The following is a 72,089-nucleotide window of genomic DNA, read 5'->3' as shown; positions in this document are numbered from 1 at the left end:
TAAACTCTCCACTTAAAATCTCTCAGTGAAGAGTCTAATGTTGCTCTAAGTCTGTGGTGACGTGTGTCCCTTAGCAATTCTCCTCTGCGGCTGTATCCTAACACACGACCTAGAGTTTCGTTTTCACCGCATTCTGGATGACAGCAGCGGATTTTGCCAGGACATCTACCAGGAACTGCTTGAACCGCCGAGATGTTGCACGAAATATTGAGAGCATTTGCTCTTTCAAAGTTTGACAGTCCTTTCCTGTTTCTTATCCAGAAGTTTGATTGAGGGTGATCGGCATAAACTTCAACACCTTTTGCTCTTAAATAGTGTCGTGTCCAAGTGCGGAAGCTTCGTTCTCGTAGTAGTTTACCAATTCGCCGACCAGTCAATGGATAATTAGTATCATAAATATTTAACTTCTCCAATACTGACCACTTTTCTGCCCTTAAGTCTCTGATATCGTGAAGGTGATCATCTCTAACACGAAGAAGACGGCTGCAGATATTGAAGTTTTGTATAGGAGTTTCCCACTTGGCTCACATAAGACTGCGCCTTTTATCAGCTTATCAACAACATCCAGAATGTTATGTTAGTCCGATGGATGACTACGAGTAATCAAGTTATCGCCAGAATGTAAGTTGTTGTTCCGTATGGCAAAATTATAAAATTAGAAGTCATTACAGGTGTTTCCAGAAATTAGGTAATTTATCTACCTGTTATTATTTTGGTGGCTACTGATTGACTTTCAAGGAGGCAGTTTCCTTCGCGTCTTACTTTCGCAATGACCATTAACAAAATACAGCGTCAAAGTTTTGACAAAAATAGGTATTTTCTTATCTCAGTGCGTTTTTCAGTCATGGTCAGTTACATGTGGCATTTAGTAGAGTTAAAGATTCAAGGGATGTCAAAATTAAAATTGTAACTCCACCAGTTCGCCTTTGTGTTTTAGTGGTTAATGTGATTAGCTGTCACACTCGGTGGACTGAGTCCGATTCCCTGCCCTTTCACCAAATTTGAAAAGTGATACGAGGACTGAAACTGGGTCAACCCAGCTTCGGGAGGCGAATTGCGGAGTTGTTATGATAATGGCAGGATCACTTGCCTACTACCATTCGTAATCGAGTTGGGAAGTTTTCATTATAACGGAAGGCTCCTTTGTCTACTGTGTGGTCACAATCGATTTGGGGAGTCTTTCCTTACAATGGCAGGCCCCATTTCCTACTTCCAGACACAATCGGGTAGGGGACTGCATTCTGCCAGCCAAATAGGGAAGGGAATTATTCATTACAATGTTAGGTCTTCCTTACAATTGCCACTCACACAGGAATTGGAGAAAGTTCCCATTCCTATTGCAAGTCAAAGTCGATGTGGTGAATATTGATTGCAGTAGCTGACGCCCTCCTGCTGACAGTCACAATTGATTTTTTGAATTACTAATCATAATGGCAGACACACCCCTTCTAGGTCGCTACAAATACCTTCATTTACAGATTAACTGCTGCTACACGGTGCGTACATTCAGTGTTCTAAATGGTTGATCTTATGACAATGTCTCGCATCTCCTCTATTTATGGGTTGAATTGAGTTACAAACTTAATTCGGAGAATTTTGGGAAAAATTTTCACATACTGCATTACTTTTTGGATACTTACGTGACAGCTGTGGATAGAATTTGCCATTGTTCGTGCCGAATTTGATAATTCTGTTTTCTTGTAAGTGTGTCAAAATATGAATTATACGTGTAAAAACTGGAAAATTTAAGTACAATCAAAAAACAAAGTCAAATCTAACTCGAAACGGATAGAAATACGACAAAATATCATAGGAACAAAGTTGTAGATCATTCCAAATTGAAATGAGATTGTGTCATCCGTTTTGTGATACGACTTACCGTCCAGCCACGAAATAAATCGATACGAAGGCCTGAACCATCATTAAAATTGTATCCATATTTCGATTATTTTGGGGGATCAATAGTGAAAATTTAAACATCTTGGAATTTTTCCATCAATTACAGTGTAAGATATATAATTTTGACAAATTTCAATTTTCTAGCTCGCCTGCCAGATTGCGCCGCCTATGCAGATGGCCATTATTACACCTGAAAGGGAGAAGTGTACAAACATTTCGCCAAACTAGTCAATGTACAGACACACGGTCGTTACGACTTTATTTATATAGGTATCATAATAAAAATACTTCAACTCCTATTTCACTTCTTTTCAAGCGCCCCTTAAGTGGATTTTCTGAAAATAAAATATACGCGTTTCTTTATTTTTAATGAAAATTACCGAATACCAGAACATAATACAGAATACAGAACACATTCAGTTTTGATATATCTGTATCCAAATAAAAATTATTCAACCCAATTTTTATGTCATTTTTACACCCGCCTTAAGTGTTTTTCGAAAATAAAAAAAATATTTGTTTCTTTATTTTTAAAAGTTATTAATACCAAATTTCACGTCTGTAATATGTTAAGGTTTTGAGATAGACTGTAGATATAATAATTTTAAAATATTACCCTATTTTCACTTCCTTTAACTCGATTTCCGAAAAGGAATTTTGCGTGCTTCTTTACTTTTACAGGATATTCCAAAAAACAATTTTCATGCCTGTAACCACCCAAGTTTCTGAGATACAAGTATTCCCATAAACGTTATTCAACACACTTTTCACACAATTCCACATCCCTTAGTGATAATTTCCGAAAGCAGAAAATACATTTTCGTTTATTTTTAAAGTAGATTCCAAATACCAATTTTTACGTCTTTAACGTGTTACGTATTTTGAGGTATACTGTAGATTTGCTCTTTTAAACAGTTCAACCCCCTTTTCACCCCGATAGAATAACAAAACATCCTGCCTTAGTGAGCACGTACACTGTAATATATCTGAATCCCCAAAATTTCATTCCTTGATGTCGCGTAGTTTTGGCTGGGCGTTGATTTGGTTCAGTCGGAGTTGGTCTTTTATATATAGAGATAACTACAGGATATCAGAGCCAGTTCCCCTAAACCGAGGGGTATTTCACAAAAAACATAGGTTACAATGAAATAATCAATGAATAAGACAATAAAATTCAATGATTTACAGTGAATTTCAGGCTTCTTTATTAAAGTGATCCATGGCTGTTAAAATGGTCTTCCGGTGTTCAGTATACTTTCTGTTACTTTACTCACATTTACTTTACCATCAGTTACATTTTTAATCGTTGTTCGAAGCTATTGCTGGAACAGGCCCCTACAGTATTTCAGTGTGTCTTTAACTTACGAGTCTTTTACAACCAAAGCTTTTCGAAAACAAATAACTTGCAGAATCAGAAAATTATATCCTGAAATGCTTGAAGGTTTGAAAGTTTATGATGATGATGCATGCTGTTTAAAGGGGCCTAAAAGCTAAGGTAATCGACCCAGGTTTGAAAGTTGGTTAGATTAAGATTGAAGATTAAAGTCAAATACAGATGATTCATTAGAACATTTATATGTCGCCTTAGCGCGGCTGTGGCTGTGGGGTTTAAGACACTTCTTGAAATACCGACTGAGTTGGCCGTGCGGTTAGGGTCGTTCAGCTGTGAGCTTGCATTTGGGAGATGGTGGGTTCGAACCACTTTGTCAGCAGCCCTGAACACGGTTTTATGTTTTTGCCATTTTCATACCAGGTAAAGGCTTATCTGTGTCGGTGCGACAAAAGACCAATTGTATAAAAATCTTGAAATTTTGAACTTACTGCAATTGTACCAAAAAAATTGTACAAGGTACCCCTACCTCCACAAGTAGACCAACCATTTCGACGTCTTCGATGTGGTATTTGCATTTCGATGGCTTTCTTTAAAACCCTCGTAAGTCCGAATACTCTTCCTATCCATTATATTCCTTAAGACTGGTCACGCCTCCCAATCTCATATTTATATGCAGTCCAAAAGAATAATTTTTGTTATGGGCATTTTCCTCTGCCTATTTTGTAAAGGAAAATGAACCTTAAATACATTATACTGTAGGAGTGTGTAAATTTGCCATGCAATCAACATCCCTACAATACGGCACGGTAAGGTCCATTTTCCTTTAGACATTAGCAATGGAAAATGAACACAGCGAAAATTATTCCGAATGACCGCATACAAATATATGACCGGGAGGCGTGACCAGTCTTAAGGAATATAATGGGTAGGAAGAACATTTGGACATACGAGGTTTTAAAAGAAAGCCATCGATTTACATAAAAAGAGACTCTAGCCGATCTAGTCTTACTGTTCTGTATAACGCATATGGTAGCGCCCAGTACATTAAATTTGTGTTAATCTCCTTTACAGTGATCAATGATATCGCTGCACTTAGCCCTTCCGTGCTCCGAAATTTCTTCGTGCACACGGAAACCTAAAAATGGACCTCACAATATGCTGCCTCGTATTTTCCATAGCTGCACCATGATTACAGAAACCAAGGACATAGGGGTGAACTTCAATCTCTTTCCCACAATGGGAGCAACGGCTCTCGTCATGTCTCCTATTTGATACAGCCCTGACAGAGTTACATTACATGGCAATTTGAAGTCCATCTACCTATTCCGAGCTTGCTTTCACAAGAAAATATACAACCATGAAAACTTTCTTTTTGTGTTTCAGACAATGGTGTTTTAGCACACAAGTGTAATATCTTATGAATATTATTATGCAGTCTACCAGTACAGTAGATGCATGCCGGCCTTCTTAAAGGTCTAAAAGGAACGTGGATTGGGCTTCTGTCTCCCTTCATCAAACCAACTGTAATTGTTTTCGGGTGGTATTTCTCCTTAGAATATCATATTAATGGCTCGCTTTGGTTCATATTTTTCTTTTCTGCTTCCACTTCTCCATGTTGACTCTCATGAATCTAAAACCTAATTTTATGATATACGTTATACTTTTGAGACGAGTTTGCCTCATCATTGGCGGTGTATCCCTAGCCGTCCAAGCCGTTGGCAATATTGTTGACTTAGTTCTATTAAGATCTGCATAGACGTTCACCGTTGAGAACACGAGTGGGGGAATCTGAAATGAGATCCCATCTCTCATAAGGTGTATGAAGATGGTTTTCCGTGGTTTCCCATTTTCACACCAGGCAAATGCTGGGGCTGTACCTTAATTAAGGCCACGGCCGCTTCCTTCCAACTCCTAGGCCTTTCCTATCCCATCGTCGCCATAAGACCTATCTGTGTCGGTGCGACGTAAAGCCCCTAGCAAAAAAAAAAGAAAAAAAAAGGTGTATGAAGATTATTCTCATCTTATGAAGCATAAGTAATAATCCAGATTTGGGGAGTCGTTTTGGAAAAAATTTATTCTAAATATTCACTTCACACCCATGTTATGAGAAGGCTAATATTGAAGAGATCCCACGGATAATAATAATAATAATAATAATAATAATAATAATAATAATAATAATAATAATAATAATAATAATAATAATAATAATAATAATAATAATAACCGGAGCACTTATGCAACAGACGCTTACAGACACCACCTCCAAGATCAACTTCATGGAAGAAATTTCGGAACCCTGCCCGATACACACAGGTGTCCGACAAGGAGACGGGCTCTCATCAATCTTGTACAACATGGTATTAGAAACAATTATCAAGCAGTGGGAGGAACAAACTAAAGAAATAAAGCTGGGAAGAACAAGTGAAACAAAAACAATCATAAAATGTCTGGCATTTGCAGATGACATAGCCATACTCGGCAATAATACACAGGAAGCACTGGAACGCTTGCATGAAATAGCTGCCAAAACAGGTCTACAGATATCTTACGAGAAGACACGATGCATGGAGCGACAGAACAACAATGCGCACATCATGCATCATACTGTATACGGATCCGTAAATAGAGTTAAGAAATTTAAATATTTAGGTGAATACGTACAAATAAGATGATCAAACAAGGCGTCTAATATAGAACGAACGGAAAACTCCAGAAAGCATACCAAATCACATGACCACATTTAATAAGAAAAGCTTATCAAGACAGGCCAAACTCAAGACATTACAAAACAGTCGTATTACCAGAAGCATTGTATGCGTCAGAAACGACCACAATTGGAGCATCCGGCATCATAGAGACAGAAAAAAATAGAACGTAAAATGCTCAGAAAGATATTTAGACCAATACACAGAGATGGCATATGGATGAAATGACCTACCGAAGAGCTGTACCAGCACACTGACAAACTCACAGACATGATCAGGAAACGCAAACCAACTTTCTATTAGCACATACAGAGAATATACAACAACAGACTTACAAAGAAAATCTTTTGTTTAGTAAACAGTTCAAGCAAGAAAACAAATTGGTATCATGAAATAGAGGAAGAATTAAGGCAGTTGGGGATCAACAGGCAAATGATAGGAGACAGAAAAGAATTCATAAACAAAATTAGGAATACAAAATTTATAGTAAATGAGGAGAAGGATACAGGAACGTTGTGGACGGAACAAAGGAAACAAAAGCACAGCCAAAGGATGAAGAGATTTTGGGAAGAGAAGAGGAAGAAGGGAAAGAAGTGAAAATTGTGTCATCACGAGATATTCGAGATTAAATGCTGTCCGTAAGGGCAAAAATGACATGAATAAAATTAATAACAATAATAATAATAATAATAATAATAATAATAATAATAATAATAATAATAATGTGGTCTCAGCTACCATGTCACGTCACTACCTAGGCTGCCAGTGCGTCAGTTTATATTTATCGTTTTACTCTACCTGGTGGCACAGTAAACTAGGTCTCTCTTGGATGATCTATTGTTGAGATACCAAGCAACTAGCCGAGCGATTTGGGTCACACAGCTGTTAGCTTGCATTCGGGGGGGGGGGCGGGTAATGAACCCCAATGTATGAAGCCCTGAGGATGGTTTTCCGTGGTTTAACATTTTCACACAAGACCAGTGCTGGGGCAGTATGTTAATTAAGGTTACGGTCGCTTCCTTCCCTATTTTAGTCCTTTCCTATGCCACCGTCACCATAAGACATATATGTGCCTGTGCGACGTAAAGCAAATTAAACTATTTGGTTGAGGTTAGAATTAAATTTGTCGGGTAAGCATCAAGAGATTTTGTACAAACCGACATCGCACGATGTTTGAGTATCGAATTGGCTCTTTTCTGCCTTCTGAAATCCAACTACCTCTGTCGGCTTCAACTTGTTCTCGCGGTCGAGAAGGAGCACTCTAGCACTTAAACACAAAGCAAGGTTTTTCAGGCATTCGAACTTGAGAGTGTGGGTTTGTAACCATAATGCCCATAGCTTCCTATAGTCAGTTATACTGGATTTCTTCTCTTCCTTCTGACCAACACACACTCTCTTAAGACAACACGACACAGCACCCTTTCCCTCCTGCAAAGAAAGAACTGTATAAGTTTAGGGAGGTCAAGGTTGCCTTCCACAGATTCGTCGTACCCTTTCCCTTCAATTTTTTTTTCAATCACTGTTCAAGTTGATGCATTTATCGCTCAAGTTCTTAAAATCTATACATTTAATCTGACAACTCCAAATCAAATCACTTCAGCAGCTCTTTACTGTCTCTGTGATGGTACGAACGAAACAGTACGATCTCGGATAAACATGTAATTGTAAGATTAATTTTTAAAAGAACAAATTATAATACTTCTTCGAAACAATTCCCGAAATTCAGTATCCTTCTCCCCTACCATTGTACATTGAAAAGGTCGTTGCGCCTGCAAAAACCGCCTATATGGTAATATAATGGGAGAAACATTGACCCTTGAAATTACTCAGTCAATATTGAATCTTACATGTAAGAACATAACCGAACCATGTTCTAAGCTGAAGTATTTCACATAGTAGTTTCTGTAGGTGCTAGGACGATATATAATATTTCCGGAAACCATCAACGTAAGAAGTGCTCACGCTCGTCTTTCCGTTCCGTGAACACACGACATGTGAGTCGGTGGTTGAGCCAGCGTTCAACCAGCGTGTGCGCTTGAGCGACAGCAACGTTGTAGTTACGTCACAGGACATGACGGTCGATGAACGGTGAACGTTCATAATTATGAGTATTGAGGGAACAGTGTTATTTTTTTCAGTGGACATAAATCCAGCTCAGTTTCAATAGACCTTACGTCGTAAGAAATTAGTTACTTCTGTCCTGTTTCCATGATTATATTGACCGGAGATAATAAAGTATTTACGTGGACGTAAACAAAGTTTTTAGGCTCCAAACAACGAACTCAACTTCAAATCTTCTTTATTAGATTTTAAGAGTGATTTAAATTAGAAAAAATCGTAATATCATAGTGAATAAAGCGAATAAACTCTTACAGTGTTGATGTACTTGGATAATTAGTATCTGCGTCTTCACTAGGGATAATACTCACTCACTATTTAGAGGTTAGCTGTTATCTGATGGTATGTTCTTAATACAATTTTGTGAAACACAACGAATAGAGAAAGACGCATATTCTAAAACACTATGCACCATTGAGCTATAAACTTGCTGTAAGTATGTAAATATATTACGTCTTACTGAATTAATGACATGAATTTAATTTTTTAATTAGGGGAAATTCCTTCAGTCCTATCGAAGAAGTTGTAAATCGTAGCTTGCACGCTTCAATTCCGTACATCTCTACATTGTAACACGAACATTTTAAGGTGTCAGTTTTCATTGAATGTATAAATATATGAACAAAAACCATCTCTATTAATATTGAGTGCAGTATAAATAAAATAGGAGAAATTTTAAAAGATCGGTTTTTGCGACTATAATGTGGTTTTTTGTATTGTAATCCAAAATCTCATACAATGTTGCGAGGAGGGCTTCTTACTCGTGCGAGGGAGCCCGATCGCACTGGGCTAGCATTAAACGGGCCCCCAGCTGAGAAGCTCTCACCTGTGCGATCCGAACTTATTTAAAAGTCAAGAAGCATTTTTATTTTACATGAGAAGTTCATATTAAGCTAGAAACACTAGAGACACAGCAGGGATCTCAGAGCGAGTTGGCTGCACGTTTTGATTCACGAACCTGTGATATTGCATTCAGAATATGATGAGTTCGAATCCCACTATAGGCAGATATGAAGCTAGTTTTTAATGGTTGCCTATCCCGTCGTCACTATGAAACCTGAGTTGGTATGGTGTGGGAACAATAGCGAAAACAGTAATTATAATGTTCCTTCAGCTTTATTAGTGCGTCCAATTCTCTTTAAAAGTTTACCAATTTGTAATGTAGAAAATGATGGGAGAGTGATGATTTATCAAAATGGTCTGCATTTAACACTAGGAGAGAGCAAGGTAGACGAGTGGCATATTCAATGGATACTTACCAAGATGGCAGTCCTGTGAATCCCAGACAATGCATATTATTTTTTTGAAATGAAAAAATCACGCTCTCTCTATTTGCGCTCTGTATAAAAATAGGATCATATTATCCGAGAATATGGGTCATGAAATTAATATTTCGAATTTATTTTCTCCAGGAAGAATACATACATCACAGTGACTGTATCTCCAGTTCATAGTGTCTATTGTCTGTACAATGCTTCTAAAGTCTAAACATTTATTGTGATTTGATTTATTATACAGCCATAAATGTAAAGCGAATAGTAATATACGCTACTGGGGAGTATCTGCTCAGCCCGATATTTTCCTTACAATTACCTTTGGTTTCAGAGACATGTTATACGGATGAACATTAACTGTATCTACTATTATAAGTTAGTTATAGTTCGTACAGACCAGTGAGAATTGCTTTTAAATTGGGTTGTCGGAGATGGAATGAAATGGCGTATGGCGTTCATAGACGGGAGTGTCCGAGGATATGTTCGGTTCGCCAAGTGCAGGTCTTTGGATTTGATGCCCATAGGTGACCTGGGGCGACCTGCGAGTCGTGATAAGAATGAAATGATAACGAAGACAACACATACACCCAACCCCCGTGCCAGCGAAGTTAACCAATGATGGTTAATATTTCCGACATTGCCGGCAATCGAACCCGGGGCCCCTGTGACCAAAGGCCAGCACGTTAAACATTTAGCTACGAAGCCGGACTGTCGGCAGATAAAGGAGGGTGATGTGGTAGAGCCAAGTGAATGTAGGATAAATAAGATGAAAAGTGATTAAAACTTAAATTGGATTGTCGAAGTGTATCTAGATTATCACAGCAAATGCCCTTGCACAATATAATGTATCCAATCCCTTCGCCGTGTGGTGCACACATCTGCTGTTCTGAGTTTTCCAGGACGTACTGTTGCTGACAGCAACATACAAATTTGCTCCACGTTGTACCTGTTAAAAGACCTTTCAAAAGTAACACTTGAGAAATGGGGAGGTCTTGATATATGACCTAGTCATCATTTTTTTCTGCTTCCATTTCTGCCTGGGAGCAACTGTGATCCATGTGTACCCAGTAGTGCTCAAGACGAACAATCAATAACCCGATACTTCATCATTGTTTGTTCAGTCTTCACAAATATAATACATCGGTTCGTCACAAAATTACCTACATTATCTCATGTGATGGGATGAAGTGTTTCTTGGGAAATTCTGTCAGTAGAGCATAGAAAATTACGAGAAATATGTATAATTCCATACTATCTACTCTGATAGGTTAGAAGACATCATTTTCTGTCGACTCATTAGATGCGAGTATTTGAAATGCTTCCAGACGTTCGAACACCCTTTGTGTATCAGTGGTAGATTGTTGGCTTCTGGATCTCTAGATCGAGGATTCGATGCATTTAGGGGTAGCCGGAGTTTAGACAGGCAATACTCCATGCTGCTCGATGTAAGCATACAAAATATATCTGGTGACTTATTTGGCGTTTATCTTACAAAATTTAAACTCAGAAAACATTCGCCAAACAGAGGTCCGGTTTACTTTTCTGTACGGCATAAAAACTGTAGGTAGAAACTGACACGCCGACAGCATAAATGGCGTCAATTCAAAGAGCCTCAGCCCGGCAGTTGACGCAATATATTGATAATGTTGGTATACAAATTGTGCATTACACAAAAAATTAAGATACCGGTACCAATAATAACGAATCTGAAGGGATGATGCGATGTGGTTTTCGAAAAGTCTTTGACAATGACGTCTTGCCCACTGTGTGGCAGCCACTAGGTATGGAGCACACATCACTTTGAAAGTCATCGTGTCCTTGAAATACTGTCTGGTTGTTTGATTCCATCACTACTACAGGCGGATCAATGATGGGCAGCGAAGGAGTTAACCTGCAATTTCTAAACAGCCATACTGTGCAATATGACGTGTTCGGTTATCGCAAAATCGCATCCCATTGGACGTCCCGACACCTACGAAGTTTCAAAAATGGACGCGTACTGTGAGTTATGATGTCAAAGATCACACGTCTCTTAAAATTATCACTGTCGTGAATGAAACTTGTAGCCGATCGTACGAGCCAGAACGGTTGCGTAACGAGTGGTTAACGTACTTATTTCACCTGACTCTGAATACCAAGTAATATTATAGGCTCCAACATTGTAGTTTTTATCCTCTTCTGAATAAAAAAGGAGGTATTGAACACATAATTCTACCATGATAAATATTGCAGCTAAATATTGCAGCTATATTTTCTTTATTGGGAGATCCGAGAGTGGCCAGTCACCAGCAGAACTCACCGTGGGCAGCGAGCCAACTCTTCGGGAATTGTCGGGACACCTCGGCAGACTTAGAGTGTTAAATAAATAATAATATATAATTAACCTTTACAACGAGAGATTTTGGCAATATCATGAATCAAGGAATAAAGAATTAAATTTTGTAAGAAATATTAAGTGAGGGTGGAATCCACAGGGTGGAAATGAATATAATTAGGCCTGTGAAAATCTGGACATCCATTCTAATAAACTGTCCACGCGTGTCAAGGCAGAGCAACCAAATTACCCCGAAAGTCTCTACATGAAATTAATTACGCCCAATACATTCACAGTAAATTTATTAAACAACACCATTGTGACTTGGAAATTAGGTGGAATTTTTTGAGTGGATTTCAGAGAAATTCGTCCAGCGGTTATGAAACGGTAGGATTGCACTACCAGACCTCATGACCAGGGAAGCGTCATCTAAAAACCTATAAATATATCCCCCCCCCCTCTGGACATCACACACACTCTCTTTGAAGACGTTCCAAGAATAGGTTCTTTAATTGTTACCTCAAAATAACTTGTAATAGTCAATTTATTGGTTAGAGTGAAAATATTGAGTGGAATTGATATAGAATTCCTGAAATTCTGCAGACGAGAACTACGAAGGCATAGATATTTTTCATTAAAGTACGCAGCTGGCATTTAGCTAACTATTGTGTGTGATGGAAATCAGTGAAGGGAGTTTGGAGACTAGCCGGAGATAAGCTCGAGTTGAACACCTGGCCTAAGAAAGGGTGAGTAAGGGCTGTTCTCACAAACAGTTTGTGTCTTTCCAGCGGACGGGAAATACGTTCCCGTGGCAGGCAGCCAGAGTAGTACTATATTTGTGTGTCTCTAAAATTTTCAAGTGTAAAAATCTGCCTAGTCATAATAAATATATAAGGAAGATGTTCTCTGCCATGATGAGAAGCTATGATCTTGTACGAGCTGGCCAAAATGCGGTCAGGATCCCTAAGATGACATAAATACCAGGTCTGTCTAAATTTCATGATGTTGTAGATTAGATTGTACATGCATGTCCCACTAAATTACTATGTTGCGTGTGTAAATTTAAGTATTTTATAATGTCCAGGCGAAGTGTCTGTTATTCATGTCAGGGTGCAGAACTCTTAAATGTGTTTGAAATCCCGTTATGAAACTGTAAAAAGCGGGGTTTAAGTATGATACTAAAAATCAATGAAATATTGTTCAGGTTGATAAAAGTTACAAATATGATAACGATAAGTCAGTCGCGGTGAGCGTGATAAAGTCAAATATAATAATAATAATAATAATAATAATAATAATAATAATAATAATTACATCAGGATACATGTTTTTATGTTACAATATGTATTTAACAGTCATGTAGAGTGAGATTTGGGATTTGTACCGAAAATCCATTGAACTCTGATAAGGTTAACATTTATTTTGGGAATTTTAAAATTTGCGATACCGTGTATTTGTGATACAGAAAATCACGGTACGTTATTTTGCTCTTAAGGTCAGAAAAACGTAAAGAAGTAAATCGTGAGATTTTTATAGAGTTGTTTATCAAGGAATTACGTACACTTGAAAAGTTTTAAACAGGAAGGAATGGATTGTGTCCGCCTCTGTGGTGTGCTGGTTAGTGTGATCGGCTGCCACCCCTGGAGGCCCGGGTTCGATTACCGGCTCTGTCACCAAATTTCAAAAGTGGTACGAGGGCTGGAACTGCGTCCACTGAGCCTCGGGAGGTCAGCTGAGTAGAGGTGGGTTCGATTCCCACCTCAACCATCCCCGAAGTGGTTTTCCGTGGTTTCCCACTTCTCCTCCAGGCAAATGCCGGGATGGTACCTAACTTAAGGCCATGGCCGCTTTCTTCCTACTTCCTTGTCTATCCTTTCCAATCTTCCCAGCCCCCCGCAAGGCCCCTGTTCAGCACAACAGGTGAGGCCGCCTGAGCGAGGTACTGCTCATCCTCCCCAGTTGTATCCCCCGACCCAGAGTCTGAAGCTCCAGGACACTGCCCTTGAGGCGGTAGAGGTGTGATCCCTCGCTGAGTCCGAGGGAAGAAACCGAACCTGGAGGGTAACCAGATTAAGAAGAAGAAGGATTGATTGTAATGAAAAATAAAATACTATGAGAATAGTTAGGAAGATGTTAAAGGCAGAGTAAGCCTGTATTTTATGAATGATGTGTAATGGACAAAAGGCCGAGGATGAGAGGCTTTTGTAGACGTAGAGGAATTTTTGTGACAGGCTGTATGTCAAGAGGTAATATTTCTGAGACAGGCTGTATAAGATAACAATGTCCTGTGAGCAATCCTGAACAGATAATTTAATAATGGTTCAAATTCAGGCGAGAGCGTTGTAACGAGTATGTTCAATTCAAGTCGATGATTTTCCATGGTATGATTTTTTATGAGACCGTAGGTTTTGGCAATTAAGTCCAAGTAACGATTCTAAGTAGTGCCATTGAAGTGCATTGGTTTGTGGTAATCGACCTCACGAACAAAATACGTCACGATACACGGTCAAAGCAATACTTCATTATTAAAAACTGAATTATATTCTGTATTTTTATGAGCCTAAATTATTATTCAATTGGAAGCATTGTGGGATAGAGTATTGAATGTTATTAGAATGATAGTCTGGCTTGAGTAGATCGATGGAAAGTTATTTCATTGGACAGTTCATGGCAATGCATGTTTGGAACGTTGAAATGGTAGGCCATTTGGAAAACTCACGCTTAAATTACACTGTGGATTTTGTGATGGTGGTGATTACTGTTTCGGCAATATTTTGTGAAGTTAGACGAGTGTTGAATTTATTTTTATTTAATGAACTTCACTGCGCGTGTTGAGATTGTTTTTGAGTCATGGATTAAAGTAGTAAGACGTCGTTCAAATTCAATTTCACGTTGAAAATGAAATGGCGAATGGCTTTTAGTGCCGGGAGTGTCCGAGGGCAAGTTCGGCTCGCCAGATGCAGGTCCTTTGATTTGACGCCCGTAGGCGATCTGTGTGTCGTGATGAGGATGATATGATGATGAAGACCCAGCCCCCGTGCCAGCGAAATTAACCAATTCAGGTTAAAATTCCCGACCCTGCCGGGAATCGAACCCTGGACCTCTTTGACCACAGGCCAGCACGCTATCCATTTAGCCATGGAGCCGGACAATTTCACGGAATTGTCACAGTTATATTTCCAGGTTCGAGTTCGGCCGTAGCGAGTTTCATTTATTGTGTTAGAGTTTCAACAAGGATTAAATTTAAATATCCGCGTTTGTGTTTGAAGTTTCGATTTCGCCTAACATTGTAGATGACCGGGCGAGTTGGCCGTGCGCGTAGAGGCGCGCGGCTGTGAGCTTGCATCCGGGAGATAGTAGGTTCGAATCCCACTATCGGCAGCAAGAAGATGGTTTTCCGTGGTTTCCCATTTTCACACCAGGCAAATGCTGGGGCTGTACCTTAATTAAGGCCACGGCCGCTTCCTTCCAACTCCTAGGCCTTTCCTATCCCATCGTCGCCATAAGACCTATCTGTGTCGGTGCGACGTAAAGCCCCTAGCAAAAAAAAAAAACATTGTAGATGATGTGTGAATATCCTGGTTTTGGCTCAGCGATAGGTTTAGGATGTTTCGTGTATTACATGAATATATGGATGGGTGGACATCCCGACAACCGCTCAACGATGGAATTAGGATGCTGCGTGTATTATATAAAAATGATGTGTAGACACTGCGTAGGCTCGATGACAGGATTAGGGTGTCATTTGTATGTAGTCAAGTCTTAGGTTAGTTGTTTAGCGAATCGACTTGAACGATGTTAGTGTCTGCAGTAGTGTATGCGAATGCGAAGGGTGTTAGCAGGTATCATGAAGGCCATGTTTTGGCATAATTGTTACTAGACAGAAGGCAGGAATGTGAGGGTTGTCCCACATGGAAACGTAGCTAATGGAGATTTATCATTACCACTTAGCCGTGCATGTTCAAGTTTGATGAAGTCTCGTTTTCTATTTTCTCTTTTTTACTTAAATATTTATTGTTTAAATGTCCGGTATCTTATGATAGTGCCGTGTATTGCCACTTAGCTGATTTATGTAGGATGTACGTTACGAATGCGGTTTCGATTCGTCAGCTGTTAATGCATTTTTTTTTCAATTTTCGTTCTTGTACTATATATTTGGAGACATTGGTCTACCAGTTACTTGTAAATTGGTTTAATGATATTCGTAGTTATTGAAAATGGAAAGATTTCCTTTCAAATGTTTTTGTAGTACGGACTTGTAATTTCTTAAACTTAACATAACTGTTTATAACCTGAAAGTTGTTTTTAAAAGAATATTCTCAAGTGCCTTATCACTTTTCTTTCAGTATTTGGCATTTCTTCTAAATGCATAATGAATAAATGATTCCTTCATTTCGCAGTTTTGTTCCTTCAGAACGGCATAACGTAAGATACTCTCGTATCAAGTTGTTGTTGGTTCCTTCTGAACAGCTGTTTGGGTGATGCATGTTTCAGCATCGGGATTATTCCGCAACTTAAGGGTGTCATGAGTTGACAATACATGGTGGAATTTTATTTTTTAATTGTGACCATTGCTGTTAACTTGTAGTAATATTTCGCAACATATCCAAAGCAACTGACAGTCAATTTGGTTCGATTAAGGGTTCATTCGGCGGGTGTTCCAATATCCGATAGGGTACCAGACTGGTGGATAACCATAATTAAGTGTAAATCTGGAATTCTACTTGTTGAAGGTCAGATTTTCCACGGATCGTGTGGATTAATTCTCAGTTATCGTTTGGATCAATGGTGCCCGATTTTTAGGTTTTATTTTCGTTATTCTAGGTTTTGCTATCCACGAAGTTCATGATATTTTTAAGTTTCTCTGAAACAATCTTAAACTGTAACGAGACAGCAGCTGTGGCAGACGACCAACGATGGAACGGTAAGTTCAGTGGTTCAGTATTTAAATTTTTCCAATCCAGTGTCCTTCATGACAGTGCCCGCATTCACAATGCTACACCTGTGAGATTATTTGGACAATGGAAATGTGATACTCAATCATCCTCAATATTATGCCTATATGCTCTCTCTGACTTCGATCTGTACATAATCTCAAGGAGTCACTGAGGCTGAGAATATCAAGGTATACAGGTTCTGATATAAATGACATTTTTTAATCTTATGAAACAAGAATTCAGTGCCAATGCAGCCGTGACGGGACTTGGGCTACCAAGAGATCGTTGCTCAGCCCGACGGCATGCAGATTACAAGGTGAGGCATAGTCAGTGCGACGAAACCTCTCGGTCGTTATTCTTGCTTCTTTTCTACACACGGGGGCTGCAAAATAGCCTAGTTATCCGAACCCAGTGTATATTGAATTGGGTTTTCCTTTATTTAGTCCGCCTTATTGGATGAATGGTCAGCGTACTGACCTTCATTTCAGGGTGTCCTGGGTTCGATTACTTGCTGGACAAAGAATTTTAACTGCGTGTAGTTAAATCCTTCCGATCGAGGAGTGGGTGTCTGGTTCTTTATAAACGTATCTTCATCTATGACACGTCACATTACCAACCACCACAGAGACAGGCAACTCTGAATGAATTTCTTAAAATAGGTTTGGTGTCAGGAAAGGCACCTGGCCGAAAAACTCGACTGAATCTTCCTCAAATAATGGTCTTAATCATAATTTTTAAAATTTCAGTGAGAAGAATGTCTTATTACGTTATAACGTATGCTTCATTGCAACTGTATCGACTCGTCGTTTCAAAATACATCTTTTCATTCTGTATGCTATGCCGAGTTTTCCGAACGTGGCGATCAGTATGGACAATGACCTTCTATCTTTCGCAACACAGTAGAGGGTTTCCAGGCCTGAATGTTCTTGAGACATAACTTTCATTTTCTGCCTATTCCTCGCAGTTCTTCAATTTAGCCGGTGCAACACTGCGCATTTTTCACCACATAATACATGGCTCAGGTATGCAATTTTTCTTCATTCGACGATGGTCAGCAGATCTCTGTAATATTTGTTCATTAAAGACATGCTCTTTATAGGAGACATTTAACATTCCTATATGGAGGCACATTTCCAGAGCTCCCAGCCTTCTTATGGTTATCGTTTCCAAGGGTCCAATCTTCAACTCCACAAATCAAAATTGACCAAACATAACATTTAAACATGAGATTTCACAATTTTGAATTTAAAAAATAAATAGGCCTATGTAAAATATAATTAAGGCATTAATGCAGTTTCACATATGTTAGTACCTTGTTCGGCCCCGCGGTGTAGGGGGGAACGCGTTCGTCTGTTACCCGGCGGCCCTGGGTTCGATTTCCAGGCGGTTAAGGGGTTTTTAATTTCAATAATTAACATCCCTAGCCTGGGGGCTGGGTGTTTGTGACGTCTTTAATGTTCCTTTCCTCGCACACAACATTCCACACTACCGTCATTCCAATAACATACAGGTTCATACAATATGGTGCCAGTAGGAGCAAAAGATCCACATGGGTCGACGCCCCGAACAAATAACGTTCAAAATATTGTTAGTACCTACCTTTTTACAGTAGAAATAGATGCTAAAAGCAATATTTACTGTATATGTATCTCTCAGTAAATAATAAAATAGGAAAATATAAGTGAATAAATATGTATATAATAAGAATATTTATTGAGACTGAATCATAAAATTTCTTGTAGGAATTACACGAAGAGTCAGGAACAATAAAATCACGTTTATACCTTCTTTCTCCAATTATTGAACAATTATGCAGTGTGCAACATACAATCAAATCAATATCCTTAATAATAATAATAATAATAATAATAATAATAATAATAATAATAATAATAATATATTGTCATTCTGAAAAAATTCTCACACTTTTCGGAAAATGCGATTGAAATTTTATGGACACATTAACAGAATGAACACTAACAGGCTAACTAAGAAAATTCTCAACCTGGCCTTTCATTAAAAACCAAGAACAGCTGGCTTCGTGAAAATGAAACAGATCTCCAGGAAATCAACATCTCAGAAGACATTGTACAGGTCAGATGTAAATTCAGAACCAAAATCGACAATCACCACTTTGAAGACAAACCCAACACCAGAGCTACTATAACTTGGACAGAAGAACGAAGCAAGAAGCTCAGCGAGAGGTTAAAGAGATTTTGGGAGGAAAAGCTAAGCAAGTTCAACCGTGCTCCTGAGTAGGGCATAACGATGTAAAATAATAATAATAATAATAATAATAATAATAATAATAATAATAATAATAATAATAATAATAATAATAATAATAATAATAATAATAATAATAATAATAATAATAATAATAATAATAATCTTTCACTAGGCCTTTTCCCAATTTCTTCATTTCCATACTTTATTCTTTTCCGTCATTGTTCTCTATTCAGGGCTTCCATTATTATCCAGCCTCATTCTCTCAGATCTTCAGCCATTTTATTCTCCCACCTTAGCTTTGATCCGCCAGTCTTTCTTCCGGACACCGCCAGCCTCAGCGATCCTTTTCCCAAAAAATATTCAAGATTTCGTTCCGCATGACGAAAACAATTCAGTCTACTTCCTTTAATTTTTATACAGAACGTCCCTACCTTTTAGGGTTCATTTACTGTGCTCATTACTTATTCTATCCAGTTTTGAAATGCCACTCATTCAGCTTATTATTCACATATCATCCACCTTTTTTAAGACCTGATAATTGCCCATGTCTCAGCACTGATCTGATCTTACCACGACAGCATCACTTTCAATCTGATGCTCACATTGTTGTCAAATAACACATCACTCCCTAACGGGAACTTAATCAAGATTTTATGTACCGGTGCAGTTTGTACGATGCGTATTAAAGCTGACCAAATAAATTGCACATTTATGAATTTATTAAATGAATGGTACAAGAAGAGGATACCGTTGGGTACACATTTTGATTAATGAGATTAATTTTCAGACAAAGTTTAAACATTCGCATTGCAATTCCTTGAGGTGCACTGCTATAACGTAAATGCTAGGTTGTACTGGGTGTTAGGGGTACACGTTCATATGTTTCTTGTAGCAATAGAGAACGATGTGACGAACCACTATTTAATAAACTTTTATAGTAATCCTCAGAAGTTATTTCCGAGAGCAAAGGGATAGGATGTTTTTAGAAAGGTAATATACCTTGTTCTTGTGGACGAATAACTTATATTTTCTTCGACAACAGGCAAGTTACGCGCAAACTTGCCCAAATAGGTTTCTGGCACGTAAAAAGGAACTCCTGAGGGACTAAATTATGGCACCTTGGCGCCTCCAAAAACCGTTAAAGTAGTTAGTGGGCCGTAAATCAAATACAATTATTATTATCATTAGGTCATTCAGAGCTGAAAGACAGGGAAGAAACTAGTAAAATATGCGTGGTTTAGTAGGAAACAAGACGAAATAGACATCACACGTGGCAACATCGATCGCAGTAGTTAACTACAGAATACTGTGCGTAAGACCCAAACCAGGTAACGGTTGGGGATGAGTCAGCCATATATCTTCGTATTGTGGTTAGCACGAGAGGATGAAGTGTGACAAACAAGTTTCCGGTATAAACATCAAAACATACAGATCAACAAATCTGAGAAACATGAACAAAGTTACACGTGACAGACATGTAGCTATTAACCTGACACCAGGCCGATAGTCGCTTTCATGAGTACCAGGTGAGTTATCAAATTATACAAAATTCACAGATGCCAAACGTATCTAAGAGTATTCCGTCACAACTGTATCCTACATTTTACTATGATGGTGCTAATAACAAATCGTAGCAGATTACGCTACCGCATGTTAAGAAAATGCCGGTGGAATACATCTGAAAAAAGAAATAAGGCTCCAGAAGTAGAATAATAATAATAATAATAATAATAATAATAATAATAATAATAATAATAATAATAATAATAAGAGGACGGTAACGGGAGCCACATAGTCAAGCAGGACTTAACCGAACAAGGCTCACATTAGTGACACAGATATTAGAGTGGCATGGACGTAGAATCTACAGTCATAAAGAAATACTCTGTTCCCTAGAGTACGGAAACGGTAATTCCAGGTGAACGGTAACCAGATTATCTCGACTAGAAAAACACGGATTTACGGATATACACGAATGACTTATGTTTAACACTACAGCACAATAATTTATAAATCAAAAACAGACAGATTGCCTTTACTGAAATACATTTTAAATTGTCTTTTGTAAATTAAAAACGCACTAGGCAACATACTTAAGTTAAACGTTACAGTTCCTATTTCAGCAGTGATGAATTAAACACGATTTTATTGAAATGTTTAAAATGTGTAAATGATGATGATGATGATGACGATGGTGCTGTTTGAAGGTCATCGGCCCTTTAAAACATAAATTGTCTTCTGTTTTAATTCATAAGGCATAAAATTCAAAGTATAAACTCTCGAACACACGCACTGAATCCAACCACGTGCAGGGTAGGATTGACGAACTGCCGAACAGAGTTCATAGTCAATGTCTAGCGTTTCAACAAGCACGTATTCCCTTGTTGAGTTCAGATTTCGCCACATACGAGGCACACGCGCACTGAAACTTCCGATTTATAATTTTTGCTAACGATACTTCAATTTTTCCGCTCGTAGTAATGGAAACATTGAACTATCGAGACTCAAAATATACATCGATTCTGTACTGTACTCCCAAGCAATACGCTGTAGAAATGTAGTGCTATGGCGCAACATCTGACATGCCAAAGTGAAACTCGTAGTAATAGTTCGAAGTGACTACCCTGGGCTTCTATGTAGGCCTCACTTCACCAAATCCAGTTGCGACGCATTCGAGCCAACATACCAGGGTTGTTCCGAATAATCCTCTGCTTCTTGAAAAATACGTTCTCGGAGGTCATCCGAAGTGGTTACTTTAGTTAGTTATACCTTATTTTTCATGTCTCTCCAGAAATAATTAGCCATTGGGTTAAGGTATGGATATCTGGCGGGCCGATGTCTGATCAAATGATCAGGCAGTAAGCTGCTTATATCAGGTGATGCACAATCGTGTAAAAACCACATGGTTCTGCGTCGTCGAAGCGACGCGTCCTATGATAGCTTCAGTAAAGTAACTATGAGGAATTTCAGGTAAGCTACACCGATCAACCATTCAGGTAAGATGATTGGTGCCTTGCTGAGTGAAGTGCTGGCCTTGTGAACTCAACCTGGCAGGTTCGATCTTGGCTCAGTCCGGTGCTATTTGAAGGTGCCTAAATACGTCAGCCTCGTTTCGGTAGATTTACTGGCACGTAAAAGTACTCCAGCGATACTAATATCCGGGACTTCAGCTTCTCCGAAATCCGCAAGCAGTAGTTAGCGGAACGTAAAAACCTTTATTATTTTTATTATATTATGATTATTATCATTATTAATACGGAAGCTCAAATAAAACGGGTCAATTTTTCATCATTTTACCTATTGGCACTTCCTCTCCAATATTCTTTCTAATAATAATGTTATTTGCTTTACGTCCCATTAACTACTTTTACGGTTTTCGGAGACGCCATGCTGCCAGATTTTTTCCCCGCAAGAGCGTTTTTTACGTGCCATTTAATATACCAAACCTCCTGCAAATGGAGGACGAGACGAACAATACACCCACGGTAAGAGGCAACTAAAAAGGGTGACCAATCGATGAAGGAATTGGAACCATGGTATTAATTGTGATTATTACCATTAAGTGAGGAACACCATAGATCGTTGCCTGTGAATAGTACCATCGTGTGCATTTCACCGAGGCGGGGGAGCGGGCGCCCGACTTCACGGTCTGGCATCCTTGCGGGAGGAGTTGCCGTGCGCTACGCTGAATTGCGTTGGTTCCTCTGCATTCAGAACGCGTCTGCGTTACCTATGAGTAGTACCACTATATGGGGAGCACAATGAGTCTACATTGCCTTGAGTAGTGCCTTTATGTGATCAAAACCACGGGTGTGTGTTGCCTGTAGGTGGTACCATTATCTGCGATGCAGCGTGGTTCTACATTGCCTATGATTAGTACCACTATGTGAGCAACACCATGAGGATACGTGGCCTGTGATTCGTTCCACTATGTGAGGAACACCACGGAATACCGGCGCCCGTGATTAGTCCCGTTGATTAAGGAACACCATGAATCTACTTTGGTTGTGAGTAGTACCCTTATCTGAGGAACTCCATTTGTCTGTGTTACCTGCAGTGGTGCCAATGTGAATGACATTAACTTTGATTTGCACCACCATACGAGGAACTCCATGAGTCTATGGTACCTGTCATTAGTGCCATCATGCGAAAAACACCATGGTTCTGCTCTACCAGTGATTACGAAGGGGTGCCAGAAAATAAGAGGAAGGACGTTTCTTTGTTTCAATAATCCCGCGCTGGAATTTGCAGGTGGTAGTACTGGAAAGGTCTGATCTTGAGTGATACATTGCGAAGCAAGTCACTCACCTCAGGCTTCTCAGTTGCAGGGGAGCAGCTAAGGAAGGAGGCAGTGTTAGCTGTACCCAAAATGGATCTCAAGTTGCAGCAGAGTGCTTCAATTAGATTTTGAATTCTTCTGCACAAAACTCCAAAACAAACAGTGGATATGTTGCATCAATCGGACGATAAAGCCATGGAAGAGACGCGTTTTTGAGTGGCGCAAACGCTTTAAGGAATGTAAAACTGATGTTGAGGATGTTCCACTCCCCGGATGATCCTACACTTCGATAAAAGGCAAGTAGTGAAAACGCAATGTCCTGTTACTGCTCATTACTATTGTGAAGTGTTAAAGGGGCCACTGAAAAGAAAATTAGCAGAATAATGACCGAACTTTATTCAAATCGTATGGATCCTTCACCAGGAAAACGCACCTGCGCATCGGGCAATCAAGACACAGGGCACAATAACCGAATTGGGCATTCAGGTCATGCCACATCCTCCTTATTTATCGGATCCATCACCATGCGACTTCTACCTATTTTTTGCAGGGAAAAAGTAACTTTCGGGTCGTCAATTTCAAAGTGATCAAGAAAGCAATAATGCAGTTTCGGGTATACTCAACAGACTAACAAGAAAGGGCTTTGGGGAGTGTTTTTGAACAGTGTACTGAACACTGAAACCGTTGTATTGTGTCTGAGGGAGAATACTTTGAAGGTCTGAAAGCGAGTTTGAATGAAGGTAGCCAGTATTATGCTGCAATTAAATTTTCCGGTTATTTTCTGATACCCCCTCGTAGTAAAATTATGAGAGACCGTTGACGTAAATTTTGAAACCCTGTGGACAAAAAGCATCATCTCAGAATATTAGGCTTGTAATTTGAATCCACTGAGTGTTTTGCATTCATGGTCATGTTGTATCCTTATTCGTTTTAGATTTTGCAAAGTGGATTGGTTTTGAACTTTTAATTGTCGTTTCGTTTCGTTGCAGCTCGTACCCTAGGAGCCAAATATCTAGATGTTAGGCATCTTTAAACAGCAATCAACATCGTCATCAAATATATAGGTATAAGGCTGACGTATTAGAACAACTTCAAATACCACTGGATGAAACGGGACCGAACCTGCCAAGTTGGGGTCAGAAGGCCAACTGCTCAACCGTCTGAGCCACTCAGCCCGGCACGGCACTTTCATAGTAGCTCCTTATCGTTCTAGCATTTTCCAAAAGCATGGGTGCAACTACGGTCTTTCAAATTTATGGCATGAATAACAATTTCATTGAATCTAGGGATAGCGTTTTTTTCAGTGTCCACCGTTCTTTCGTTGACCTGAAAATATTATGGAATAATATAGAAAAGTCGCATTGTCTGTTATCGTAAATTCAACAGAGAGTGACACAGGAACAGAAAGGAAATCGCACACCCATTGTTCATTAACTCATTAACTATTTCCCTTCATTTTTGTCAGCTAGGATCACTGAGTAATGTCGCTGACGTCTTGTAGAAATCACACACCACTACACAACACTTGATTCGCATGTATTCACTGGTAGGGATATTCTGGGTCATATCCTGTTTCAATTGTCGCAGCCAGAAGTAAAGACTGAATTTCTATCGAACATAGTCCTGAAGTTTAAAGCTAATTAACCTTAGGTGTTGTTTATGAATTATGTTATAACCTCAATTCCATTTCAAGCAACGAATATGTACATACAAATCCGAATAACACAATTGCATTTATAGATTAAGGTTTGTACGAGTACGAGTACAAGAGTGGATACGTCAGCAAGGATTACGTGTACTTCTCACAGAGTACCCTAGACCAGTTTTAGAGTACAGGAAGTGGTCTGTCATGTGTTTCTTCCAACCCTACTTGCTGAGCGGCTAGGGGAAGGCACAGCGACATGTGTTGGCCTTCGATAACAAACAGGTTCAACAACGCCTATGCTCTTCTACTGTACTCTACTACACGAGCTACACGAAGGCAGTATAAGATAACCGGCGCTTCCTACAACGGCCGTTCAGAACACACTATGTCCTGAAATATTTGGCTCATTTTTGGTCAAACTAATAGAACAAGGTAAAAATACAGTACATAGTATATGTTTTGAGATGTATCATCCAGCAAAATATCTGCACGTATACCCCTAACACCCTGTATAACATTGGAGATAGAGTGAACCCTGCATTACACATTTATCTCTGTTTATAGGCCTTGTCTTTGATCGGTTTCCGTCGATTTGCGCCTTGTTTCCAACCTAAAGCGAACATGGCGGCCACTCTATAGAATGACAAGGACGTTTTGATATGGCGGTGACGTACGTTATTGAATACGATCTGATGGTCAGGGAACCCCACAGTGACGTCACATTTGTTGAACTTCGCTGAAGTAAGACAAGAGTTTAGAAGAGAAGTATTTATGAATATCCGGTGAATGAATAAATCCTCTCTTTGGAGTTCGCAATGAATGGTGTGGCTACGCAAACGTTTACCCAATACACTCCTAATTATTCTCTTTGTCATTTAATATATTGTAACTCTTCTCCAGTTTGACATTTAATTGTCATCACTACCACCATCTGAACAACAATATTGCTCTGCATTAAAACACAGTGGAACGAATCTTCGTGACAACATTGTGGAGGTAACGAGAGTGATAATCTCTTTTTTGCTAGGGGCTTTACGTCGCACCGACACAGATAGGTCTTATGGCGACAATGGGATAGGAAAGGCCTAGGAGTTGGAAGGAAGCGGCCGTGGCCTTAATTAAGGTACAGCCCCAGGATAATCTCTTAGCATGTATTGTCTTTTAGCGCTCTAAGAGGGACACTACCTGTAGCGGAAGATGTATCGTCAACCGTAGTTATTCCTTTAATAGCCTGAGCAATTTCATTTATATTAATGGTTGGGTTTTCGGTTTCTTCGATAACGAAATTTTTTTGCTAGTGTCATTACGTCGAACCGACACAGTTAGGTCTTATGGCGACGATGGGATAGGAAAGGCCCAGGAGTTTGAAGGAAGCGGCCGTGGCCTTAATTAAGGTAGAGCCCCAGCATTTGCCTGGCGTGAAAATGGGAAACCACGGAAAAACATCTTCATGGTTGTCGACAGTGGGATTCGAATCCACTATCTCCGGGATACAAGCTCACAGCCGCGCGCCTCTAACAGCACGGCCAACTCGCCCGGTACGACTTTCTTTTTGCTGGTTCACAGATGAAGTTACAATACTCATATTCAAAATAATTTGGAGTAAAATAGTCTAAGAGCTGGGCTGAGTGTCTCAGACGGTTGAGGCGCTGGCCTTCTGAACCCAACTTGGCAGGTTCGATCCTGGCTCAGTCCGCTGGTATTTGAAGGTGCTCAAATACGTCAGCCTCGTGTCGGTAGATTTACTGTCACGTAAAAGAACTCCTGCGGGACAAAATTCCGGCACCTCGGCGTCTCCGAAACCCTAAAAGAGTAGTTAGTCGGACGTAAAACAAATAATATTATTATTATTATTAGGAAGAAGTTGTGTATCACTGATATATTCAGCTTGCAAGTCACTGTATTTTTTGAGACGATATCAGTTATTAGACAGCATTAGAAAAAGAAAGGAAGAGTATGCAGAAGTGAAAAGTGCACAAGATCGAGAGATATGGAGGTCACAGCCATGACTGAACCACCGAATGGCAGAACAACCTATGCTGATGATGAATCGAATAGCTTCTCTGCGCTGGTGGTAATGCAAGTACTGAGTCAGCTGATAATGATACTTAGCCATTCCTTTTTGATCTGTATAATTTACGTGATCTTCCTAGGTTATTGCATTCCTCTTGATTATGGAAGTTTTCTTCATTTTGGATCCATCGTAATATTTTTAGGTATTTTTAACCTGGGAATAGGTGAATCGGACTGCAGAAGAATTTTTTAATTTGATATATTTTAATGTAGAAGTCTTCGTTATCGAAAACACATTCCATTTAAAAGTTTATAATTTGTAGGTTTGAATTAATCAGGATCTTCGGAAAGTATAGCTTTTAGTCGATATGTCGTTATCACATTGGTAAAGAAAGAACGACTCATTAGCCTTGTTCGAGCTAGTCTCCCTTGTAGTCCAGGTGTTTTTTGCGGGTGAGCTTTGCTAATGTGCATCTATATGCCGTGTTTTCATTTAAAATTATTTCCAGAGTAAGGGTAGGAACTTAAGTTTACTGTGTTTTCGTTTTCTTGATTTTTGATATTATTATTATTTCTTGTGGTTGGAGCTTCGAATGCATTATACTTTACTGAGGTGGTGCCTAGTTTTTGGAGTTTTCTAGAGAAATGTACGTTGCCCTTCCATACAAAGGGGACTAGAAAATTTTGCAATACGCAAAAACGGTTGGCTGGACACCCCTGTCATGGTGAGCGATGAAAAGAGGGGTGAAAACCGGTCTAGAAGACAGCAAGGTGCGACCTTCACACCAGTTGTTACCAAGCAGTGGGATTGAAAGCAAGTTAAGATGTCAGTGTGGTCTAAAGGTGAATATCGCGCAATTATCCGCTACAATTTTGCTCGTGGATTAACTGTTGACCAGTGCTTGGAGGAAATGACTCCTGTGCTGGAGAAAGACTGTCCACATCGGATAACAATTGTCCGCTGGTACAAAGAGTTCCAGAGGGGAAATTTTGGTGTTGAAGACGATCTTCGTTCTGGGCGACCGTCTGAATCAGTGATTGAGGAAAACATTGAAGATGTGAGGAAAATGTTACAGTAAGAGAGGCGGTTGACATATCGGCAGGTAGAAGAGACCCACCACATCCCCGCACCAGCTATTCATTCAATTCTACATGACCATCTCCATGTTAGATAGGTTTGTTCCCTTTGAATGCCCCATTCACTTTCAGAGGAACAAAGGGCACATCGAGTGAAATGGTTCCGAAAAATGCTAAAACAGTTTGCAAATGGGACTTCACGTAACGTCAATAGCATAGTCAGGTGACGAAACTTGGCTTTATTATTACGATGTCCCAACAAAAAACCCGGAACAAGGGGTGGCTGTTTGAAGATGAGGGTACTCCTGTGACTGTGCGAAAGTCAAGGTCAGTGAATAAAAGAATGATTGCAGTATTCTTCACTAAACGCGGGATCCTGACTCGGGTTGTTCTAGAAACACAAAGGACAGTTACTGCGAAGTGGTATAGTGAGATTTGTCTGCCTCAGGTCATCCAGGCTCTCAAGCAGCTCCGTCCATGGTCACGGCTCAACACTTGGCTCATGCATCACGACAATGCTCCAACATATCATGCTAATGTAACAATGGATTTTCTTGCCAGATTAGGGTTGACTGGGCTTGATCACCATCTACACAGTCCTGATCTTGCCCCATGTGACTTTGCACTCTTCCCAGAAGTGAAGATGAAGATGAAAGGGCAGCGTTTTGCATCCGACGAGGAGCTTCTGGAAGCATGGGATCAAGAGTGTGAAAATGTAACCGAAGAAAAGTGGGAGAGTTGGTTCAGTGACTGATTTCGACGTACGGAGAAGTGTATTGAGTGCGGTGTAAATTATTTTGAACTAGCAGAAGTACCCGTTCTTCGTACGGGTTGACAGAAACTGGATTTAGTTAATCACACTATCGGTGTGTCTGACTTCATTAGATATCTATATCACTGGTGTATTTACTTAAGTACGTAGAAATTATTTGTCATGTTTGGAATTATAGTGTATCTTCTTCTTCTTTTCTTCATGGGGCCTCTAAATATTAGTTCTTAATTAGTGTCGACCTCTAAGATTTTTTGCTACCATGTTTTTCCTTCATTCCCACCTAGATATACCTGCTCCCTTCACAAAGCTGCAGGTTTAGTGCAAGTATACTTCCGCTAGTTAGTAACAAAAATATAAATATTAGGCTACTGAATGTATTTGTTTGATCCGACATTTCGTAACTATTACAAATGATCAAGGAAATACGCGATGCACAAAAGAAACTACTATAATGATCGAGAATTATAATTTTCAGGGCTTGTCACTCATGTCGCACATAATATAATGAATCTGAAATTTGGGCCATAATATCGGCACTAATAACATCAGTAATCCTACTATTCCATGATTTGATAGAAAATAGTTTAAACTATAGGTAACAGACTCGGCAAAATGCTGAAACCTAAGGCAGTACGTAAAAAGGGAGGCCCGTCGGCAACCACTGGTCGCTGTACTACGGAGATCTCCGGGGCTATTATTTCTATACTTCACTCCCTTTCCATCCCCGCCCAAAGGAGTGCTATGAGCGTCTTACACAACAGTTTTATTTTTTCCAGATAGTAAGTCATATGTGTATCAATTCTGGTTGGCAGCTATGCCCAAACGTACCTGCATAATCTAGCTGCTGTAGAATCCTGGAGGTGACGTTGCCATGGTTACGTCCGTTCGTTTCTTTATCCGATTCCTAGAGCAGGAGTAGTGTGGCTCCAATATCTCCATAACGGTTGGTTTTAGGGCCTTAAAACATTGTTTTCGGGCCCGAGGGTTTACCGAGTTTTGTTCTTTGCGTCAAGGGGCTTAAAATGAGCTTTGTCTCATCCTTGCACGACAAATTCGATTTCGCCTATATTAGCCTATTATTTTAATATTTCATATCTGCCCTCGTGCGCCCCCGCCCCCCATGCGAATTGTTTTGAAAACAAAATACAGCCCATGTTACTCACTGGCATTGCTGCTTTCTATAGGTGAAGTAATTTTTAAAATCGGTTCAGTAGTTTTTGAGTCTATCCATTACAAACAAATATACAAATGTTTCCTCTTTAAAATATTAGTATAGAAGTGTAGATTACATCCCTGCACATACGGTTGCCGTCAGGAAGGGCATCCAGCCGTAAAACAGGGTCAAATCCACATGTGCGACACAGTTCGCGCCCGCAACCTCACAGGTGTGGGTAAAGCGATAGAAGAAGAAGATACTCATTTTAAAAATTCACCCGCTTTTTATTCTTTTCACCCCCTTAAGTGGATTTTCCAAAAATAGTGTGTGCATTTTTAAAGGAGATTCCAAGTACCAATTTTAAAGTCTGTAACATCTTCATTTTTTGAGATATATGTATCCTCATATAAATAACTCAACTCCTTCCTCACTTTTTTCACTCACCCCCGCTTAAGTGGATTTTCTGAAAACGAATATTTATACTTTTATTTTTAAAGAGGGCCGGGCTGAGTGGCTCAGACGGTTAAGGCGCTGGCCTTCTAACCCCAACTTGGCAGGTTCGATCCTGGCTCAGTCCGGTGGTATTTGAAGGTGCTCAAATACGACAGCCCAGTGTCGGTAGATTTACTGGCACGTTAAAGAACTCCTGCGGGACTAAATTCCGGCACCTCTGCGTCTCCGAAGACCTTAAAAAGTAGTTAGTGGGACGTAAAACAAATAACATTATTATTATTATTTTTAAAGAGGATTCCAAATATCAATTTTCATGTCTGTAACATGTTAGGTTTTGGTGATTTATTGTAGATAATTTCGCTGCTGTAGAACCCTGGAACTGGCGTTGCCATGGTTACGGCAGTTCATTACTTTTTGCGATTCCTAGAGCAGGGGTAGTGTGGTGCCAATATCTCCGTAACGGTTGGTTTTAGGGACTTAAAACATAGTTTTCGGGCCCGGAGGGCTTACCGAGTTTTGTTCTTTGCGTCAAGAGGATTAAATTGAGCTTTGTCTCGTCCTTACACGACAAATTCGACATTTTTCCTATATTAGCCCATTGTTTTTATATATCGCTCCCCCCCCCCCCCCGTGCCAACCAGCACGAATTGCTTTGAAAATAAAATACAGCCCATGTTACTCACTGGCAATGTAGCTTTCTATAGGTGAAGTAATTTTTAAAATCGGTTCAGTAGTTTTGAGCCTATTCGTTACAAACAAACACATTTTTCTTCTTTATAATATTAGTATTGAAAAGTCTTACGCGTTCACTCACATTGCAAAAATTTCCTAGTGCCCTGCGTATTTTGATCGAACGTATGAGATATTTTAGTAAAGGAAACTGTAAAAAAAAGAAGTATTCCATTACCTTACGGCTTTCGGCATCGGGAATCAATGTGATGTGAGTAGATGATTGATCATTATTGCGTGATTGGTAATATCCCTCTGTGTATTGAATATTCAGCTAGAAGGCTGGTATAGGCCTAATCCTCAACAGCTCCACTATCAGCTGACATAAATGAACTAGCCGTCACTGAATAGGCATACTAGAGCAATGGTGAGTGAGTTTGCCGTTGCTTTCCTCATCGATCCAGAAGTTATTGCTCCTCAGTTTGCCAAGTCCCTGAAATGTACCCAACAAGCCCCTACTATCGACATTTCCACACCATATATTACAGGGATTGGCTGGGGAAGGAAAGACACTATTAGCATATCTCATTCCTCAGTCATTTTCAAATGAGAGTGTTCTAGCCCATACCAGAAGACATGAGCTGCCTGGCCAAGGTAGTAAAGACACACTTGGTTCTCTCGGAGAGACGTCGGTTCGATTTTCCGGCAGGAAGTCGAAAATTTAAGAAAGGAGAATCCACCCCGGACGTGGACATGGCCCTGATATTTACTCAACCAACAACATAAACGGGTACCAGTTTAATTCCTGGGGACAAAGGCTGCCGATCGTAGAGCTAACCACACTATACCACCAAGGGCCGAGGTTCCACCCCTTTAAGGAGATGACTTTGAATTTGCATACCAGAAAACACATTGCACTCTAAATCCATGATATCGCAAGTACAAATTCCCCATTATATTCTGTATTAAGTCAGGGTGATAACACTAGGATTGCATTACCGATTATTCGATCTCAGTCATTGTATTAGGCATTTTAGTATCAGATATTTCAGTATCGGTGTTGAGTATTAATTTTAAAAGTAATTTTGGTATTCCGATAATTCATGTGCTTATTTTCCATTATTTAGTGTGTTACCCTCTTGTGACGTACCTTAATATATTTCTAATTTTCGTACTGTCAAGCTAGTCTTCTGGCTTTGAAATGTTTATAATAAATACATTTTCTGACTATCTATAACCTCGTTAACCACACAAGAGATGATATTAATTTCCCTTGTGGGAATGAATCACTTACAGAGTGCGCTGCATCTGTCACACTGGTGTTGCCGTAATTCCTGGAAAGGGATGCTGGTGAGAACTTCAATCACAGTTTTAACTCGTGTTACTATTCAATGACATTGCAAAAATCACTAAAACTAAAAATTAAATTAAATTCATGTATCATTTAGAATAATTATCTCTCTCTTATTCCAGACAGAATTCATGTGAACGAACAAGTTTTCTGTGCGATTAGGGGCACGCATCCCTGAGCTTGCATTTGGGAGATAGCAGGCTCGAAAGCCACGGTCGACAACTATGAAGGTGGTCTTTCGTTGTTTCCCATTTTAGCACCATCCAACTGCTGAGACTGTACATTCCTAGTCGGCTGCTTCCTTCCCACTCCTAGACCTTCCCAATCCCATCATCGCAATAAAGCCTATTTGTGTTGGTGCGACGTAAATCAAATCATGTGACGTATTTTGTCTCTTTAGAGAATCAGAAACAAGATCTCTCACTTTTACTCTCTTTTATTGCACTGTTATTTTAAGGTCACACGACAAGACAATAGCTACCAAATTACAAAGCCATCTAGTTAATGATATCATAAACTTTGGAAATGTTGTTTTAATGATTTTTTGGTATATAGATACTGGGAATGAGGAATGCGAAAACAGGTTTGTACCTTTAAGGGTGGTAAGGAATGGTAAAGACCCACCTTATTATAATAGAGAAATAAAGAGACTAAGAAGGAGGTGCAGACTGGAAAGAAATAGAGTTAGAAATGGCTGTGGAAGTAAGGAGAAATTGAAGGAACTTACTAGAAAATTGAATCTAGCAAAGAAGGCAGCTAAGTATAACATGATGGCAAGCATAACTGGCAGTCATACAAATTTTAGTGAAAAATGGAAGGGTATGTATAGGTATTTTAAGGCAGAAACAGGTTCCAAGAAGGACATTCCAGGAATAATTAATGAACAAGGGGAGTGTGTATGTGAGGATCTTCAAAAGGCGGAAGTATTCAGTCAGCAGTATCTAAAGATTGTTGGTTACAAGGATAATGTCGAGATAGAGGAAGAGACTAAGGCCAAAGAAGTAATAAAATTTACATATGATAACAATGACATTTACAATAAGATACAAAAGTTGAAAACTAGAAAAGCGGCTGGAATTGATCAGATTTCTGGGGATATACTAAAGACAATGAGTTGGAATATAGTACCATATCTGAAGTACTTATTTGATTATTGTTTGGTCGAAGGAGCTATACCAGATGAATGGAGAGTTGCTATAGTAGCCCCTGTGTATAAAGGAAAGGGTGATAGACATAAAGCTGAAAATTACAGGCCAGTAAGTTTGACATGCATTGTATGTAAGCTTTGGGAAGGCATTCTTTCTGATTATATTAGACATGTTTGTGAAATTAATAACTGGTTCGATAGAAGGCAATTCGGTTTTAGGAAAGGTTATTCCACTGAAGCTCAACTTGTAGGATTCCAGCAAGATATAGCAGATATCTTGGATTCTGGAGGTCAAATGGACTGTATCGCGATTGACATGTCTAAAGCATTTGATAGGGTGGATCATGGGAGACTACTGGCAAAAATGAGTGCAATTGGACTAGACAAAAGAGTGACTGAATGGGTTGCTATATTTCTAGAAAATAGATCTCAGAGAGTTAGAGTAGGTGAAGCTTTGTCTGACCCTGTAATAGTTGAGAGGGGAGTTCCTCAGGGCAGTGTTATCGGACCTTTATGTTTTCTTATATATATAAATGATATGAGTAAAGGAGTGGAATCAGAGGTAAGGCTTTTTGCGGATGATGTTATTCTCTATAGAGTGATAAATAAGTTACAAGATTGTGAGCAACTGCAACGTGACCTCGAAAATGTTGTGAGATGGACAGCAGACAATGGTATGTTGATAAACGGGCCTAAAAGTCAGGTTGTGAGTTTCACAAATAGGAAAAGTCCTCTCAGTTTTAATTACTGCATTGATGGGGTGAAAGTTCCTTTTGGGGATCATTGTAAGTATCTAGGTGTTAATATAAGGAAAGATCTTCACTGGGGTAATCACATAAATGGGATTGTAAATAAAGGGTACCGATCTCTGCACATGGTTATGAGGGTGTTCAGGGGTTGTAGTAAGGATGTAAAGGAGAGTGCATATAAGTCTCTGGTAAGACCCCAACTAGAGTATGGTTCCAGTGTATGGGACCCTCACCAGGATTACCTGATTCAAGAACTGGAAAAAATCCAAAGAAAAGCAGCTCGATTTGTTCTGAGTGATTTCCGACAAAAGAGTAGCGTTACAAAAATGTTGCAATGTTTGGGTTGGGAAGAATTGAGAGAAAGAAGAAGAGCTGCTCGACTAAGTGGTATGTTCCGAGCTGTCAGCGGAGAGATGGCGTGGAATGACATTAGTAGACGAATAGGTTTGAAAAGGTTAAATAGGTTATAAAAGTAGGAAAGATCACAATATGAAGATAAAGTTGGAATTCAAGAGGACAAACTGGGGCAAATATTCATTTATAGGAAGGGGAGTTAGGGATTGGAATAACTTACCAAGGGAGATGTTCAATAAATTTCCAATTTCTTTGAAATCATTTCGGAAAGGGCTAGGAAAGCAACAGATAGGGAATCTGCCACCTGGGCGACTGCCCTAAATGCAGATCAGTATTGATTGATTGATTGATTGATTGATTGATTGGTTATCGATACGAGGATTGATCTCAATACATGCCTTTGCTGGCGAGATGTAGTGTTTACAGTGCACTATGTCTTCTGGTATGGGCTATAGTAAATTTGTTACTTTCATTGACCTGTCTCAGTCTCATCCTTGGCTTTGACAATCTGAAAGTGACTGAGGTGTGATTGATGCTAGTAATACCATTGTTATGCAGCCAGTCCCTGTTATGAATTGTGTGAAAATATCGCTCATAGGGTCGGTTGGTTCATGCGTTTCAGTGGGCTTGGCAGACTGATGTGTAATAGCAACGGCTGGCTCGGTGAAGAAAGCAACGCGAAACTACCTCACTCCTTATTTCCCTAGTACGCCTCTTCAGTGACGCCTAGGCTATTTATGACAGCTGTTGGTGGAGCTGCAGAGGATCAAACCAGCCTTTGGGCTGATTACCCAACATGCATACACATAAAAACAAAAAAGATATGTTAAATAGTAATAAAATTAGTCTAGGGGCTGCTCGGCCGAAGCGGTAAGGGCTCAGTTCACCCGAAAGGGCGTAGGTATTATAAGAAGAAAAAAAAGGAACGCAGTTTCCACTTCCGGAGGTGCACATGGCCCTGACGTTCACTCAGCCTAACACCAAAAATAAGTACCAGGTCAATTCCTGGGGGCAATGGCGGCCGGGCATACAGCTAATCACTCTGCCCTCTAAGTGCCCAGGTTACTGACAGTGGAAGCCCTTACCTTCCACCCCTTCAGGGACTTCATGGTCTGTATGGAGTTGACTTGGCTCTTTCGCTTTTCTTAAAATAATTTTACTGTTCTTGTTCTACAGCTTTTTCCACACCATGCTTGTGTCGCGTGTTAGCATTCAGATCAATAATACTACAAAAACTGCCGCAGGTTCTGTCCAGAGAGATGGCCTGCAGATACTGAAGTACTACGTGGTCAGCTTAACAATATACTCAGCCTATTGCTTGGCTTTAATGACGGGGTCTGTTGCCTCTCGAGCCAAACAACTGCTCATTAGGTCTCAAGAGGCAGAGTGAACCCCACATCTGCCCTCGGTCCAGAATCAAAATCCCAGAACTGTCTGAGAATCAAACCTTCCACGTAAAACAAGCCATTTGTCAGAAGGTGCAAAATCTGGATCATAAGTTTGTTGATATATAGGCCTAATTCCTTTTATACCCGATTTCTGGATTTTAACTTTGGTTTAAGTTTGCTTGATATGTTCGATCATTGTCTACCTGCAGCATAGTAAGCTTCGTTTGGCTAAAACTGAATAGTATCACAATAAAATACCGTGATCTCGTTTCAATTACTCTAAATAGAACGCAGCGTCAGTCTAGAGCCTTGAGAGTCTTAGAAATTTCACTAAACGCAGAGTATCTCTTCTTTATGGCTTGGATGAAGTATTGACTCAGATTCATCCATACGTATTCAATGTTTTTTCATTCCATAATTCTGACAAAAAGCCAGTTCTCACCACATAGGGACTATAAGAAGAAACGTTTACAATCTGGTTGCCGAAAGAGTTATGAAGTTATTGTTTGCAAATAAATAACTCCTTGCTGGACCTATGCTGCGGTGACTCACGTTGATCGATTGATCTATATTTGCGGCTGATAATCACGTTGTTTTACCTTTAAATAAATATTAATAATACTAATCACAAATCTCCTAATTGAATTGAATGCGCAATATTTAGTCGTGTAGTTTCAGAGCAGTTGTGGCTTGTCGAAAATTCTTCGGAACTTTCAAGAGGTATTTTTTCGTGCAAGATTAATAGAACCTCATTGTCAATACTGTGGGTTACCCAGAGAGAAGTTTGTCTTAAACGCAGCCCTAGTCAGATTCAATTTGTTGTTTTTTCCGTTGGCAGCCACTTCTAGCTCTCACTTCTTTCTTTGCCTGTGCTATGCCTTCGGCTTATGATTTCTCACTGAAAACTCTTCCAAAATTTTTGTGAAGAACAGCACGAGTATGAAATTTTCTAAATTTTTTGCTATTTTTGCCTAACGCTGCACCGACACAGGTATGTCTTATGGCGACGATGGGATAGAGAAGGTTTAGGAAGTGGAAGGAAGCGGCCGTGGCCTTAATTAAGGTACAGCCCCGGCATTTGCCTGGTGTGAAAATGGGAAACAACGGAAAACCATCTTCAGGGCTGCCGACAGTGGGGCTCGAACCCACTATCTCCCGATTACTGGATACTGGCTGGACTTACGCGACTGCAGCTATCGAGCTCGGTTGAAATTTTCAATGTAAGGTTCCGATAACATTTTTGACTGCATATGTAGATAACATAAGTTAAGAAATATTCTTCAAAATAATAACAGCAAACCCGTAAGGAGTTTTCCTGTTTCACTGGTCAGAAACAGAAAAAACATAACTCGCTCTAACGTAACGTATCTAATTGTTTGTAGTTACATCGCGTACTGCGCACAGCTATACGATTCGGTAAAGCAGAACCTTGGTATATTGACTGTTGCAAAACTGCCAAGTGACTGTTTAAGTAGTAGCGAGATGTGGCCTAATAGAGTGATTGGTATTCTACGGGTACAATTACAAAACCGTTCAAAACTCACAGGAGGATTGTGTCTGTGTGGAGATAGAAAGAACAGTCCGTCCAATGAGTTGAAGTGTACTGCCATGCTGTTGCAGACAGTCCATCGTTTTTGAATGACGAAGAGCGAAGTGACCGCCGATTTTCAGCAGAAGCATTGTCACGGAAGAAGTGTAAAAGGGAAATGGGGAGTGACGTAGTATCTCGTAGCTTTACTCACTGTGCGAGAAGTTGCTATTATGTAGATATTAAGCCCATTAAAATCCACGCATCAACCTACCCAAGGATCGACATTTTCATACTGTTCATAGCAGGGTCAAGTTGCGTAAGGAGCATTACTAGCATCTCTCATATCACAGTTACTTTCATATCATCAAACCCAACAATAATAATGTTAAAGGTCAATAGAACTAGCACCCACCAGCAAAGGTGAATAATAATAATAATAATAATAATAATAACAATAATAATAATAATAATAATAATAATAATAATAATAATAATAATAATAATAATAATAATAATAATAATAAGCCTCGTGGCTCAGGTAGCAGCACGCTGGCCTCTCACCGCTGGGTTCCGTGGTTCAAATCCCGGTCACCCCATGTGAGATTTGTGCTGGACAAAGCGGAGGCGGGACAAGTTTTTCTCCGGGTACTCCAGTTTTTCCTGTCATATTTCATACTAGCCACACTCTGCAATCTAATTTAATTTCATCAGTCATTTATTAATCATTGCCCCAGAGGAGTTCGACATGCTCCGGCCGCCGGCACTATTCCTATCCTCGCCGCTAGATGGGGCTTCATTAACTCCATTCCTCACCCGGTCGAATGACTGAAAACAGGCTATGGATTTTAATTTTTCAATAATAATAATAATAATAATAATAATAATAATAATAATAATAATAATAATAATAATAATAATAATAATAATAATAATAATAACAATAATAATAACTACACATCGCCTTAGTTAAAGACTCCTGACATTTAAATTGGACACCATGTAGGCTACTGGTGGGTCTAATTAGCCACTCCCTTCTATTCTACGGGATAGTAGAGAAATCGGAGATCTAGTTGCTGAGATTTAATTAAGTTCGTCCTATTAGCAGGGAACTGTGTTATTTTTGGTCTGATATACGTCGAGCTCGTATTGCAAGGGGATCCGAACTGTCATTATTCTCTGCCTTAATAAACGTGACTGCTTTTGTACTTAGAACCCGTGACCGTGAGTTTGAGAGGCTGGCATTCCACTACTGATTGACAGTGGAAACTAATGTGAATTGATATAAAATGATACGCCTTGGATGATTCCGTAAATCATAATATCGTTGTTACGGTACCAAATCGCGTTACAATAATAAAAGTGTTTCAAGTAGTAGACTCTTAGCTATTTTCAGGTTCGTTATGAAATATTTCGCTATAATTGATGACATGCTCCGTGTCTTAACAAGACGTAAGACCTGAGAAGTGATTAATATGCCAACAGATGGCAACATTTGCTCATCCTCTACTTTAAAGGGAGTGGAGCAGTATTAATTAAAATTAAAGTAACACCGCTTCGTTGACCATGAATTGCACGAGAGAAGCTGCTCTGACTATTTAGAGTTACAGCCGTCTGCAGAGAGACAGGAGGCAGGTGGCAGTGTCAAGAGGCATCAAAAATCATAATTTGAGGAGATGTGAATATCTTGTTGTACGTTTCACTTTCATCAAGTTTTCTATTTATCAATAACACTTTTATTTATTTATTTATTTATTTATTTATTTATTTATTTATTTATGTAATTTTTGCTAGTTGCTTTACGTCGCACCAACACAGATAGGTCTTATGCCGACGATGGGATAGGAAAGGCCTGGGAATGGGAATGAAGAGGCCGTGGCCTTAATTAAGGTACAGCCCCAGCATCTGCTTGGTGTGAAAATGGGAAACCACTGAAAACCATCTTCAAGGCTGCCGACAGTGGGATTCGAACCCACTATCTCCCGGATGCAAGCTCACAGCCGCGCGCTCCTAATCGCACGGACAACTCGCCCGGTATTTATGTAATTTATTGTATGGCTTTTAATGCCGGGTGTCCAAGGACATGTTCGGCTTACTTGGTGCAGCCCTTGTAAGGCAATCATTCCATCGAGGGTGAGCGGCATAAGTCGTTTGAGGAATCTGTGTGTTTTTGTAGTGAAGGGTATTGTTCCGTACGGTGTGTGAGTTGCAGGGATGTTGTAGATAGTACAAATACCACGTTCCCGAGCCAGTGGAAAAAAACATTTATGGTTCAAATCTCCGATCCTGCTTGGAATCGAACCCGGTGCCCTCTGAACCGAAGGTGACTATGCTTACCGTTCATCCAAGGAGCCAGATTATAGCACTGTTTATACATCAGAATAACAATTTCTATATATATAAAAAATGAATGTTTGTATGTTTGTATGTATGTATGTAAAATACACATCTCCTCATAAACAACTCGAGCAAATAAATTTGGTACACTCATAAAATTTAAAAAATAGTGTTGAATAGTTTCCGGTTTCGCTGACATGAATAGTGACACGCCGGATTTTTTTAAAGTCCAAGTCAACCCCCTTTGGAGTGGGGGTCCGAGGGGGAGTGATATATAAAAATAATCCAAAACAGTGACGAACCCATAGATTTCGCGATCGCTGAGGTGAATATTGACATTCCGGAATTTTTTCAAGTCCAACATCAGCCTCCTTTGGGGTGGGGGACGAGATGTTAGTGATATATGAAAATAATCGAAAATAGTGTCGAATCGATACTTTTCGGGCTTGCTGAGATGAATAGTGTCATTCAGGATATTTTTAAAGTACAAGTACAAGTACAATATTACCTGCTATCTGGAAAATATACTGTGGGGGCAAGACGACCCTAGAACCCCTAGGGAAGGGGGTCAAATATAACCTATATTAATAAATGGAAGTCAGTTTTGAATGATCAATATAAGTAGTACACTGAACTGTATATATAAGTTAAGGTATACATATTAAAATTGACGTGAATTAATGCGGCACTTCCAGGCATCCTAGAAACTTAAAACTTGGTACCCGAGAAGCTGATGACTTCAGGACCCCTAGGAAAATAGAAAATTTTCAAAATACCCTGAGGAGCCTCGCTGGGAGTCTCAAATTTCGGGCTCATCATAAGAACGCATTCGGATATATTTATCCTAAACGATAAACGATATAGGTTTCATGGGTTTAAAAGTTTCCTGAAATTCCTAATTTTTGATCCACCGCCATATCAAGATGGCGGCATAATCTGCCATACGAGCTAGAAAATTGAAATTTAGGTAAATTATAGCTTTTAGCCCGTAACCGACCGAAAAATGACGAGATGTTTAAAATGTTTATGTTTTACCACCAAAAATATCGAAATATTGAGGCAATTTTAAACAGTGTGCAGGCCTTCGTTTTGAGGTATTTGGTGGCTAAACGGTAAGTCGTATCACAAAACGGATGACACATTCTCAGTTCAATTTGGAGTGATCTACAACTTTGGTCCTATGACTTTTTGTCGTATCGTTATCCCTTATTCGTTAAAGTTGGCTCTATTTTTGAATTGTACGTATTTTTGGCAATTTTTACACGTATAATTGGTAGTTTGATTCACTTATCCGAAAGATAGGATCACCAACTTCTACGTGAACCTTGGTCCACACATTAGCTATATGTGTACCAAATTCTATGTTTGTAGCTGTCATATATGTGTCCGAAAAGGAATTTACTGTGGGAAAATCTTACCAAAATATCACCGTATTCAGCCCTTCTACACCTTACCCCCAAATAGATGAGATATGAGAACATATCATAGTACCAGCCATTTAGACTGTTATATATGGCGTCTTATCGTAGGCCTACAATCCTTTTGTCGATATGATGTACCTTTTAGAGCAGTTAATCTTCAAATGGAAGTAAAAATCAACATGCTTTCGTATGTCGATCTATATTTATTCATTGAATTCGATTTGTAAGGTTTGCGTGCCTTTGTAATTAATACTTTACAAATCGATAATGACATTCAGCAGTAGGGCGTGCCATTGTAATCAGTGCTCCCCACAGTGAATTTACCTGGCAGTATGGATGGGGTCTTTCTCCAACTCCTGTGTGCCATTATAATTATTTTCCTTCTCGATTTGACTGGCAGAAGGCTAGGGAACGTACATTTTTTCAAACCTCCTTCACCCGATTGTGTTTGGTAGTAGGCTAGAGTGCTCGCCATTATAAACAAATTTACCCTCTAAAATGTGGTTGACGTGAGGCATAGTGGCCTTCTATTATAATGGAAACTCAAAATCTCGGTGTGAGTGGCATTAACCTGACTAGCATTAGGAAAAGGGGCCTGTCATTATATTGATAACAGTACAACTCAATTTTGACTGGCTGTAGGGAAGGTGCCTGACATTACAATAACAATTCCTCAATTATTACCTGTCTGGAAGTACGAAATGGAGCCTGTCATTGCAACGAAAACTCCACAAATATATTGTGACCACGCAGTAGGCAATGGACCCCACAATTATAATGAAAATTCCCAAATCGATTGCGAATGGCAGTTGGTAAGTGCCATTATCATCACAACTCCGCAACTCGCTCTTTACTTTAGAAGCAACGTATGTGGACCTCCCTATGCTGTTCCTCGGATAACGCTGTTAGACACTGAATTAAAAAAGATCATATTCACTGCATGTACAGTAATTTACTTAGGTATCCATATACAATATAGAATACCGTAGCGAAGCACGGGTACATTTGCTAGTATGAAATAAACAGCTCAATTTAACTTCTCCTAGCCTCTTTCCCAATTTCGTGGGATGAGTACATTTTGCAAGTTTTGTTTAATTTTATTGCCAGACTAGCAAATGTACCCGTGCTTCGCTACGGTATTCTACATTGTATACGGATTTCTCCGTAAATTACTGAAAAAAATGCAGTTAGTAAGACTGTATAAAATTGCACCTACAAACGAACTTCACCATCAGACGACTCGCTCAATGTTCCACATGGTTGGTCCTGTGACATTTTCCCGTATCTCCTATATTTATGGGTTAGGTTCACTTATTCATTGAATCGGGTGAAAGTTGGTATAGTTTTCACACACTACTTTATTTTTTTGATACTCATGTGATCCTGGAATCATAAAATTTTGCGAACATATGGCCACTGGTCATGTCAATGTGCCTGCCCAATGTCATGATTGCATCTTATAAAAAACGTATGGCTTTTAGTGCCGGGAGTGTCCGAGGACAAGTTCGGCTGGCCAGATTCAGGTCTTCTGATTTGACACCCGTAGGCGACCTGCGCGTCGTTATGAAGATGAAATGATGATGAAGACGACACATACACCCAGCCCCCGTGTCAGCGAAATTAACCAGTTATGGTTAAAATTCCCGACCCCGCCGGGAATCGAACCCAGGTCTCCTGTGACCAAAAGCCAGCACGCTAACCATTTAGCCATGGAGCCGGACATCTTTCTTATAAGTATGCCAAACAATAACATAGACGTGTAAAAAGTACAACATTAAATTCAACTCAAGAAATGCAGTACTCTTTAACGAATAAAGGATAGAGATACGACAAAAAGTCACAGGACCAAAGTCGTAGATCTCTCCAAAGTGAAATGCGATTGTGCTTCTGATTTTTGATACGACTTGTCGATTAGCCACCAATTATCCCTTAACGAAGGTCTGCACCGTCGTTAAAATTGTATCCATATTTCGATATTTTCTGGGGCCGAAAGTTATACATTTGCATAGCATAGAATATTTCCTCAAAGAAAAGAGTGTCCAGCTTTCGGGATTAGCACTCGCATACATACGGAGTGCGTGCTCGTTTCACCCGGAAGGACGTGGTTTCGAATCCCCGTCAGGAAGTCGTAAAATTTAAGAAACGAGATTTCCACTTCCGGAGTTGCATATGGCCTTGAGATTCACTCAGCCTACACCAAAAATGAGTACCACATTAATTCCAGGGGGCAAAGGCGGCCGAGTGTAGAGCTAACCACTGTACCCCATCACGTGCCGAGGTTAACAATGGTGGAGGCCTTTACCTTCCACTCCTCCAAGGGCCTTCATGGCCTGTACGGAGGTGACTTTTCTTTGCTTTTGCTTTTATACATACGGAGTAATTAAGGAATCAAAATAATGCATCTAAGGAAGCTGACATGAATAGAAAACGGATTATAACTGAGGATAGCCGGATGACGACAAATATGTAAATACCAAGTGAATGTATTGGAAAATCAAATGCCCCTCAATAAATTATGCTGGTGTGAGTTATGGATGTAAGAAAGCGGTAACAGAGTAGAAATTTAGGCGCGGGGATTCTTAGGTGAACAGATTAGAAGATGAGTAATGGTGTTTTCACTTGAGCTATTCGAGGACGGTTATAACCTCCAACGATATTCCGTCATCCCGCAGAATGGCCGATTCACGCCTCTCTTGCCTTCTACCCAAGGAACAACCACGAATTTAAAGGCATGACGAGGAAAATGGCAATACGTTACTTTCCTGCTGGCATGCAGTCAGAGACGTTGCCATGGTAACCTGTAGGTTCGTTGTCGGTCTGTCGGTCAGTCAATGCAGAGCATGATACCCGCAGAAAATAGTAAATTTCTCCGTCTTTTGAAGAGTAAGGTAAATTATGAACACAACGAAAGTTGTTCATAATGAAGATGCGTTTCACATACGGTCCACGGATTTTACAGAAGATTAATATAATAAGAGAAAATGAGGAAAACTCTTCTGGTTTTCCTATAACCCCCCCCCCGTCTATTCAAATTTTTGAATATGATATACATATCGAAACCTTCCGAGGGATGCGTATAATCTAAAAATGAAGTTTGGTTGAGATCTATCCGGCCTCTTCTCCGTGACGGTGGAACAAACAGACAAACAGACAAACAGACAGACACGAAAAATAAAAACCACCGATTTGGTCTTGAGTTGACCTAAAACGGTTAAATATCTGAAAAATTGGCGAAACAAACGAAATTACAGACAACGGACCCCCTACAACTTTATTTATATAGATGACATACTTCAAGCCAACTCTAAGTAATCCCTAGTGTGTGTGATTGTATGGTAGTTGGTAGTGTGGTCTGTTGTGTGCTGTTGAGTCGTATACTGTTAAGGTTGCTGAATTATATTTCCTGCTAGCATATTTCGTCTCTGGACTTGCCAATAAACATAAAACTTCACACGGTAAAAATTGTCTTAGGCGTGCATTTCCTAACATAATATTTCATGAACTTTTCTGTCCGCCCCCTAGCGTAACGGTTAGTGTCATTAGCTACCTTCCTCGGGGTCCCGGGTTCAATTCCCGGTACTGCCAGAAATTTGAGACTACCGGACGGCTGGTATGTGATTGAAATGGTTCGTGCAACTCACCTCCATTGGGGGTGTAGCACCACCTCGGGATGAGAACAGGAGTTTACTATGAATTTTTCTGAGGTATTCACGGATAAATGATGACAACTGTAAAACAATTCAATAAACTCGAGTATCTGTGATATTTTTCCTCGTACCGCACGAATATATACGACATGAAAGATCAAAATAATCAACTTTTACACATTAGTCGTCAGGTAATTTTAATTCTACTTATATCAGTCTTATTCTCCCTGGCATTTTTCCTAATTTATCTTGGTCGGCACATTTGATTCAAGCTCACGACAGCTTACTGATGGCAGTCTTAATTGAAATCATATATTTACTACTGCGTGGTTCTGTGGTGGCTGGATGTGTGGTATATTTTATGATGGAGCGTGTATTGACACGATCACAAACACTCAATCGCCGAGATAGATAAATTAAGCATCCGGGAATCGAAACTGGGTTTCTGTGAACCAAAGGTCAGTAGGCTGACTTTTCAGGCAAGGTGCAAGACGTGAATTCGGATAATATTGACTGAAATATTAAATAATTCCTATTTTATTTCCTCCAAATATTCCTGCTCCGTTATTTATGCACAGTACTAATGAAATATAGGGAAAAAAAAGCAAATTCACCTCCGTAAAGAGCATGAAGGCCCTTGGAAGGTTGGAAGGTAAAGCCTTCCACTACACATAACCTCGGCATTTGATGCGGTAGAGTGGTTAGCTCTACGCCCGGCCACCTCTGACCCCAGGAATTAACCTGGTACTCCTTTCTGGTGTAGGCTGATTCAACCTCAGGGCTATGTGCACCTCCGGAAGTGGAAATCTCGTTTCTGAAATTTTACATCTTCCTGGCGGGTATTCGAACCCACGTGTTCCTGGCGAACTGAGCAAGCCTTTACCGCCACGCCCAGGCAGGCGCTAACAAAATATAGATAGTCCAATTAAACATACCAACCCAGTTAACTCTCAAGGTCAAAATGGGGTTGTGACATATTCTCTTACTTCATTTTGCTTTAAGAAGACATTTGAGGACTACGAAGACAAAAGAAACTGAGCTCTATCTATTTCCAAACGTTCTGTAACCACTCCAATACAAATACGTTATAATCTAAACATTGAAGTACCGAGCACGATAGCTGCAGTCGCTTACATGCGGCCAGTATCCAGTATTCTGGAGAAAGTGAGTTCGAACCCGACTGTCGGCAGCCCTGAAGATGGCTTTCCGTGGTTTAATATTTGCACACCAGGCAAATGCTGGGTCTGTACCGTAATTAAGGCCACGGCCACTCCCTTCCACCCCGAGCACCTACCTGTCCCATCGTCGCCATAATACCTATCTCTGTCGGTGCGCCGTAAAGCAACTTGTAAAAAAATGAAGTGTTTAAACAACAGTTTTATTTAGGAAGCATATTTCTTTACACCTGATTTTTTTATGAATATCCCTTTTTTTTAATCAGTGAAGAGGTTTCTCAATGACAACGGAGGTAAGGAACATACACAATGCTTGTTATAGTGTTTACTGTTTACGACTATGGGAATTAAATTTCATTAAACCGATGTGGTTCATAAATTGTGCCATCGATTACATGAAACATGATACGTTGATAAAAGAGAGAAATACAATGTGATCATTAAGTTCGGTCACGTGAGCCCATTTTCAGTGCAGGATTTAAATAACAGCTGCAACAACCGCTGTCTGATCTGTGTACACTGCTAAAATAAATTAAACCTATGGGATTTATTCTCGTTCGCACGTCCAGGCGAGGTTCAGGGGGATTTGATGCGGGCAGGATGCCTATCGACCTTGCGATGTCGGTTAGTTTCACAGCCTTATTCCTGTTCAGTACGACTTACCGGAGTTCTGGACTCCTAATCTTCTAATGAGATTAATTGCAGCTGGAGAGTGATTCATTACTTTGTGGCTGTTTACGAAAACCATTTTGTTCCACGGTGGTCCTATGGCTGGAGAGCTGCTCAGACAAATTAGGTAAATTAGCAGTATTAAGTAATTGATTATGTATTACTAATTAAATTTTACGATGTGACCGTGAGGTGGAGGGGGGGGGGGGATCCTCCGTATGTAGCTGATAGTTAATGGATTAGATTCTGTTTGTAAACTTTAGTCACTGTTGAAAGAGCACACTTAAATTTAATCTGAAGGTAAGGAATGAGTGAAACGTTGTCGCTTAATTCGCAGTTTATGCATTGAGTAATTAAGTGTGAAGACTTCCTCCTTTAAATTTACCAATTACTCTGACGGGAATATTGAAGGTAAATATCACGTCGTCTGTAAATATTCATTTCATACCTGATGGTAGTAGATTAAATTATTGCTATGATAGGTGACTGTGAGCTAACCTGTGCAGCAACTCACACACCTAGTTAGTTTACCTTTGGTGGGGGTCGTTATAGCCCGGTGCCATAGTCACTGTCTTAACGCCAAAGCCGCCGCTTCCCAAGCCCTGCGTATCTAAGAATTTTGAAATAGACGGTCACGTCCGTGTCTTAGGATTCCAAGTAAAACTGGTGATCTCACGCTTATGAACGTGATATCTACTGTCATGTTAAACTACAAGCTTGTGTGTTGGGACTCATGACTGGTTATTATTTCGTGTCAGAGTGTTGAGAAACTTAAAAATATAAATAAGGTATTATATACAAATAAAACAGAATACATTTTATGTCACAAAACATGTTTCACACAATGTCTGCCCAGAAATGGGCAACAGAAATTCCCTCTTCAGTGGCTTGAATCAAGTCTTGAAGTGTACAACGAACAGGGCAGGACTGACAGTCATACAGGTGTTGGGTAGTTTGTTGCTCCCCACAATCGCAGAAGTCCGACTGATCTTTCAGATAACCCCATTTTTTAAGGTTATCCTTGGATTTACCTACTCCACTCCTCAAACGATTAAGTGCCTTCCAGGTTGTCCATTCCAAATGATGACCAGGGGGTGGAGATTCAGAAGGCACCATCCAATCAGAAAGATGCTCCATTTTTGCTCGCCACATATCACAACGTGCTGTTCTTGCTGGTTTATCCAGAGCCTTGGAGACATTGAGGAAACTTTTCCTGGACTTCAGTCTTCTGGGTGGAGGTCGATGTCCAAATAACGGGTGGTTGCTTGTGAGATCCACCTTCGACCTCTCTTGCCTTGCAAACACTTCTCGCCGAATGTCTGGAGGAGAAATACCAGCCAAGCAGTAGAGTTTGTCAGTGGGAGTAGGTTTCAGACACCCAGTTACTATTCTATCATGACTGGTGACACGCATATTTTGACCGTGAAAAATTAACAAAATATAAACGTTTCCGTGTTTAAGTCACACGGGAGTAAGATAGTCCCGGATAAACAAATATATATCACGTGCGATAACGGCTGTAAGTAAGACTTTAGCTACAAAGCTATAAAAGTTGAGGCAGTAATAAGGAATTAAGAATAATCCGGCGGTTGTGGTGCTTAACGAAGAGGAAGTACATCATCTCATAACACTACGAAACTGAAGAGTTCCAAACTTTCGAGGAATAATTGACCACGGGAGGTCGATCAGAAATTCTAAAGTGTGGAGCCAGGAACAAGTAAGTGAAAACAATGTCAGGCTCAACTAGGGACCACGTGGTCGCCAAGTGATACTCCCAAATGGAGAGAATCTTGGGATGCCCCCATACTCACTCGCACAGGAAGGGGAGCAGTCCGAATAGAGCTGTCCTTGACCGAGCATGTTGTATCTCCGTTGAGTCTTTAGCTTTTCCGATCCTCAAATAGTACCTCCAAAGACTATGCAGTTCTGACCACGCAAAAACTGATGGTATGTCCATAGCGAGTAATACTAGGCGTGATAAGGAGTGAGTTAATTCACCATTGTTCTCGTTACTGAGCCAGAAAGTTTTATTGCGGCATAAATGTACCTAATATTAGCGCCTTTCATAACATCCAGAATCACTAATCTGAAAGTCCGTACTCTGTATCACCCATTACTCTGTAGCTACCATAAAGTCTCGGCTACAAATGAGACTGAGACTTCAGTGGAAGTTATGTTTTGTTTAACCCGTACCAAGAAAGTGATGAAAAAATGCTGCATCCAACAACAAAATTTGAACAGGCGTACGTTTCTTGTTACTGATAAACATATGAAGACATTTTCTGGAGGAAATTAACAACCACAAAACTCTAAGCCACCCCCGAGCGAGCGCTTATAAGTTTTGATATGTATGTAACGACGGGGCGTTTACTGAGTTTTATATTGCTTCTTCTTGCTTGAGGTGAGAGTTAAATTATGGGACGAAAAGGAACAAACTATTTCTGATATTATGATGCTCTGGGATGCTTTATACATCTGTACAGTACGCTTTGCTACTTATGTACTTTTCAAGCTGGAGTCTAAATGATTATCAGACCCATGTGTGGATAATATTTTATCATACTGTGATAATTATGCTTGTGTATTCATTTGAAATTAACTTGACTTGACGAGATTTAATCTCTAGGTAAGACGAAATATAGTATATAAAACAGTGGTAAAACTGTACTCGCGTTTGACGAGCAGCTTGCCATTTCAGCCAAGCTTGCCCTGGACCACTTGGCTCTGTCATGTTTTAAAAGGTGTGTTGCCTCCGAAGAGGCCTAGAACAGGTCTTTGGAGTTCACGCCGTACAGGCGACCTGCGCGTCTATGAAAATGAAGCCCATCTAATGAATTCTATAGATGACGACGGCAAACTGACGCATTCCCCGAACCACAGGAATTAACCAATTAAGATAAAAATCCCCGACCCAGCCGAGAATCGAACTTGAGGCCCTCTAGACAAAAAGCAACCACGCTGACCATTTTGCCATGGAGCAGGACATTTGGCTCTTAGAACAGGTATTTGTAGTACACGGCCATACACCTCACGATGTAATATCCTTTTCATATATCTGATTCATGTTTTACAGCCTTCATTTTTCATTCCAACACGACAATTCCCATAAACTATTAGTTGGTTCGCACAATTGGCTTTACGTCGCAAAGACACACATAGCTCTTAAGGCAACGATATGATAGCAAAGGGATAGGTCAGGGAAAGAAGTGACCATGGCCTTAATTAAGGTACAGCTCGAGCACTTGCCTGGTCTGAAAGTGGGTAAGCACGTAAAACTATCTTTAAGGCTGCCGACAATGGGGTTCAAATCCACTATCTACTGAATGCAAGTTTACAGCTGCGCGCTCCTAACCACACAGCCAACTCGCACTGTAAACTGGTTCGTATTAGCGGTGTGTGCAATACAAACGCACGCAATAAACAGCATGTTTGTGGAACGGTCATTTTATCTTGGTGAAATCTGGATGTCTGCCTCGTTTTATGTTGCACGCATACTGGTAGCAAGCAGAGCAATATCGATTTTGAGGACTGTCATTGTCATATGAGTTGCACATGTTCATGAATTCTAAGGGGCTGGTTGACCACACGATCTGTATACTAATCATCCGTGCAGAAGTTGACAATGATGAGGCTCAGGAAGATGGCCATTGCGACTTAATTCTTCTGCTAATACCGGGAGGGCAAAATAAAACTCTCCCGGAAAATATTTTCAATAATATATGCTGGGATTGACCCTTTCTTAAGGAACATCACAGAAGATGCTGGAAATGGCCTGATGGCAAGGAATAAAAAACTGAGGATTCGAACATACTGACTCCACTTCACTCAGAAACCATCGGCAGAACTAAACACGTGAAGGACGCTTTAATTCACGATGAGCATTACATTTGAAAGTATATTGATTCAGATTCTCTTTTATAATTTTCAAAACGACAATCCCTTAATTCCCACTGGGAGAGGTAAACGGCGTTGAGATTTCGTCGCAATTCGTTCCATTCTTTCCTTCGCTCGAGCAATGCTTTCTGGTGTTCGATTTTGCTCGAGGTGTTACCATGACACTTCCAGTCTTAAACTCTTGCACAAACAATTCCGCACAGTTTTTTTCTACAAATCATGCTTCGCAAGACACTCGGCAATGATCACGCGCTGTTTTATCGTGAGCACCATTCTGTGTTGCACTCAAGTGGTCACTCCGAGTTCCACCACAAATTCCCAATACGATGAAGGTCCGGTGATTGTGGTGGTCTTTCCAGTTATATAACAGCAATGACCGCCCATTGTGAGCAGTGTGCTTGGAGTCGTTATACTGCTGGAAATAATGCGAGGCACCCAGTCCCAGTTTGGCTGTACTTTGACGTTCTTTTTCAGTATAAAATTATACACAAACTGGTCCATTTTTTCGTCTGCTCCTCTCGCTCATTCACACATAATGACACAGCGACGTACTGGGGAGATTTGGGAGATGAGCGCGCGCAGCCATGTAACAGCAACCGCTTGGTGCATCGAAATCACAGTTTCCAGCATTTCCGGTGATGGGTAGTTCTCCGGTTCATTAATAAGGGTCATTTCCTCGTCAGTCTTATAAATATTTTCCGGGTCAGTTTTATTTAAACCACCCTGTATAAGTGCTATCCCACTGCAAACACACCTTTGCAGAAGAGAGATCTGACGCCTTCGAAGATATGTAGGGAATTTCATTCAGGGGTACTGCAGTGACACTACGCCGGAACTGACCGTAATGAACACACCACTCCTCTCCACCTCGCAATGTACAGTGGCTCACACAAATGAACCTACATCACTCGGGTAGGGATACATTAACTCAAAATATATACTTCGTTCACATATGTAATGTGAGAAATAAATACATACACTGCACGGCCACCTGGCTAGAATATGTAATAACTGTTCAACTCATATGCTCACTGGCTATACAAAAATAAACTAACCGGGCGACTTGGCCGTAAAGTCAGGGGCGCACGGCCGTGAGCTTGCATCCGGGGATAGTGGGTTCGAATCCCACTGTCAGCAGCCCCCAACATGGTTTTCCGTGGTTTCCCATTTTCACAACAGGTAAATGCTGGAGCTGTACCTTAATTAAGGCCACGGCCGGTTCCTCCCAACTCCTAGGTCTTTTGTATCCCATCGTCACCATAAGACTTATCTGTGTCGTTGCAACGTAAAGCTACTAGCAAAAAAAAAAAAAAACGAAAATGTTTTCTATCGGTCACGAGAACTAGAACGTACACCAAACGGTAGAGTGTATAATGATATAATTTCAGCAGATGTCCACATATTCAGTACTTGGTTACGCGTTCCTTTAGATCGCAGGACTGCTTCCAATCTGCTTCTCATATATTCCACGAGTTTCTGTGTAAACGACGGTGAAATCTTGCTCCATTCCTCCTAGAGGACGCTCTTGAGTTGTTCCTTGCTGGTTACTTTATATTTGCACTTTTTTCTCCAAGTGTCACCCGGAATTCTCAATTGGATTGAGGTCCGGTGATTGTGGTGGTGTTTCCAGTCTTTTCGGTACGTTACATAACAACCATAACCGCACATTGTGAGCGGTTTTCTTGGAGTCGTTATCCTGCTGGAAATAATAGGGGGCACCCAGTCTCAGTTCGGTTGCACTTTGACGTTCTTCATCAGTACATAAACTGGTATATTTTCGTGTCAATAAAGTGCAGATTACTCACTCCGGAGACAAACAAGCAGCCCCATACAATTACCGAACCGTCACCATGTTTCATCGTCGGACGTACCTTGCCTTCCTCATAGGCTGTACTAGGTTGTCGCCACACGTACTGACGGCCATCTAATCCAAAGGCGTTAAATTTACTCTCATCGCTCAAGAGCACAGAGTTCCAGAAGCCATGCGAACAATTTACGTATTCTTTAGCAAAGCTTGGTTTTTCCGCCGGTTCATCTCACCAATTCATGGCATCTTTCATGACACTCGCCCATGGATGTTCACCGATCTTAGTGTCCTTCTAACGGTTTCACATGACACCGATCGATTAATCGTGGATACTACCTCAGACGTCTGCAAGTGGGTTTTTGCGGAGTGTACGGATGACGATACGTTTGTTTCTGTCCTGTAACACTGGTTTTCGTCCTCTCCCTACTTTATTGCGTACCCTTCCCTCGCGTTTATGTATGCCGATATTACCTTGGATTCTTGATCGCGGTGTTCCTAGTGCATGTGCAGTTTCGACTAAAGATCCACCTTCCTTCGTACATTTCACTATTAGATGCGGTTCTTGTACAGATGTTTCTTTTTTTTGACCCGCTATCATCTGATTTTGACTAAACGAACACTGAGGAGTATCTGTAGCGTCCAGCACGTTCCTTGCTTCTGCATAAGTGGATATACGGGAAATCAATCTGTCTGTATACTCACTTTTGTGGCGTATGGGGCAGAGATCTTTATATGCAGGATGGGTCATGGAGAGAGGAATGGGATTTCTGTTGAGGCAGAGTTTGCTACTGGTACGTCAGTAATTCGCCACTTGTCAAGCTTGGTTGTTATCTTTGATATTACTGTTTACTTCCAGGTGTACGCTCAATTCTTTGAGCCACTTTAAGTGTAAGTTACGCAAATGTAAGAAGTGTTCGTAATATTATTGACTTAGGAATGTTGATGGCTTTCTTTTAAAACCTCGTATGTCCAAATGTTCTTCCTACCCATTATATTCCTTAAGACTTGTCACGCCTCCCGGTCGTATATTTGTATGCAGTCCATCAGAATAATTTTCGCTGTGTTCATTTTCCTTTGCTAGTGTCTAAAGGAAAATGGACCTTACCGCACCGTATTGTAGGGATGTTGATTGCATGGCAAATTTACACACTCCTACAGTACAATGTATTTAAGGTTCATTTTCCTTTACAAATTGGCAGAGGAAAATGACTATAACGAAAATTATTCTTTTGGACTGCATATAAATATGAAACCGGGAGGCGTGACCAGTCTTAAGGAATATAATGGATAGGAAGAGTATTCGGACTTACGATGTTTTTAAAGAAAGCCATCGATGTGTATATCCGGTATTTTGATGTACGCACTTCGATAAGTGATTGTTTTTACCATGTAAGCACAATGAAGCGTACTGAGATTAGTTTTAGCAGAAGGAAACTCGTAGTGTTACGTGTCTGTTAACACCGTTATAATAGCCTCTGGACGGTCTGTTTTACATGCAATCTGAATCACGGGAGAGTGGTTTTAAGTTTCATAAAGCTCACGTGCATTGCCTTGTATGAACTGAGTACATGTTGATGGAAAGTCAGTGACAATACTGCATGAAGGGGTGGAGTGTAATGATAATTTCACAAACTATGTTATTTGTCTGGTAACACATGAGGACAGCTAAGATAGATATTATCTCCATTGACAGGGCCCGAGAGTTAACGTGCATTATTCCTGTCATCTTCGCAGTTAATGGAACTTGAGTAATTTGACTTGAGTGTTTGTTAAAGTGTTTATTCCTCTTACTAATTTCAACAACATTTCAAGGGAAATGGTTGTAAACTGTGTGCGGTCTACCAACACGGCTATTATACGCAGTTGTTGTCATACTCTATAGTGGTCCACTTCGTGGATGGCATAAACGAAATCATAATCCACTTCCTTGATAACTTATTTTCTTCTATCCGTAAACTCCACATCTGTTCACCAGATCTGTCATATTCGTAGCAGAGTCAGGAGTCTACCTAACACCAGAAAAACAGGAAGTTTCAGTGCTAATAGACATGGTGACGATAGAATTAAGACGTAAATTCATTGTTGTTCCTGAAAAGGTTACTCTGTCACGATGTTGTCGGAGAAATACTATGCCCAGCAGACACATAATTAAGAATGAGGATTATTACACCGCAGTTAGCAGGTTTTTAAGCTAAATTATTTCGTATATCAGGTTTTTTTTAGCACAGCGAGGTAATAATAAAAGTGGCTGAGTGATTGGAGATAATGACCCCTTTTAAAGTTAGAAGTGGATTGGTGATTGAACATACGGAAACGTTTTCCTCTTCGAAGGTATCTGTGAAGTGTATTTTCTTGCATACTTCTTATTTACTCTTAGGAATATACGTGTGGCTATCGTGAATTATTTGCACCCCTTTTCAAATAAATCTTCAATGAAGGGCAGATGAAACCCTTCGTGCCTCTTACTGCGTGAACATGTGGAGCAGGAGCGTGTGTGCGAGTTACAGACCAGCAGGGGGACTGTGTAACTATGAAGTCACCAATACATATATATTTAACATTCACCATTGAAATTTCACAGTCCATCTGGGAGCCTAAATTAAACCCATAGACTCAAGCGACGCCACTACTAAGTTTTGAAACAAGAATCGAATTAATTGCTTACTTAGGCATCATCAGTAACTTATAAAACTTATATAGTTCTTTAGTGCACAGCTGATTGTGTCCACAGCAGCTTTAGCCTGTAATGTGCCGGGTATTCTGTAGTAGAACGGGTGATCTACTTGGTCTATTGTACGAGCTTTCATTGTGTTGCACGGAATGGCTACTCGCAACAACACAAATTAAAAGTGGCATACGTTGAGGAGGTAGCAGACTAACAGGGCTCTGTACATTGGTCAGAGTACACACTTCTTGCGTAAACATTCAGTCATCAAGGGCATAGCAATGGAACGCCCACGTTATAAGACTGCCGGTATGCTGCTTATGTTTGCAAGAACGTTACAGTACACAACAATATGCATAGCATTATCTGGATTGGACACCTTTCAGTAATCACCGCTCAGCGATATCAACTAGATGGTTACACTCATCATGGCGCTTACCGCGAATGGATTACTGAGAAATTGAGCAGCACACTCCTTAGCGCTATTTAGGTCGTTACTTGAATGTCGCAAATTTAAGTAGATAGTGTGTGGTTTACCAGTTTATGCCTCAAAATTACTCAATTTCAACCCCTACGGTCTTATTTTTGAAGCTAATTATGCGATCAAATATTCAACATTGCCTTCAGATCGGGCTGACCTGATGCATCACTTCGTGCAGCAACAACTACTAGCACACCAGGAAGTTTAACGAACGTGCGCGTGAGCATAATGAGAGGAGTAGCATTGTGTGCTACTTTAACTTTTTAACGCATGCACGTATACATAGTGGGTTATTTTAATTTTCCGTATGAATACGCTTGTCTGGTGGGGTAACCCAGCATGCTGCGGACTACGAAACTGTCAGGTTTCTGAAGCACTCGATACAGTGCACTCGGTTAGATTTACACATAAACAGTATTGATTGATATCTTATTAACTGTCAGTATACGATCTCCTCCAACTCCCATGCTGTAGTAGTGGTTAATATTATACGACACGTTCCCTTATATCAGTGATAATGTCTTGTTCATAGACAACACTCTCCTAGAGGGATTCACTATACTAGAGTACAGTGAATAGGGGGTACGTTGTAGGTCAGAATAGCAAATTGAGTATCTTTAATGGTGTCGATTGTACAAGAACATGGATTATACAACATTTGATGGGCCTTAGGCCACCAAAATGACACCTGTCCATTCATCGACTGCAGATATTGAGAAGACGTGGTCTATTCTGATGACCTAGGTGAGCCAAGTTTCATATCTCAGACAAGAATTAAAATGGTATTACAAGCCATATATCAAATCTGGGTCATCGAAGTGACGGGGGATACTTTACCCTTCTCTTACGAGGACTGACTTAATGCAGGAAATTGGGTGTGAGCTGTTGGTATCACGTCAAATGTGATAACCTTTCACGTAATCATCACCTTGTGTGGCAGTGACACTTTTCCTTCGCAAGTAGATAAATTCCGTAGAATACAATTATAGACATTACAGTTCAAAAATGGAACGTTAATTGCAGTCAGTATTAACTTAGTATGTCTAGCGAAGAGAGCATCCTGTACCGAAATGTCAAAAAACGATTTTCTGTTTTTAATGGCAGTATGGTAGGTTTTGTGGCGAATAGTATGATAGAAAAGCCCGATATGATTCCGGCGCCAGTAGAATATGTTGTTCCCAAAATAAAGACTGCGATATGTTCAGTATACTTACAGAGGCAGCCGACCAATTTGTTCGCTGAATTTTCTGAATAAAGGAAAATAAAACTTGTTCTTCCTGTTATTGTGTACATTCAAAAATGTATGCCATTTTAATTTGGAGGTCATTGAAATACAATATGAGTTTCAGGGAGCTCGCCACCTTTTAAAAGCTTCTCCTGAAAAATCAAGTTTTTTGACGTATTCGGTTCTGCATTAATACCACAGATTAAAGTATCGAACATGACACGATATAATTCAGAATGTTTCAAAATAGGATACATTTTGAGTAATTTCAGGAACGCAACTATGATGTGAAAATGTCATCAGAGTAGGAAGAAGAGAGAGTTCAGATCGGTCTCAATTGCATGTCCATGTTTGTAGCACATTCGTTTGCCAACAACCAGCTTGTTATTTGCTTGCCCGTTTGTTCATGCAAACGCAGAAGCGCAATGATCAGTATTCACAGACACAATTCCACACAAGGGAAATTTGAACCGATACTAAACAAGTGGTAACATCGAAAAATTCGCGCACACCATATGGCATTGTGGATTTCCAATGCTACAATTTACATAGAGCAGGTCTCCTCCTATACCATCTCTCACATGGAATGTCAGTGAATAAACCGATATATTTGACATTCACCAACGACAGCTAAGTCTGGAGAGTTAGAATCGATAACACATCTGTTTAGTCCGTGAGTGGAATACTTAGGTATACACAGATATCCGAAAGATATGAATACAGTGTCAGAAACATTTTCAAACTATTTGTTTATGTTTTTTCTGAAAATTTCTACTCCCAGTTTTATTCACATTTAGGCATGCTTCATGCTAGGTTTTCTGGAAGTTTCGACAATAGCTGAATCAATTTCATGCATTGTTTAGCAGTGTTTATAATAACAGACACTTAAACACGTACTGTATAAACATGGAAAAGAAACATCAACTCTAGTGGTCTGTTCACAGATTCATTCAGATGAAGCCTATCTTAACTCTCCAGATAATTTTCAGGTACATCACCATTCTCTAAATATGTAAAATGTCATCCTCCCTCACGCTTTCTTTACTTGAGGACGCGGTGTTTTTGAAAGCAAGAAGACATATGTCGAAATAATACATAAACAATGGAATTGTAGTAAAGGTACGGTACAGAGAATTTTCTGAATGATTGTCATCATCTCAGGGAACTATCAAATTGTACAACCTCGTGTCCAGTGCCATAAATTGAATGTCAGATTAATCTCGGGACTAGGAGAGAGTACCATACGTCAAATACAAGTTAAAACGTGGCTGAGATGGTGGAAGTTGAGTGTTGACTTCCGAGTTAAACTGAGCGTGGGATGGACATACAGCATTTTTCAGGAATACTCATTTATCTGCACAAGAGGAAATGAATCATAGCCAGTCGAATTGTATTTTTCCATGCAATAATTAAATAATTATAAAATACCACTGATGAGGCAGAGGGGTCGATTCCAAGGAAATTCAGGGATATTTACGTCGATGTGATTGCTGGTTCAAGATCTGCTTATCCTACGTGAGAACAATTGAGGAACATTCGGACCGCGATATAGGGGCCAGGGTCAAGAAATACAAGAAAAAGCACCGAGAATATTCGTCACCCTGACTATACATTACCTCATAATCTCTTCAGGACGAGCAACGGTCACTTGGCAAGCCGAAACCCATAAGGAATGTGGTGCCATGGGTTTTAGAGTGGTGTGATCAGGTTTGTTGATCATATTTTTGCAGTGGTCAAAACAAGTTCAATTTATGTAATTCGACAGATAAGATGTTCCGAATCATATAGTTCACAACAATTTAGAATTTTACCATGGGTCTTCAACTGAAGTATTCGTTGTTGATGTTCATAAGAGGGATGTGCTCCATTCTGGTCGGAAGACATCTGTAATGCAAATGTAATTTTATTGATGTGAGGTTAGAGTATAAATAACTTATGATATATTCTGGTATTTTGAACACAAGAATTCTGAATGGTGCCAGTATGATTTTCAACGAATGGGTAGCTTACCAATCCCATAGTCATGAGATTTTCTCTTCGGCAGGTTTTATTAATGAAAATTCGATAATTTTAATTTCTAGGAAATTACGATCTGTTGCTTTTACCGTTCTCTCTCTTCGATATTCTCTCATTTGAGATCATAGAATTGGTAAAAGCGAGGCGAAGACCTGTTATTCTAAAGCCTCTATCAGAGGCTCGTAGGCATGCGATAGTACCGGGCAGCTATATGCCAAGGAGAGAATCTGGTTCTATTTCTACTGAACTTTGGTCTGACTCCCCTCTTCCTTCCTTCCTTCCTTCCTTCCTTCCTTCCTTCCTTCCTCCCTTCCTAACAAAAACGGAGTCTGTTTATTTCACTCCCACGTTCGTCCCGCTCCCTGGAAAAATTGCTAGCATGCTGGCTTTAGGTCCAGAGGGTCCCGGGTTCGATTTCCGGGCGGGTCGGGCATTTGAACCTTAATTGGTTAATTCCAATGGCTCGGTAGTTGGGTGTGTGTGGCGTATTACGTATTAGAAATCATCTTAGGTAAGGCCCTCATCTTCACAGATATGCAGGTCGCGTAATAGGCTGTCTACGAGAAAAAGACCCCAGGCCTCTCCGGAGGCCATACGCCATTATTATTACTCCCACTTTAAAGGTGGATGGTATTAGCTTTGTGAGACCAAGAACGTGTCGAGTGTAATTTTTTAAAAATATTTCCTTTTACTATTTGCTTTACGTCGCACTGACACAGATAGGTCTTATATCGACGATGTGATAGGAAAGGCCTAGAAATGGGAAGGAAGCGGCCGTGGCTTTAATTAAGTCTGGTGAGAAAATTGGAACCCACAGAAAACCAGTGACAGTGGGGTTCGACCCCACTCCGTTCCGGATAAAAATTCATAGCTGCGAGCCCCTAACCGCACGACCAACTCGCGTGGTGTTTACTGTTAAATAACATTCATATCGATGGCTTTCTTTTAAAACCTCGTATGTCCAAATGTTCTTCCTACCCATTATATTCCTTAAGACTGGTCACGCCTCCCGGTCATATATTTGTATGCAGTCCATCAGAATAATTTTCGCTGTGTTCATTTTCCTTTGCTAGCGTCTAAAGGAAAATGGACCTTACCGTACCGTATTGTAGGGATGTTGATTGCATGGCAAATTTACACACTCCTACAGTATAATGTATTTAAGGTTCATTTTCCTTTACAAGTTGGCAGAGGAAAATTACCATAACGAAAATTATTCTGTTGGACTGTATATAAATATGAGACTGGGAGGCGTGACCAGTCTTAAGGAATATAATGGATAGGAAGAGTATTCGGACTTACGAGGTTTTTAAAGAAAGCCATCGATATTCATTCTCATTATCTTATTCTTCTTTCTAGCTTTCTTTCAATAGTCCGTTTTGGAATTTCTGTTTGCTCTCCTGCACTATCTCCAATATTCCCAAGATCCTTCATGACAGGATATTTTCATCGTATTAGTGGTTCTCCTAGCGCCACCTCGCCTTCACCGTTCGACTATGTGCTCAACATATCACTCAGATCAGTTTTCCAGACGTCCATGCCATCTCAGACGCTTTTATTGAAGCTTTTCCTCTACCGGAGCCACTATCAAATACTGCTGTATAACACTGTGCTAACTACCCTAGCGGTTTAACCCGCAAGTCCTTCGTGCCATTCGCATGTCAGCAATATGCATTTTATTCCCGTCCATCATTTTGGTTGCCTAACATTCATAACCAAATAGTATGGGACGACCACCATTTCATATATTTTGCCCTTCACTTGACATATTCCTGTCACACAAAAAACCGCCGCTTCCCACCTTTTCCACCCACTATTTATCTTACTGATGACATCTTTACCAATGCCTCCATAGTCCTGTATCGCTGAACGAAGGTACCCGAATGCGCTTGTTTATTATCACTAGATATTATCAGCAATCCAATTTTTATCATTTGCCGAAATATTACACATATGGGATTCAGAACTACCTTTTCATTTTCTTATGACTGATGGAATAAGAACCTGATAATCTACGTGTTATATTTAAAGTAATAATCATATAAATAATCTATGTTTGATTTTATTTGATTAAATGTCCACTCTAACAGTCTTCTCAGACACCAGAGTGGTTAAATTGTGTCTCGTAGAAATTCATTACGTTACCGGAAGTCAGCGACGGCACAGAGTAGTTTAATTTTGTGTCGTATTGAGATCAATACTGTAAAATAAAATCACAGACATGAATGTAATTATTTATATTCAGGACTAAAACGTTAAATGCAGTCAGTATTAACTTAGTAAGTTTAGTGAAGAGAGCATCAACCTAAACAGACACTCATCATCCGCGCGTTCAACCTACATGATTGAAGAATACAATTCTCATATATAAAAGTTTTCATGAAGGATACATGGCCATCATATGACATTTATGAATGCTTTCAAATTTGCACCCGAGGAGTTTACTGGCCAGTGACCATGATTATTATTTTACCTATGAAAATATGTACGCAGCCATTGTATTGTATAAAAACCCTGGAAAAGCGTCACCATCGGATGACTCACATAGAAGTTGCAGTTAGTATTTTAATTTTACTGCACATATCATGGGAAGAGTCAGAAGAATAAACATTTCTGGTGATTATATACCCAGGTCCACCAGTTGGTATTTCTCCACGTACGTAGTATTTTTTATCACTTCCTTAGCACAAGCCAGAACAAATTGTTGTTTCCACCAAGGACCGTCTATCATTTAAGGATGGATACAATACGGGAGCTGAAAAAGTGAGGGTGGTGCTAAGAAAATGTCAGATTACTAATACATGCGAATGTTACGAAATGGGTTACTCAAATGATCGGTCCTGCTACAATAGTGCTTACTGGCGAGGGAAGGATAGCGGTGACGAAGTACCTCATTCATCTTCCTGCCGTGTGCGCCTTACTTTCACGCCGACGGCGGTTTATCAGTTGCCTAATAACCACATAAACTTCGACTGTACAATTTGAGGATCTAATCACCCTCCGGACAGAAAACTTAACAGTCATATATCTAGAATTTTACCCTGCATGAGTTTCACAAGACTCAATCACATGGAGTGACACATGGCTATATAATTCAATCTCCTATCAAGGATTTTCTCTTTAGAGGTTCTTCAGTGTGTTTCGGTTTGCATATACAATAACTTTTCTGAGTTAATTCTAGAATTATGAATTGATAGCCTCTATCTTTATGAATGAGAATGGAAGGCGTCGAGTCTCTTGTTCGCTGTTGAACTCCAGAGGATAGATTTTCCGGCATTTTTCTCTACTTTAGATACACTATACCTGTATTATTATTTGGTAGAGAAATGATCATGTTGCTCATGATGATAATTGTAACAAACACTATGTCCTGTTGCTCTGAGATGTCTGACGTTGAGGTTACCATCCCCCCCTGAGAGCAAAGGTTATGAGAATTTTGTGTCCTAGAGGTGTAAACTCAAGATATAATGCTTGGCACTAATGTCAACCGCATAGTCTGAAAATGGGGGTTCAAGGAAAACGATGTCACAAACAAGAAAGCTTACTCGAATTTTAAAGGAATCGTAAACTTGCACAAGTTTTATCAAACAAGGAGGAAAGTACATTGGAAGGATTTCTGTTTACAGAGGAGCAAGGAATCACAAACCAAGGAGTGTAAAAATACATTTAGTTGAGATTTCCCAATGATTGTACCGGAATTGACCGTACATCAAGTTTTTCTTAAATAAAATACGTCATAAATAATTATATGTATTAGGGAGTGTATTTTCGGCTCGTAGGAGCGAGTAGTAAACACGCCACAACTGTACCCACTTCAGTGCACAGCCAGCACGGGGTCAAGGACAAAATGCGCCATACGATCTGGAAAAGTCCGGCAAGAAATTTTATATCGTCTGAAAGAATTAAGGTATCGGTATAGAAACAACAGCTTCATATAGGACGCATTTAAGAGTCTCCTCATGTCAATTTCTCAAAATCGTTCAAGGGATTACGGAGGTAAAGTAGATGATATAAAACATTATGTCAGAGCTAGATTTGTATAAATGGCCATAGCTCCTGATCCCGTTACTTCAGCTCACATCGGCAACACGACGATGTAGGTTCGCCGCATGGAACGGAGTCGGCCTGCAGGACGAGGTTATGTCAAAGTGACGTGCGAGTTGTGGGGCAATGAATAATTCTGGCGTTACGGTAATTATAAACTTTCAGTGAGTAGAACCTCGTCGAGGAACTTATAAATAGTGAAGTAGATGATTCTAAGTCTTGTATAACTGATATTTACGTGTACGCTAGAAGCCAGAATAGTAATTTTTCCAAGTGAACTCGACTTCAACTTTAACATTACGATGTGAATAACAGAATATTCAGAGACTTAACTTTTCGTACAACAAGTGTTTAATAATTCATTTAGGAATTATATTAAATGCGGAGTTGAAAGTCATATATTTTCTGCGAACAGACTTTTCATCACGGCATAATAATAATAATAATAATAATAATAATAATAATAATAATAATAATAATAATAATAATAATAATAAACGCTTGGCATAGAATGCAGTAGTTAGGAACGCTAGTGAATTTTCAAAATGATTTACACTACATAAATAGACACAAGTGCACTCATAGATATTCATGTAAAATACAAGTGAAATTTCCAAATAAACTGTGCTTTTAGTAGGTCGCTACAAACATTCAGTCACTTCAGAATTATAGATAAATCTAAGTGTGCAATTATTCCATCAGGCATCCTACTTTTCGACGTGAATAGGAATAAACTGCGTTGTGATGAGTTCAAATGAACAGCGCAAATTTTAATTTGGTAGAAAGATTCTTCGCAAGTGAAGGAAGTCACACTTTAATTTTTCTTCCCGTTGATCGCTACCACAAGTTCCCAAGTGCAACTTAATTTTCAAATTTTACGTTTCGGCCTCTAAATCAAACCGATACAACGATTACAATTCACAAAGCGTTCTGGTTTATGTGAATCATTCCGGTACTAGTGGTAAATTAAATTTGGACACTCGCGTAACATAATCCGTGAGTGGTTACCCAACGCCGGGGCCTTCAAGAATCAACGAAGACCCATTGCTGCCCATGATTTTTGCTGCCTACAAGGGATCGTGGTTCCATGGTTGGGCCGCTGTCCATCAAGGAGGATCTATGGAAACAACTTCACTTTAATCAGGACAATTGCAAGGTGAACCTTACGTGAACAAGGTGAACCTTACGTGAACAAGGTGAACCTTACGTGAACAAAAAATTCAGTTTAAAAAATTTGAAACTCAATGTAGGCAGGACCTATCTCTGTACCCAGCTCCAGGTCTACACCCAGAGTGCACTTCGATAAGATATCATTACTCTTCGAAATACCTAGTCGTGACTTATTATCAAATAATTTCCTGGTACAGAGAGATGGTGGTTATTTTGGGGAATGCAATGGAAAACTACCTCACTCCTAATATTGGCTAGTACGCCTCATTTTAGCGCTGCCATTCTTGCTGTTTCCCTATAACTAATGATGGCGGAAGTAAGGAGAATATATGATTCAGACTAGCACAAGCAAAACAGGCCTTTCTTAAGAAAAGAAATTTTCTCACTTCGAACATTGATATAGGAATTAGAAAGATGATTTTGAAGACTTTCGTCTGGAGCGTAGCATTGCATGGAAGTGAAACATGGACGATAACAATCTCAGAAAGAAAATATGAGGTTTCTAAAAGTGATGTTGCGGAACAATGCTGAAGGTGAGATTCTAAATAGAACACGTGAGAGGAGAACGCTTTGGAGAAATTTGACCAGAAGAAGAGAAAACAATAGGAGACATCTTATGATACCCAGGAATTGTTCAGTATATTTTTGAGGGACGTGTAGGCGGAAAAATCGGTAGGGGTGGACCAACGTATGAGTATGAAGAAGAGATCATATTAAATGTAGGATATCGTAGTTACGTAGAATAATAATAATCATGTTATTTGCTTTATGTCCCACTAACTATTCTTACGGTTTTCGGAGACGCCAAGTGCCGGAATTTGGTCCCGGAGGAATTCTTTTACGTGCTAGTAAGTCTACCGACAAGAGGCTGACGTATTTGAGCACCTTCAAATACCACCGAACGAAGCCAGGATCGAACCTGCCAGCGCCTCAACCGTCAGAGCCACTCAGCCCGGCAAGTTACGTAGACTTGGATACTTTAGCATAGCATAGGGTGACATGGAGAGTTGCCGGATTGATGGCACAAATAAAAACAACAAAAACAACAACAACAACAACAACACAGGAGCATACTGTTATAAAATATAATATTTAGAATATCCTCATTGTTAATAGAATGTTTAACTACTTTTGGCTAGCGTTCAATCAATCAATCAATCAATCAATCAATCAATCAATCAATCAATCAATCAATCAATCAATCAATCAATCAATCAATCAATCAATCAATCAATCAATCAATCAATCAATCAATCAATCAATCAATCAATCAATCAATCAATCAATCAATCAATCAATCAATCAATCAATGATCTGAATGTAGGGGTAACAAATTTTGCCAAGCATATTCTTAAATATTTTCAAAGAACTTGGGAACTTATCGAACATTTCCTTTGGTAAAATATTCCAGTCCATCAATCCTCTGCCTATACATTTGTATTTGCCCCCAATTTTTTCTCTTGAATTCCAACTTTATCTTCATCTTCGTCTTTACTACTTTTAAAAGCTCATCTCAAGCTTATTCGTCTACTTACGTCATTCCACCCCATCTGTCCACTTGTAACTCGGAGCATACCACTTAGTTAAGCATCTAATCTCTCTAATCCCACACCATTCCAGCCTAAATTGTCAACATTTTCGTAACATTACTCGTTTGTCGGAAATCACCCAGAAAGAACAGTGCTGCTTTTCTTTGGTAAACATATAACATTGTATTGTTTAACGTGTCAAAAGTATGAAAATGTTCTCTTCGAGAATGAACGAGGAGCTATTGTATTAACATCTGTTAGGATGTTTTGAAGGAAACGAGTACGGAGTTATACCAAGTAAGGCATAATTGTAATCCACCGATTGTGGTTTATGAAGTAAGCAATTCAGTTGATCTGTTTATGGTTACCTTGTCATATTGGCTATTATCGTATCTGGAATATGTAATACGCTATTCTTCTCCCATCATTAATCCTTTTCGTTGCTGAAAATATTCACCACACGGGTATTAAATGGAATAAGATATTTTAGCATGCACATGGAATGTTCAGTCGCTACAATATGACTGAGTGGTGCGTATAATACGAAATATTAAATTTCTTTTTTTCAGAATGTTCTCGTGCGAATTCACTTTTATTGTTTCATGCGCCAATTAGAAGGCGAAGAGCTGTGGTATATGCTTGGTGTGTTTCATATTATACGCATAGCGTTCATTCTCATGCACTTGTGATGCAATTCCAGGCGCGTGTATGTACGTGATGAAGCTGGGATGAAACCACAACATCACTCACTGGCACATGTGCACGTTTGGCACAGAGCACCCTATTGCACAGTAAATAATCATCGCGACGAATGACGAAAAATAAACTATTACATTATATGAGTGCGTATTTAACTAGCCGTCGTTATGTTTATAACTGATACGCAAAAAAAAATCCATTCTCGGTGGCAAAATAAAATGAATACGCTAGATATTATAAACATTCAGTGTTCATAGATCAATCGAGAATGTTTCATTTGTGCCACATTAAAGTTATAGAATTTCTGGTATTGCACGTATATTATTAATAGTTTCCGTAACAATACCTAGGAGATTCATTACCGTTACACAATGTAGTGACAGTTAAAAATTTGTAGCAGTGACTCGGCTAAATCCACGCTATTAAGCCACTATCGGAAGTATGACGCATCTTGAGAATGGTTATCAAAATATTTGAACGCTGGAACCATTGTTATTTATGCTATATGTATTTGGAACTTAAGACATTGCTATATAGTAATTGATTTTTTCAGTCAATTCAATTATCCGTTAAATCATTTTTATTTCTATTTGTTTATGGTGACGATGGGACAATAGAGAGCTAGGACTGGGAAGGAAGCTGCCGTGGCCTTGATTAAGGTACAGCCTGGTATGAAATTGGGAAACCACGGAAAACCATTTCAGAGCTGCCGACAGTGGGGTTTGAACCCACTATCTCCAGAATAGTGGATACTGGCCGCACTTAAGCGACTGCCGCTATCAAGCTCGGTATCCGTTAAATCAGCAGCAGTTCTGGTAATGGCCCATTCCTCAGTAGTCCCTGGACTCATTGCCATTATCAACACCACTACTCGAAACTAGTAAAAGATGTAGTAATAGATTGTACTCATCTTGAAGAAGTATGTCTTCAGTGCACAGCGAACAGGATAATATTATTGGCGCATTTACATAAGAGGTACCTAATGTCCCACGATTGGCCCTTAAGAGTCCAAAAACACTGTGAGCATCACTTCTTCTGCGGAAGGTTGACTCTTGAATTTCTTTTTGACTGAAGATCCGTGATGCGTTTATTCCGTACTCTGACGTTTGCTCTCTGGTTTTAAATGCTGAACCCATGTCTTATCTCCAGTGATGATCCGCTTTAGAAACATTTCACCCTCGTTAGCATGGTGGTCCATTAGGTGCTGACGGATTCTCACACGATTGTGCTTCAACTCTTCATAGAGTTGACTGGAACCTATCTCGAAACGACTTTGTGAATGTTAAGCATGTTAAGCACAATTTCACATGCAGAACCATGGCTAATGTGCATATGATTTGGCACATCATCAACAGCCACTCTCCTGTTATTCAGGATCATATCACGCACTTGTTCAATATTGGCATCAGTTATGGCTGCAGATGGACGCCTGGATCTTTCATCATCCTTCATGCTCGTGTCACATATTTTGAACTGTTTAATCCACTGGTTAAACGCTTCGGTATGGCGCGACATTTTCCCAGTATTGTGATGAAAATCTTACGTGAATATCCGCTCCTGGTACACCTCCAGTCCACACAAAGAAAACGGATCATGGTATGCTGTTCTTTTTTGGTGCAAACAAAGAGCGGCGCGGCCACCTTTACGTCGCAACAGCGCAAACTATACGGATCTGATAACACTGAAACCTACCACAGACGTAGACAACGGTGCCATCAAGCCGCTGATGAAAACAAAATGCCATAGAACCAAACTGAAGACAATTGGAGCAAAATTACAGATACTTATTGACTTGCCTACGTACGATGATTCTGTCAGTTTGCACTGTTAAACAATTATCACAATATCACATTGTCACATTGTAAAAAGTGAGAACTTCGGACAGAGGATGTTAATAATCTAGATCAAGTAACTTCTGTAATTTAATGTTACATTAAAAGTAATAGGTCATTTGGTGTAACACAATTTTCATCTTCTACACGCGATTACAGGAGCTCCAATCAAAAATCAATGAAGGACTTGTGTTTCCATATGTTTAATTAGTGACTGAAAACTTACAATATTTTTCAGAAGGTATTTTACTGAGCCAGTTGCTGTGCGGGTTATCTCACGTAGCTATCAGCTTGCGTTCCGGAGATAGTGAGTTCGGATCCCACTGGCTGCTGCCCTGAAAATGGTTTTCTGTGGTTTCCCACTTTCACACTAGGAGAATGCTTAATTGAGGCACGGCCACTTCCTTCCCTCTCTTAAAACTTTCCTATTCGATAGTCAGCATAAAACCTGTATGTGTCGTTGCGACGTAAAGGGAGTTGTAGAATGTACTTGAATTTATTGAACTGACTACAATGTGCGATGAATCCTCAATAAATCAATAAGTCACTACTGATCTGCATTTAGGGCAGTCGCCCAGGTGGCAGATTCGTTATCTTTTGTTTTCCTAGCCTTCTCTTAAATGATTGCAAAGAAGTAGGAAATTTATTGAACATTTCTCAAGTTAAGTTATTCCAATCCCTAACTCCCCTTCCTACAAATGAATATTTGCCCCAGTTTGTCCTCTTGAATTCCAACTTTATCTTCATATATTCATCTTCCCTACTTGTAAGGACACCATTCAAACTTTTTCGTCTACTGATGTTATTCCACGCCATCTATCCACTTAGATCTCGGAACATACCACATAGTAGAGCAGCTCGTCTCCTTTCTACCAAGTCTTCCCAGCCGAAACTTTGCAAAATGTTTGTAACGCTACTGTTTTGTCGGAAATCACCCAGAACAAATCGAGCTGCTTTTCTTTGTATTTTTTATAGTTCTTGAATCAAGTAGTCCTGGTGAGTGTCCCATACACTGGAACCATACTCTAGTTGAAAGAGACAAGGCCGCTGGAAGTTACAGGTGGAGTGTTGTCGCAAGGTCAGTGAGGTGTCGCACCCCCATTCAGCCGCAATGCATGCACTTATGCAGTTCGAAATGGTGTCAAACAGTCTTCGGATCTTCTCCTGAGTCCAGTTCGTCCACAGTTGTTTCAGCTGTTCTTTGAGATTCCGCATGTTGGTAGTGGGACGAAGACCCCTTCCAATGTCATCCTACACATGTTCATTGATGGAGAGGTCCGGGATCTTTCTGGCCACGGGAGGACCTCAACATGCTCTAGGTTTTGCTGTGTGTTGACATGTTGGAACACTGCCCCAGGCTGCTGTGCCATAAGGGGTAGGATGTGCGGACGCAGAATGTCTCTGACGTATCGCTGTGACGTCAAAAACCGCCGAACCACTATTAGAGATAACACGAACTCATATCCTATGGATCCCCACTCTGGCTCTCCACACCATGATGCAAGAAACAGCGCCTGTGTGCCCTTCCACAATACGAACAGGATCTTCCCTCAGCCCTCAACATCTCCAAATCCGCACACGGTGGCCATCGGAGATTAAGTAGAAGTATAACTCATCACTGAACATGTTGCGAAGCCAGTCGTCCTTTGTCCATGCGTCCCGGGCAAGGCACTGCAGGGGTTGGTGTTCTGGTGTCAATGGCAACCGATGCTTTTGGCGGTTGGATCCCAATCCGTTGGATTCTTGTCATCCAGACACTGTGCGGGAACTCACAGGATATTGTAGAATCTCCAGTACACTTGTTCATGGATGGCTGGTGCAGAAGTTATGGAATACTGCAACGCTTGGCACACCATACGACGATCCTCCCTCGGGGTGGTGTTCCTTGTTCGACTCGAACTTGCACAACGTGATTGGGTGCCCTCATGTACCCATTGAATCCAACGTCGGGGCACTTTGTCATCTGAATGACAGACATGGCTGGCAATTGCACGATGCGACCAACCATCCTCATGCAGTCCTACAAAGCGCCCTCTGTCAAATGCTGTCATTTGGCGCATGGGCTGTCTTACGGACCTGCAGGGCATCACGGTTGCATCGTACTCTACGTATTCCTCTCTGCTTAACGGTCTGACTCACAGCAGTTGACTGCTAACAACTTATCAACAACAGGACAGCGCCATTACGAATGCATTCTGGCGGGCGTTCTACACATTACAGAGCCTTGCAAATCTAATAATTTACTCATACATAAATGGTATGCATGTATACCGTAATGGTATAATATTTGACCACTACTTCTTGGCACTTAATTTTTTATCAGGCAGTCAGCGAGCAATACCAAGTACGTGAGAATGATCTTCCTATTCATTACCTTCCTTATGAATGGTTGGTATGCATTTCTACTAGACGTGCGAAACATATGAAGTGCGAACAACTGGCGGAGTTTCAGAGAAGCTAGTTAATCGGATTGCATATCGACGGTGCACTGAGTTACCTATCATTTGAAGAGATCAGACTTCGCAGAACCAACGTGTAAAGCTGCTCTTCTGTAGGGCAATATTGTAGTTTTCGTTATAGTAACTGCAATAAGGCTTAAGAATAATTCCACTTTTCCGCCTTATATGACACTCGTTTTTCGATTTCCAAAAAATACTGATTTAGAACCACATGGTCAACTGTGCCATTATCCCTGTTATATAAGTTGATTCATAACCAAAATACCTATCTCCTTAGAATTTCAAAAAAATCTATCTTTATGGCACAGAGACAAAAATGAACAGAAATTGAGAGAACATAGAAATATGTTATCTGGTATTACAATTATCATTCCCCTGGTGGATGCGACGGTTTCACTTTCTTTGAGTCCAACGGCGAATTAAATCAGCAAGCCTTGATGGTGTTTTATACTCTACCACTCCTATTAGGCAATAGGCCATTAGGGGCAGTTTTTATCGCCTTACCCTGGAGGTGGTACAAGCTGCCATTAAACCAGAGATCACTGTTCACGACACATGGGCTCAGGGGGTATTGCTACATATCTCATGCATTGCCAAGAGCTGGTGAAACTGTTGTGTGAAGCCTCGGGTACGCCACATCATGTGTGACAAGCACTGGCGCACCACGTCACCTGTGATTTACTGTGTTTATCTGCCTAGCTCTGCCAATGGCGTTATCGGAATGTGTCTTGTGACGGCTGGCTAGAGTACAAGCAATGAACACAGCTCGGTGTTCCGTGCTTCGACGAAGTGATACAATATTTACAACACTGCAAAGTGATCCGGTTATTAATTGCGATCACGTATTCTTCAGCACTAAATTTATCAAAAGATCGCGGTGTGGGATCCTGATAATTACCTCTGGACCACTCCTAGGGAATCCAGAACCAAGTTCATTTAGAGATAGCATTTTTCACCTTCTCTTCCAGTCAAGATAGGCAGTCAGTCTACAAAAACTTAACATGTTATAGGTATCATCTCAAAGAACTGTATTTTATCATTTACATTACATCCCCATTTAGTAATGCTGTCGTGTCCGCCCCAGTTTGAGCTCAGGACTATCACTCTTCCGAGGATCGAACCTGTGACCGAGAACGTAGGAAGAATGGTGTCATTGAGACACGTGTTGATATTATAGAGGAAGATACGAGTAAATATTCGTATCTATGTGATGGCAGTGAGGCCAAGATAATATAAATAATATTAGGAAGAAATTTAAGGTAAAAATAAGAACCATATAGGTCTTGAAGTATGAAGGCATACAAAATGTAGAGAAGTAACAAGTTGTGCAATTTGAAGAAATGGATTGGTCGAGCTGTTGTGAGTCATTAAGCAGGAAACTGCACCCTGCTAAATGCATAGTATGTCTTCAGAAAAGGTGGATAGTTGGTGAACGAAAAGGGGAGTTTTCGTTCTGGATGACTGTGACCAGTTACCATACGAAACAGAACGGCGATACGGTTCCAGAAGCTGGGCGCACCGAGGAGAGGGTATAAAATCAGGGTAAACACCCTGGAAAGGGGCTTTCTGGAAGGATTCTACCGGGAGGCGAGCAGAAGCTCTGTCAGTCAGGTCTCCGATAATAAT

This window comes from Anabrus simplex, chromosome 1 (assembly GCF_040414725.1).
Source record: "Anabrus simplex isolate iqAnaSimp1 chromosome 1, ASM4041472v1, whole genome shotgun sequence".
Taxonomy (NCBI): domain Eukaryota; kingdom Metazoa; phylum Arthropoda; class Insecta; order Orthoptera; family Tettigoniidae; genus Anabrus; species Anabrus simplex.
Note: the sequence above shows the minus strand (reverse complement) of the source record.